Source organism: Carettochelys insculpta, chromosome 23 (genome assembly GCF_033958435.1).
Source record: "Carettochelys insculpta isolate YL-2023 chromosome 23, ASM3395843v1, whole genome shotgun sequence".
Lineage (NCBI taxonomy): Eukaryota > Metazoa > Chordata > Testudines > Carettochelyidae > Carettochelys > Carettochelys insculpta.
In genome coordinates this window covers 3264729-3327827 of record NC_134159.1, presented here as the reverse complement: position 1 = coordinate 3327827, position 63099 = coordinate 3264729, and the positions used below count along the sequence as shown (strand labels likewise).

General features: G+C 57.5%; 3 protein-coding genes across 4 annotated transcripts; all 3 read right to left on the bottom strand.

Moving 5' to 3' along the window:
* Positions 1–35304: 35304 nt before the first annotated feature.
* C1QB (complement C1q B chain) lies at positions 35305–38913 on the bottom strand. The gene is made up of 3 exons (XM_074975604.1): positions 38773–38913; positions 37560–37729; positions 35305–36458 (listed from the first exon to the last, which is right to left on the bottom strand). Exons 2-3 carry the CDS (start codon positions 37714–37716, stop codon positions 35887–35889), a joined length of 729 nt encoding a protein of 242 aa, XP_074831705.1. The 5' UTR covers positions 37717–37729; positions 38773–38913; the 3' UTR covers positions 35305–35886.
* Positions 38914–42409: 3496 nt separating this feature from the next.
* Positions 42410–44850, bottom strand: C1QC (complement C1q C chain). The gene is made up of 3 exons (XM_074975666.1): positions 44774–44850; positions 43725–43912; positions 42410–43449 (listed from the first exon to the last, which is right to left on the bottom strand). Exons 2-3 carry the CDS (start codon positions 43903–43905, stop codon positions 42893–42895), a joined length of 738 nt encoding a protein of 245 aa, XP_074831767.1. The 5' UTR covers positions 43906–43912; positions 44774–44850; the 3' UTR covers positions 42410–42892.
* Positions 44851–48694: 3844 nt separating this feature from the next.
* C1QA (complement C1q A chain) lies at positions 48695–52600 on the bottom strand. 2 transcript variants are annotated; one of them, XM_074975662.1, is made up of 4 exons: positions 52514–52546; positions 51561–51612; positions 50870–51039; positions 48695–50369 (listed from the first exon to the last, which is right to left on the bottom strand). In XM_074975662.1, the coding sequence occupies exons 3-4, from the start codon at positions 51030–51032 to the stop codon at positions 49801–49803; spliced, it is 732 nt and encodes a 243-aa protein (XP_074831763.1). In that variant the 5' UTR covers positions 51033–51039; positions 51561–51612; positions 52514–52546; the 3' UTR covers positions 48695–49800. The 2 variants fall into 2 exon arrangements, with proteins under 2 accessions (XP_074831763.1, XP_074831761.1); XM_074975660.1 differs by lacking the exon at positions 51561–51612 and having other exon boundaries at positions 52514–52600.
* Between the last annotated feature and the right edge of the window lie 10499 nt (positions 52601–63099).

Sequence of the window (63099 nt, the reverse complement as noted above, 5' to 3'; positions counted from 1 at the left end):
AACTGAAATCATGCCGGATTATGGATGTTGCCAGATGAGAGACTCCCGGATTAGAGAGGTTCATGCTGTACGCTGCAGCTTGCATTCTGTACATTCTCTGTCCACAGGCACCTCTGAGCTCGTCTATGTGTGTGAGGAGCATCTAGTTTGGAGCACGGCAGTCTGAAGACTGCACTAGGGGAACCAGCTGCAGGGAGCATGCAGAGTTTTGCTCCTGGAGCCTTGGGCATCACATTGATGCTTGGCCAGGAATCACTTTTCCTGCCTTGTATGTGAGTTGGATGCACTCAGGCATGGCTCTGCCTAAAGCCCTGCAGCCTAAGTCTCAGAACGGCTCAGCTTGTGGAATGTACTGCCAGCCTGCCCTATCACCAAGGGCCATGGTGGAGTCACCTCACTGGCACTTCTAAAATCCAGGTGGCATGTTTCTCTCACCAGTTATGCTCCAGGGGTGATGTTGGCTGGTGTCCTGCAGGACAGACGAGATGATTCCTTCTGGCCTTGGACACCCTGAACCCCTAAGAAACAATCATCAGTGATGGGATCGTTTGTCCCATGGCAGGGACAGCTCGCATGACCTTGAAGTTCTCCAAGGGATCCTGTGCTGATGGCTGGGGTTCCATTCCAGCGGCATGGCAGCCTCTCGCCCACCGGCACAGGAAGGATGTGAGGGAACTGGTACGAGGGGGAGCGGGAGCACCACTCCGCAGGGGAGGCCAGACAGACATTGTAGATGGCTGGAGACCTTCCCAGAGGACAGCAGAGGCAAAAGCCTTAGTGGGGTGTGACGGAAATGGGTGCAGAAGTGCCGCGTGGTGGTTAGGACAGAGGCCTGGGCGTACGTACTCCAGCGCTAGAGTTAGTGTCAACCCTTTTACAGCCATGTCTGTATTACATTGTGACATCAGCCCACACACAGTGACGTTCTGGGGAGGTGGTGACACGTCCCCGGAGTCTGGACAATCCCACAAACAGGGCAGCTCCCAGGGATTTGTTCTGCTTGTGCCAGCTTCATTCCTGCCATGGAAGCCGTACCCACAGCACTGCGGAGAAAAGCACAGGCTGAGCAAGGGACGGGGAGAATTTGCAGCACCGAAGACCAGGCTTGGCACGTGAGGGTCCTAGTGGCTCGAATGTGAGTCATTGAGGATGTCAGCCTATCTAAAGTCAGGAACGGCCAGAACGATCTGCAGCCAGGGCCTCTCTGGGGGTGACCTTTGTTAGTCACAAACACAAAAGGCAGTGAGATCATCTGTGGGCTTGTACAGCAGCGGGCTTCACAGGGCTGCAGTCACGACGGGGTGTCTGGGCATCGCCACAGCTGAAATAATAAGAAACTATGCCACCATTCACCCAAGCAGGGAGAGCTGGACACTGTGGCTGCGGCATCAGAATTTGGAACAGGCTTACAAGTCAGGAGGTACAAATACAGCAGACGTGTAATTACAGGGTCCCGTCAAATCATGTGACAGCCATGGAGGCTGGGAGGTGTAGTCTGACTAGAGAGCTTGGTCAGTGTAGGAAACGGGGACTTAAGGTGCCTGGACTACAGCTCCCAGAAGCGCACCGGAGATTAATGACAAAGGGACCCAACATGAAACAATTCAGGTCAGTCTGACAAACTGGAATCTTTCAACCCAAAATATTTCCTCTAGACTTTTACCCGGGGAAAATAAATCAATGAAAAGGGCAAAAGCAAAACTTGCCCAGGGAAACTTTCTATTTTGCAGCAAGCTCATTTCCTGTCCCAAACCCCCAAACCCTAACATCCCCGTCCCCCAAATTAAAAAACAACAACCTCGTTTTGATGGAGAATTCTCAAGCCTTTGGACTGGCAAGCTAAGCGAGGGCTTTGTGGCTGTGCCAGTAGCATGGAGGCATTTACTAATAAGGGCATTTTGTTATCTGACAAAGCAGATTGTCCTGTGGAAATCCCGAGCTGTCAGTTGTGTGTGAACAGGATACACTTAAGTGGTTCACACGACGCAATAAAGTAATTTGGAGGAGTGTGCAGGAGAGCATGCACAGCCCCAATCTGTGTTAAATCACAGCATTAGCTAAGCAAACACAGCAGCGTTCAAGCCTAGCAGGGTGAGTAACAGTGCCAAGTGCGAATTCACCAGCACAGGGGCTCGAGCCAAGTCTGCAATTTGGAGAGCAGAGAGTTCAGCTTTGCAAAAGCCCCCTGGGGCCAGCAGTGCCGACCTTCTCCAGCATTGCAACTGGCCGGCAGGTCAGATTTGTGCGGTTGGAGGAGCAGGGAGGAAAGGGCTGAGGCCGGGGGCTGCTGCTTGGAGCGATAAGACCAGGGGACGGTGTGATGGGAAAAGCTCAACTTCAGACCTCAGGATTAGTTTAATATTGTGCATTTGCAGAGCCTGTGGGCACCAGCTAAACTCCAGAGCCTTGTGGGGGTTACAGGCAGCATTCTCACACGGGCCACAAAGACTCAGCACCTTTCTACCCTCTACATATTGGATGTTTGGCTCCTGAGCTGGCATATACCAGCAGAGCACCACCAAAATCACTGGTTTCACACATCATGCTGGAAGACCCGTGTTCATGACTGATGTGTATCCAGATAGGCCTCTCCTGTCTTCCCTGAGTCTAGCTCCCTTAGCAGTCTGAAACTCTAGTGACCTTGTCATGTTGGAGTGCCCTGGTGAATGCACATCCACGTCAGTGGGCCCCACTTTGGAACAGAATAGCACTGAGCACGTGCAGTAGCCGGAGAGTGTAGCTAGCCAAGCTAGTCTGATAGAAAGAGGGTTTAAAGGTCAGAAGTTTTGAAGACCCCCGAGAGTTGGCAAGTAAGTCGAGGAGGATAAAAGGGAATCTGTGCAGAACGAAACATGGGCCAAGGTCAGCTATGCTGAATTGTGGCAGGAAGGTGCGTGCACATTTCAGCTCCCAGACTTCTCCACGAGCCTCCTGCTGAGAGCAGTACAGGGCATGGGATGCACAGGTTTTGATGGCTTATTCCTTCTGAACATTACAGACATGCTGTTTTGGACAACTGTGCCAAATCAAAGAATTTCACCTCTGAGATGTGCAATGAAGGTCCTGTAGACAGTGTAAGGAAATCTATTCCCATGTGGAGTGGGGCAAAGCCCCACTCCTGCAAGGAAGGGGTCCATGCACTCTGGATCCTATCTCTGCCCTCCAACTTATCTATCTCTCCCACTAGCTTGGTGTCATCTGCAAACTTGCTGAGGGTGCAATCCAGTCCCTGATCTAGGTCATTAATAAAGATGTTGAACAACACCATTCCCAGCACTGAGCCTTGGGGTACTCCACTTGAAACTGACCTCCATCCAGATATTGAGCGATTGATCACTACCCATTGGGCCGGTCTGTCAAGCCAGCTTTCTGTCCATCTTATAGTCCATGTATTCAATCCATACTTCCTTAACTTATGGGCAAGAATGTTGTCAAAAGCTTTGCTAAAGTCAAGGTGTATCACATCCACTGACTTTCCCATGTCCACAGAGCCTGTTACCTCATCATAGAAGCTAATCAGATTGGTCAGGCACAACTTGTCCTTGGTGAATCCATGTTGACTGCTATTGATCACATTCCCCTCTTCCAAGTGCTCCAAAATGGATTCCTTGATGATCCCTCCATGATTTTCCCGGGGACTGAGGTATGGCTGACCGGTCTATAGTTCCCTGGATTGTCCTTCCTTCCTTTTTTAAACATGGGCACTACATTTGCTTTTTTCCAATCATCTGGAATCTCTCCAGATCTCCAAGACTCTTCCGAGATAATGGCCAAAGGCTTGGCAATGACGTCTGCTAATTCCCTCAGTACCCTTGGGTGCATTAAATCTAGACCCATGGATTTGTATACATCTAGTTTTTCTAAGTAGCTCAGAACTTCTTCCTTCCCCACTGAAGGCTGCCCTCCACCTCCCATATTGTATTTCTAGGACTGTAGTGTGGGAGCTGTCCTTGTCTGTGAAGACTGAGGCAAAAAAAGCATTGAGTACTTCAGCTTTTCTTACATCATCTGTCACTAGGTTACCTCCCTCATCCAGTAATGGCCCCACACCTTCCCTGGTAACCCTCTTAATTTTTTCCATGCTTGTAGAAATCCTCCTTGTTACTCGCCACATCCCTTGCCAGCTGCAGTTCCAATTGCACCTTTGCTGTCCTGATTACTGCCTGGCATTTTCCAGCCGTATATTTATACTCCTCCTTAGTCCTCTGTCCAAGTTTCCACTTCTGATATGCATCCTTTTTGAGTTTAAGCTGACCAAGGATTTCCCTGCTAAGTCAAGCTGGTTGCCTACCATATTTACGTTTCTTACTATGAAGCGGGACTATTTGTTCCTGTGACTTCAGTAAGATTCCTTTAAAATACTGCCAGTTCTCCTGAACTCTTTTCCCCTTCATCTTCGTTTCCCAGGGGATCTTGCCCATTATGAGTTCCTCAAGGCTCACACCGGTCCCCCAGTGGAGAGCGAGAGGTGCTGCTTTGCCAGCTGCACACCTGTGCAGAGAAGTCCTGGAGCTGAGAAAGGAACACACCTTCCTACCAAAGTTCAATGTAGCTTGATTTTGGCCCACGTTCTTTCTTCCTTTTGGTCCTTGACCTACCTCCTGACCCTGAGAGGGGTCACACAGCTGGCACGTGCAGGGCTAATGCGAACTGTGCTACCTCCCAGCTGTCCCATGGAAGTCCTAGGAGGCAGGAGAAAGCTGCTGACTGAACCTGGTCATGGTGGAAGAAACGTTAGTGGACCAAGTTAGCCTAATCCACTTCCTCATTCCCAATGAAGGGATCTTCTTCCTTTGCAGCCTTCAAGGACTGGCCTTATGTGAGTAGATTCCCAGATAGAACCATCTGCCAGAAGTTTTCTTCTCTCCAGGACTGGCTCTAACTTGATGTGGCTGCGGGTGGCTGTAGTCAGAGTGTCCAGACTTAACCAGGGTAACTCATTCTACATGGGAAGAATGGAGAAAGCCACAAGGAGTAACTGCAGCAGAGTGCTGCCCTAGCAAGGCAGATACTGCAATGACTTCCTGAACACTTGGTCACGTCCGAAGCTCTGCTCCTCGTTTCTAGAAATTTCAGTGAGCTGGACCCTGAGGCCAGGTTTCCCTCCAGATGAGCACAGCAAGAGAACACCTCCAGCCGCTCTGCGGGAACCAGGGAATTGTGGGAACACCTCCAGCTGCTCTGCGGGAACCAGGGAATTGTGGGAACACCTCCTCCTGCTCTGTGGGAACCAGGGCCTAGATCTGGCTGGCTGAGCAGCCTTACAGAGGAGACTGGTGTGGGCCCAGAGCTCCTCACGCACAGGAAGAAATGTAGCGCTCAACTCTGTATATGAAGAGCAGCTAACAGCACCTCTCAGCTGGCATTTCTGCATTTGCCCCCTCACCTTCAGCTGAGCCCTGCCTGGGAGCCCCATCGCCCTCCGGAATCTGCCCCATCATGTGCCTATGTCAGCCACGCCCGGGGGAGCTCTGTGGGAGAGAAGCTTCCCATTCAGTTCCAAGATGATGCAAGGCATTACCAGATCAGCCCACTTCTTTATGCTACAAAAACAACCGTACCCTCTAACAGTGAAGGCACTAAACAGCCCCCCACCGTCATGATCTACCCAAGAACGCCAGGTTCTGAGGGTGTCAGCAGCAGCAGCTTCATCTCCCCTTCAGGTGGGGAGGACGGCTCCTGGCTGCAGCCCCATCATGCCCATGGGCCACTGACCCCCACCCCTCAGCAGCATGCTCCGAAATCATCAGCTAAGTGGCACAGGAGGCCACCAGCCAGGCTTGCACAGGACACCACAACCCTGACCTCCCCAGTGCAGCTGGCCTGGGGGCCTGCTGCTGTCTCTTGTGGCTGCTGATCCCATTCATGCTCATGTCTATCTCCCCGATAGCATCTTGTGGGGGCCGATGCCCTCTGGGCCACTTTTATCTTCTCCTATTCTACCCAGGTGCTGTCTGTCCACCAGTGTCTTCTGTCCCTTTCTTGGTGTTCTCTCTCCCCTGTCCCCATCCCTCCAGTCCTCCCAGAGCGACTGTTCAAACAGTCCAGCCCAGGTTCATATTAGAAATTCCTCCATGCAGACCCAGCTCCAAACTGCCCGGGCAGGTGGTGGTCAGGGCCCCTCAGCCCACTGGCCAGGAAAGCCCAGGCCCAGAGTGGCCTGGTGGCTCAGCTGGAAAGAGACACAAGCTGCTTTAGCTGCAGGAAATAACAAATTCCATGGTGCGCAGCACAGCAAGACCATAATACCTCCCATCCCCAATGACAGACAGCGTTCAGGCTCCACCCCAGTAGGGGACCACTGCTACCCAGTTACTTGCAGCGTTACCACCAGCCCTGCAGAACACCAGCCCAAATCCAGAGCTGGAGGCCTTGGATTAAAGTCCCAGCAATCCCAGAGCAGACACGCGAGCCAGCTCACTGAGGCTACGTCTACACGTGAAGCCTACATCGAAATAGGCTATTTCGATGAGTAACGTCTACACGTCCTCCAGGGCTCGCAATGTCGATGTTCAACTTCAACGTTGCACAGCACCACATCGAAATAGGCGCTGCGAGGGAACGTCTACACGCCAAAGTAGCACACATCGAAATAAGGGTGCTAGGCACAGCTGCAGACAGGGTCACAGGGCGGACTCAACAGCAAGCCGCTCCCTTAAAGGGCCCCTCCCAGACACAGTTGCACTAAACAACACAAGATACACAGAGCCGACAACTGGTTGCAGACCCTGTGCCTGCGGCATGGATCCCCAGCTGCCACAGCAGCAGCCAGAAGCCCTGGGCTAAGGGCTGCTGCCCACGGTGACCATAGAGCCCCGCAGGGGCTGGAGAGAGAGCGTCTCTCAACCCCTCAGCTGATGGCCGCCATGGCGGACCCCGCTATTTCGAAGTTGTGGGACGCGCAACGACTACACGGTCCCTAGTTCGACGCTGAACGTCGAAGTAGGGCACTATTCCTATCCCCTCATGGGGTTAGCGACTTCGACATCTCGCCGCCTAACGTCGAAGTTAACTTCGAAATAGCGCCCGACGCGTGTAGCCGTGACGGGTGCTATTTTGAAGTTAGTGCCGCTACTTCGAAGTAGCGTGCACGTGTAGACACGGCTTGAGTGGGGGTTTTCCCGCAGTGCTCAGCATTGGAATGGCTGTGCTCCCAGAGGAGGCTCTGGGTCAGCACTGCGTGCTCTGGGAATTCCACTCAGCCCCAAGCTGTAGAGTAAGGGTGAGCCAGTCCTCCCTCACAGGGCTTCAGGGAGAGATCTACCCACTAACGCCCATTACCTGCTGAGCTATTGCAGTCAGCCTTCTGCTGTCCGTCAGTAAAGAACTATAGTTCATAATGAGCCCTGCTGAGGTAACCACTCAAAGGCCGACTGGAACCTGGGGAGTTTGGTGTAGGGGCTGCTAGAGTTTGAGCCAAGAGCCAGCTGGCTCCCAGCTAAGGCAGTAGGGGAGACTCATTCTTCCTCTGTGTAAGTAGACTCAGTGCCACTACTTGGGACTGTTACCCAGACCCTTAGGTGTCTGACTTACACTTACTGCTACTACTACTTAACCATTGTACTCCACACGGAGCACAGGTCACCTACAAGTTTCCTTCACTTCACTTCGTCTTGGGACAAAACTTCTAGCTGGCTCCAGCAGTATCCCAGTTGTTGTGCTTCAATCTCAGTAGATCTTCTCCACATTGTCGGAGGTCTTCCTCTATCGCGTTTTCCTTGCGGGTTTCATGTGAGAGCTTGACGGAGTGTGCTGGATGATGTTTTTCTGAGAGTGTGGCCCAGTCATCCCTGCTTTCTTCTCTTGATTTCAATGTCAATTGATTCTTGTCCTGCTCGGTTCCAAACCTCCTCATTTGTGACAAACCCTTGCCATTTGATGCGAGGGAGGTACCTCAGGCATCTGTTTATGAATGTCTGTAGCTTGTGATTTGAAGACTTTTTAGTACATCAGGTCTCGCATCCATACAAGAGCACACCCTTCACATTTGTGTTGAAGATCTGCAGTTTTGCCTTCACAGATATTATTTGTGAACTCCATATGGGATGGAGAGTCTTGAATGCGGCTGTTGCTTTCCCTATCCTGGCACAGATATCCTCGTCTGTTCCTTCATCTGTGCCCATAATACTCCCCAAGTAGGTGAACACCTCCACATCTTCCAGGTCATTCCCTCCCAGCGTGATGGTGTTGTTGTCGAACTGGTTGATCCTCATTGTCTTGGTCTTTCCTTTGTTAATGCTCACTCCAGTCATTGGCAGTTTTGTCTAGTGTTGTGACCTTTTCTTTCATGCTTTCATGTTGGTGTGAAAGGAAGGCAACATCATCAGCAAAATCAATGTCCTCTAGCTGTTTGAAAAGTATCCATTGAATGCCTCGTTAATGGCTATCTGTTGCCCTGTTCATAAGCCAGTCCATTATGATCAAGAACAGGAAAGGTGACAACAGGCACTCTTGTCGCACTCCCGACAGTATGCTGAAGGATTCTGTGAAGACACCTTTGTGAACAACTTGGCATGTTGAGGGTTCATATGTTGAACAAACCAAGTTAATAATTTTGGACGGGATGCCATGGTGTTGCAGCTGTTTCCATAGTATCTCTATCGATGCTGTCAAAGGCTTTTTCGAAGTCTATGAAGGTTATGTACGGCGGGGGGAGTTCCACTCGAATGACTGTTCTATGATCACTCTGAGAGTTGCTGTTTGGTCAGCAGTGGTCTCTCACTTCAGAAGCCAGCCTGTTCTCTGAGCTGTCTATCAATTTCTGTCTTCATTCTCTCCAAGAGAATCCTATTGACTGCTTTTCCTGGAATAGACAGTAATGTGATGCCCCTCCAGTTCTTGCATTCCCTCAGGTTGCCTTTCTTTGGAAGCTTGATAAGGTAGCTTTGTTTCCAGTCTTGTGGGATCTCCTCAGTGTTCCAAATTTTCCCAAATATATTATACATCATGTTGACTGATGTCTCACTACCCGCCTTGATTGCTTCTGCAGGGATGTTGTCTGGACCAGGTGTTTTTCCACTTTTCAGGTGGGCTATGGCTTTTCTGATTTCTTCTTTTGTAGGTCTGCTGCTGTTAATTTGCAGCCGTATATTTGCAGGCGGTAACTTGGGAGGTTCCATGTGGGCAGAGCAGTTCAGTAGCTCTTCAAAGTGTTCCTTCCATCTACTGAGCCGCTCACTTGGGTTTGTTAGCACGCACCCCTTCTTATCTGGCACTGGCTGATTCGCTGTATGCCGTGACCCAGCTAGTTTCCGTGTGATTGTTATAGAGCTCTTTCAAGTTTCTCTCTTGTGGCTTAGACTTAGCTTAGGCCAAAGGTCACCTGATACCTGTATGAGCTTCAAGCTGCTTTACTAAGCGATGGTAGAAGGCCTAATTTCTTGTTCTGAAGGCTAATGAGATGCACAGTTATCATGCACAGACTTGTGAATAGCTCCTAAGTGGGCAGTGGATCCATTTCAAAATACCACTACTAATTAAGTGGGTTAATTTTTGTGGCATTAAAGTTTATAGCTGTTGGGAAAAGCCGTTGCCGGCTTCTCTGTTGGATGTGGATGTAATGGAGGGACATTAGTCTAGATCCTCTCAGGGAATGAGAGGCGCAAATATGGTTTTGGAACACATGGCATTTGGAGCCCAATCAAAGGGGGGAATCACTAACCCATTAGCACACAATCGAAAGCGTGTGGAAACGGAGAGGCTGCAAGAAGAACCAGCAGCTCTCTGCTGGGCCCCCTCCCTGCTGCTGCGATGAGGGCAGAAGCTGAGCCTAGAAGCTGAGAGTACAGGTTGCGCTTTGCTGGTCTGGCACCCTTAGGACCTCAGTGGTCCCAAATAAGGGATTTTGCTGCATCGGGGAGGCAATGCCATCCCCCACCCCTTCTGCTTCCTGGTTCTTCAGAAGTGGCTCACCATTGCAATTTACCCCTGGCCCCAGCCACGATGCTCCAGCTCAGCACAGGGCTGCTGGGGGATGGTGGCACTCCAGCTCTGGCCCCACACAGGGCTGTCAGGGATGTCCCCTCCAGCCTCAGCTCTACTGCTCCCCCCATGGGGCAGCCAGCTGGTTGCCCTCCTCCCCTGGGTCTCTGGTCTAGGAACATTCCTGGTCCTGCCAGATGAGGGATGTTGCCAGACCGGAGCGTGCCTGTTTTAGGAGGTGCAGCCTGTACTGTGAACAATATCCAAGTGGCTATTGAACAGCTCCAAGCTGGGAGGTTTGCAGACCCTGATGGATGCTCCAACAATTGCTACAGAGAATGTTTCCATGCCCGCCTGGCCTTATGAGGCAAAATGGACAATTATTCCAGGCTAACCCCCACCCTTCTCCCTGGCACCAGAGGGAGCTGGATCAGAACCTCCCCTTTGCTCCAGTAACTGTCTTTCCCCCAGAGATAAAAATCCTCTCACAGATGCAAGGAAGGGCCCAACCCCTCCCCCGGGGTACCTCCAGGTTTGGCTTGACAGTTATTCCATTTTCCATGTCCCAAATGACCTGAAGTGACAGCCCCCGGGTGCACACTGGGTTACACCATGGAAAGGTCCTAATCCAATCCCAAGCTGAGATGTGGGATAAAACCCATTTTTTCCAGTAGAGCTACATCCTCCCCTAGAGCTTATACCAGGATAAATGAAAGAAGTCACCTCCAACCCAGATGAAATCTTGAGTAAAACTAGACACAGCCTCCTGGTCAGAGGTCCTGCTAACTTTTTGCCATTCATGGGCAGAATAAATGTTGTTATGTGCAGATGCGCACCACCCATGCCAACACACGCTGCCAGCTGTGGGCGCTCAGCTAAAGAGCTGGGCGGCACCTGAATCTCCCCTGGGCCGTTGGCCAAGTGCTCAGCTTGCAGGGAACACCGCTCATGGCCTGAATCCCAGGTTCCAAAGTAACAGAGGCACTAAGGAGCCTAAATCCCATGGTTTTGTCAATGGAAATTGGGCACCTCACTTCCCTCATTGCTTGTGAAAATTTCACCCTCAAGCTCCTAAGTCACTGAGGTGCTTTTGCAAACGTTATTCTCTCTTGGTCCGGTGATACGCTGCCCAGTCAAGCACAGAGCAGAGGGAGACTGTTCAGCAATGGGGGTTTTGGTCAGAGCCTGGACTCCAAAGGGGCATTTCACTGGTTTCTTGGGAGCTTGTGTAACCACCCACAGGTAGACTCAAACCCGGGGCCTCTGGAGCTTAGTGCAGGAGCCTGGATAGTTTGAACTAAAAGCCAGCTGGCTCCTAGCTAAGGCTGCAGAGGAGATTCAGTCTTGCTCTCTCTGTGTAAACAGGCTGGGAGACCATTATATGGGACCCAGCTGTGTGTTTTACACTCGGTCCACCACCCTTATGTTCTGCAGCTCTATCTGTGCCTGGGGAGTGGGAGTGGGGGGGATTTGCACGTTTTTTGTGGTCCTTCCGTTCTATCCCTCCATTGCATACTCGTTCCAAAGAATGCGCAGAAACAACCCAAGAATCTCTCCCTCTGCTTCCTCTGCCTCTTGGGCTCCTTTGGCTAGCTGGGACCTGCGCTAACAGGGCTGTGCAGCTTGCTTCCCCACCCCCCCTTGACTATAGGATTCCCTCCCAGTAACCAGGCTTTCATGCCCCCCCCATCCCTTCTCCTGCCACAGCCATCAGCAGAGCTATATTTACCACCAGCATCTCCAGGCCAGTGTGTCGCAGCCTTTCTTCCTTTTCATCCCATTTTAATTCCTTGAATGCTTTTTTTCTTGTTTTAGCAACGTGGGAGGGGTGAGAGCCCCCAGCCCCTGGGGCCTGGGGAGCGTCTCCCAGCAGATGGGGCCCGGATAAGAACACACATGGAGGCCAGGCCTCTAAGAGGATTTACTGGATGCCCTTTCATTTCAGTCCTTTGTATCCGTCTCCGCTGCTGTAGGACACCCCCGAATTCTCTCCCCGTCGCTCCCCTTCCACTGCAAAAGAAAAGAATGTGCCTATCAAGGCCCTGTTTGTTCAACTTGTTCAAGGGAACCATATTGCAGTAGGTGCCGAGGGCCCCGGCAGGCCAGAACTGCCCCTTTGAGACAGGGTGACGTGGGGCTCCCTCCTGGGAGAGAGGCTGAGCAAGGCAGCTTAGCCTACCTCTGGAAAAAAAAAGGTTTCAGTTGCATTTTAATGTTCATTGAACCCTGAATCCCAGGCACTGTTTTACCCAGGCCTCCCCAGCCAGACAAAGCATTGGGGGCCACCAAGGCAGAGGGCGGGCAGCGGCAGAATGAGGAACAGCGAATCTGCACCGCCGCCCGGGTGCGAGCCCCTGGGAAGAGAGGCGAGCGGCTGTGGGGGTTACTTGAGCCACGAAGTGGGCTCTTTGTCGCTGATGTGCACACACCATTGGTGTCAGGGACTGGCAGGCCCGAACGCTGGGCAGGACACAGAGCGTTGCTTTCCCTGTGACATCTAGTGGCAAAGCTTGGGAAAAAGTGTCTGCTCTGTTTTTCCTGCCTGAGAACAGCCGTCCCCTGCTGCGACATTTTGTTCTTTGTATTCCAGCTTCTAAAGAGCAGACAGTCCCCTGATTAACGGGGAAGCCAAAACAAATGGCACAATAGCCGGAGCAGCCGAGAGACGTCAAACAGTCCTCCCCGAAACGTGTGCTGCTCCTGTGCGTCGGGCCAGGCCACAAGCAGGGCAAGGCCTCCCTCCCTCGAGGCACGGGCAGAGCAGAACCAAAGCAGCCAAGTGCCAGGTGGCCAAGTGCCCCCGGATGGCCGAGTCCAGGAAAGCCCTGGGCTCAGGGGACCCCAATGACCCACGGACAAAACGATGAACTACTGCAGCTGGTGTGCAGTGGGAATGTCCATCAGGAGTGTTCCCATCCACTAGCCCAGCAGCGGGGAGGGGGTCTCGCACAGCCACTGTTTGTGTTTTTCTAAGGCCACATCTACACGAGGCTGAGAAGTCGATTTAAGCTACGCAACTCCAGCGACAACCATGGGGTAACTGGAGTCAATAGATTGCAGATCCACCTTTTTTCTGGCCGTCCCCACAGCAGAAGGTCAATGGGAGAAACTCCAATCAACCTCCCTTGCTCGTCACAACAGGGAGGCCTACCAGCAACGATGGTAGAGCCCTGATGGTTCGATTTGGCACATCCCCACTAGGCATGCTGAATGGAACCCTGGGACATCAACCCTGAATGAGGTGATCTTCTGGTAAGTAGAGCTGTACCAGTGTATGCACTTGGGAGAGTGAGGGCTGTATGACTGCAGACACCAACTTTGAAAACTGTGGGCTTCGGTGATAGTTCCCTAAGTTGTTTATGTGACAGTCACATGAGATGGTAGCCAAGAAAAAAAAACAAAACAAAACCAAAAAGAAGTCCTGTGGTACCTTACAGACTAACAGATATTTTGGAGCATAAGCTTTTGTGGGCAAGGACCTGCTTCGTCAGATGCGTGACTCTTTTTCAAAAGACCCCTTCTTCCTGAAAAAATGAGGCAGAAGGGTTCTTTCAAAAATATGTTTTTCTTCGAAAGAACCCCGTCTACACTGCTTTTTTTTAATCTCTTCCAAAAAAGGTGTAAATCAGCACTTATTTGTATTTTCGCTTTCCCTTATTTGCATTCCTCTTTTGAGGGAAGAGTGTAGTGGAGACGTAGCCAATGACTCCAAGATCTCTTTCCAGTGGTAACAGCTAATTTAGACCCCCATCATTTTATATATGTATAGTTCAAATTATGTTTTCCAATATGCATTACTTTGCATTTGCATTACTTTGCTTTTATCAACATTAAAATTCATCTGCCATTTTGTTGCCCAGTCACCTAGTTTTGTGAGATCCTTTTAAAATGCTTCAGAGTCTGCTTTGTTCTGAACTATCTTGAGCAGTTTAGTATCATCTGCAGATTTTGCCACCTCATTGTTTACCCCCTTGTCCAGATCATTTATGAATACGTTGAATAGGATTGGTCCCAGTACGCACCCTTAGGGGACATCAGTAGTTACCTCTCTACATTCTGAAAACTGACCATCCATTCCTACCCTTTATTTCCTATTTTTAAACAGTTATCAGTCCATGAGAGGACCTTCCTCTTATCCCATGACAGCTTACTTTGCTTAAAAGCCTTTAGAGAGGGACTTTGTCAAAGGCTTTCTGGAAATCTAAATACACTGGATCCACTGTAAGAATTCAAAGAATTCTAGAAGATTGGTGAGGCACGATTTCCCTTTACAGAAAACATGTGGACTTTTCCCCAACAAACTATGTGCATCCATGTGTCAGATAATTCTATTCTTTACTATAATTTCAACCAATTTGCCTGGTACTGATGTTAGACTTCTGGTTGAGGCCCTTCCCCTTCCTTCCCTTGCCCACCAGAGCCCTGAAGCCTCCTCTCAGTGCTGCAGCCAGAGAAGCCCCAGCCAAACAGCCATCCCACCCACACAGCTGTCCGGTTACGGTGGCTGCCTCAACAGCAGACCATTGGCCACTGGCCAGCCCAAACATCAGCCTGATTTCTGAGCTTATGGCCAACCTGATCATTGGCCTGACCTAACCCTGACTGCTGGCTGGGCATAGCTCTGAACTCCAGGCTGTTGGGCTGAGCTGAGTCCCACCGCTATCAGCTTCAGGGAAGAAAGGGAGGCAGGATAGGGCCTCAGGGCAGAGTGTTGGCAGGGCCACAGTCTGGGTCAGGGGAAGCTTAGCTTAGCTTCCCCTGATCTATTTGCCTACTGCCCATGCTATAGGGGTGGTCTCCTCAGTCAAGGCTGACCTGTGTTTTGCACCTTACAGCAGGTATTTGATCCCTTTTCAGTGTATGAAAAACACTACATACCCTCCCTAGAAGTCTGGCCCTTGTGGCCATCTCTTAGGATCTGATCACATGCTTCATCTGTGTTGCTTTTTTTTCATGGACACACCTCCTGGAGTTCTGTGATGTGACAATAATCTCAGTTTGCATTTGTTTAACCAGGGGAAGTCTCTAGGCTTCCAAGTTACAGAAAAAAGCCTCAGACAGGTGTGAGCCCCTCTCCACTCCAGACTCAGCAACTGAAAAACAAATAAAGAGAACACCAAGATTATTATTTAAAAAAAAAAAAACTCATGATTTTCAGGAAACTTTATGCTTGGGGACCTGACTTATTGTTTCTGAATACGTGGGTTGGCCACACTGCTCTCTCTTTCAGCACAGGTGACTGCTGAGAATTTACCAGAAGTAATCAGTGAATTCATTTACGACTTAAAATTAATTGTAACTGGGATCCTTTAAGAGATTTGGCATTCCAGGTCAGATCCCCTTCTCCACCCCTACAAAATGATTTCAGCAATGAAATAACACTCATTGGCTTCTCAGGCAGTGAAAAGTCCCTGCTATATTATGCTAAAGCTGCGTTGGAGGAAGTGTTTTACTGGGCATATTTGCTGTTATTCTTCGGAATGGAAAATCTCTTCAGAGAATGTCAGGAGCCGCTCTTTCAAAACAGCTGCTCACGTTGTTCTCAACAGGACAGAGGGCTCAGTCTAACATGGCCTTCTCAACATGGCTACCAGCTCTCATTGTTCGATAGGAGACTGCAGCTGCAGGACACGTGTAGCGAAGCTGGCCTGTGCCACGTTCCTGGGGTCTTCATGGTGCTGTTCTTTACCTCCGGCCAGCACGGAGGGGGAGGCCATCTGCTTGACGTCGCTCCCGTGTGTGGGGCGGAGGGAGGCTGGCCATTTTGCAGAGAAATTCTTTGAGTTTCTCCGATGAGGATTGTGTGAAGCAGCGTCTGCTGACAAAGACGCTGCTCGGTAGGAAAAATAACAGCAAACAGCAGTAGCAGCGGCCGGGCTCTTTTCAGCTGCTGGGCCCTGGGCAGGTCTGCCAATGGAAGGGGGTTGCCTTGGGGCCTGGCATTTCAAAGGGGCCCGGAGCTCTGGCCATCGCCTCTGCTCCTTTGACAGCAGCGGCAGACAGAGCTCTGGGCCCCGTTGAAGTGCCACAGCCACGCTGCGCTGCCGCTCTGCACAACTGCGTGTACAGGGTTTGGTGCTGTCTTGTGGTAGCGCTAAGGGCCGGCTGCCATAGAATTATAGAATACCAGGACTGGAAGGGACCTCGAGAGGCCATTGAGTCCAGCCCCCTGCCCCAATGGCAGGACCAAGTACTGTCTAAACCATCCCTGATAGACATTTATTTAACCTGTTCTTAAATATCTCCAGCGATGGATATTCCACAACCTCCCTTGGCAATTTATTCCACTGTTTGACCATCCTGACAGTTAGGAACTTTTTCCCAATGTCCAACCTAAACCTCCCTTGCTGCAGTTTAAGCCCGTTGCCTCTTGTTCTATCCTCAGAGGCCAAGAAGAACAAGTTTTCTCCCTCCTCCCTATGACACCCTTTTAGATACCTGAAAACCGCCACCATGTCGCCCCTCAATCTTCTCTTTTCCAAACTAAACAAGCCCAATTCTTTCAGCCTTTCTTCATAGGTCACATTCTCTAGACCTTTCATCATTCTTGTCTCTCTTTTCTGGACCCTCTCTAATTTCTCCACATCTTTCTTGAACTGTGGTGCCCAGAACTGGACACAATACTCCAGCTGAGGCCTAACCAGCGCAGAGGAGAGCGGAAGAATGACTTCTCATGTCTTGTTCACAACACACCTGTTAATGCAGGCCCTGCCCCTTCTGCCGTTAGGCCGCCCTTACTGGCACATGCAGCCCGGCCCCCCTCCCACTTAGCTCTGGACCCCACGGTGGCTGTTGCCCCCTGCCCTTTGGCAGACCTGCTGAGGAAGGAGGGGAATTCGGGGTGCTTGCTGGGGAGGCAGGGGTTGCCAAAGATGGAACTTGGGGATGCAGGAAGAGGGGGAAATGAGGATGTTCAAATGGCAGCTTTGCTGTGATCAAGCAAAGCAGCAATCAACCCAGCTCTAACCCCTGGGAGCGTAAGCCTCTCCTCGTGCAGCCCTGGGGCCTCTGGAGCTGGGGGCAAGAGCCCTTACAGTTTGAGCTCAAAGCCAAAGCTAAGGCTGTAAAGGAGACTCCTTCTTCCTCTGTATAAGTGGCCTAGGTACCACTCCCTGGGCCAATAACGCATGCCCAGGTGTGTGGGTTATACATGCTCCCCTGGGCATGCTGCACTGGGGGCGGCCAGCGGTAGGCCAATGCTGGGGCAGTTTGCGTTATGCAAGGGAGAGGTGACCCTTGACGCTGTCCAGGAACAGCTCTTCCTTGGGGCGTTCAGAGCAGATGACCATCCTGCTTCTCAGAGCCCGGGCTGGCCATGTGAAAAGCGGGATCTGTGCGGTTCGGAGCTGTAGCTCTTCTCTCTTCATATAATTACACATAGCACAAGGGAACAGTTGCTTGCAGGGCTGGGAACCAGCACAGGGCAGGGCGCAGCCCCAGAGGAAGCAGAGGGGCGGACAGTTCAGCAGATTCCCTAACAACCCCAGTGGCCCAGAGCAGAGTTCCCTCTAATTTTTTTCCATCCAGGTGCAGAATAAATTTTGTTATATGCACCAAAGTATGTGTGATGTGCACCACCAGTAGACAGTCACGCTGCCGGCTGTGGGCGCTGTGGGTGCTAACCAGCTGGGCGGCACCTGAATCTCTCCTGGGTGGCTGCCCAAGTGCTCAGCTTAGAGGGAACACTGGCCTGGAGGCACTGTTGTCAGGGGAGCTAGGCTTGCCCAAGTGTCAGGCACCTGTACTCAGGCTCTGCTCACAGCCCCGTGTGAATGGCGGGCGCCAGCTGGATCTCAGGAGAGAGACAGGTTTGGGTCTCGTTCTCCGGGGCCCCAGCCCACTGCATCCCCCACCATTCTCCGCTGGACTGAGCTGGAGATTCGTCTGTTGGCCTGGCTGTGCACATGGACAGCCCTTCGTCAGGTAACTTCTCTCCCTTCAGGGAGGATGCTATCAATCACTGGGTGGGTCCGTCTGTTACTATAGACAGACGGACAGACTGCCAGATGGAGAGCTATGTCTGGGAACACAGAGAACGTCACCTTCAGGGTACGACTGGTGTGAGGACACTGCATGTGGAGGATGGCGTAAGGCCCGGATGCTGCGCTGCCTCAGTTCTGTCTGGATTGGAACACCATCCAGGCTCCAACACCAGCTCAATGCCACGCCCGTTCTGGAGCACCCTGGCCTGCCTCCAGGGAAGGACTGGATTTCCTTTGTCCAGGAAAGCACAGGGTCCCTGCAAGTGCCTGGGGCCTCCCACTGGGGGAGGGCTCAGAGAACCTGGGGTGTGTCTGCACACAGACCTGCTCCTTTCAGCTCCAGACAAGTGCCCCAGTCCAGGCTGGCCCACATGCTCCTCCGCTGTCCCTATGAGCTCCAGCATGACTGGTAGGTCCTTCACACTGAACACAGCAGTCGCCCCCACTACCTCTTGGAGTGGCTGTTCTTCTACCAGCACCTCCTCCGGGCCAGGACGCTGCTCTCGGCCAGGCTAAAGATGACGACTTTCTTCCCCAGCTGTCTTTGCCTGGAGTCCATCTTGTGTCCTTGTCTTGACTAACAGCACCCGCCCTTCCCTGAGCCTTTGGAGCACCTGAGGGGTCATCCCTTTCTGTCTCTGTCATGGAAGACCTTTCCCTCCACTTCCTGGAGAGCAAACAGAGCAGTTTTTCAGCAGCTTGCAGTCAATACGGATGCGCACAGGCATTGCGAGTATGCAAATTCACTGAACGTATTCGATCGTTTGTACAAAATGTCACGCCTGGAGCTGCACACTTGGCAACTCTGAACTACATCAAACTGTAAAGCCCTCTCTTTCTCCAGCCCCGAGCAGATGGTTTCCCTTAAATCTTAACTCCAATTTACAAAATTAAATTTGAAATCGTTAGCATATGATTGAAAATTAAACCACGAGCTCTGCCCTCTCCTGTGGCACTAGGAGGCTGTGCGGTTAGGCGCAGCTGAGAGGGATGGATAAAAAGAGGAAAGTAAAAGAATTAGAAACTAAGAATCATGTCGAATCTGAAGTCCGGCTCCTGTTTTCAGGGACAGTGGGATAAATCTGGAGGAATGCCAAGAACTCAGTAGAGTCACACTGCACTTAGAGGGGTGTAACTGGAACAGGATGGGCCCAGAGGGGTTAGAGGTGGATGGGATTAGTCTGTCTACTGCCATATCCTCTGGCCTTGGAAAGGCAGGGAGTGAGGGGGGACACCCCTGCATCCTGCCACTTGCCCTGTGTGGGGAGCTCCAGGATGCAGTGAGAGGAGGGCCTGGCCCTGCAGGTGGGAAAAAGGCAGCAGGCACCTAACATCTGGTGCTCTTCCCCACACAGGGGCTCAGTTTCTCCTCGTACGTAAAGAACACCTTGGGCCAAGACAAAATCAGGCGCAACTGCTCTGGTCTGTCTGGGTTTTATGCCCACTTTACTCTGGCTAGACAAGAACACACGGCGCAGGCAACCCAGAATCAGGCCCTCTGTCTTCAGATAGGCTGTGCTCTACCTTGGACACAAGACTGAGCAGGGTGTTGGGTTCCCCCCATACAATCCCAGAAGAGCCCTGATGGGAAGACAGAAGTTAGGTTCCTCCTACACCCAGAGAGGTCTGCTGGGGTTGGGGAGCTGAGGGTCCCAGAACAGCAGGGGTCGACGTTAACCCAGTGTGTTGAATGGGGATGTACCCAGCTCCGAGCTGCTGTTTCCTGCCTTGTGCAGACTCAGGCAGCTGCTCCTGCATTGATTTCTCTCAGATCACATGTGCAAACTGTCTTCACACCTGCAACAGCTGGAAACAAATTGTTTCTAATGACAATTGAGCTTCAGCATCACCACAGGAGCTGGGAACTGGAGCTCTAAGTATGCATCCTTGTGCCCTCATCCAGCCCTGCCTCTGCTTTCCCTCACACTGGTCTTCAAGGGTGTTCTTCCCCTTCCCACATGTGTCCGAGGGCAGGACTGAGCCAGGAGCCCTTGGCACCTGACTGCAGCGATCAGGCTTTTTCCAGTACCTGGGGGAGAGCCGGACGCCATTCAGGAATGGGGAGGGGATGGTCTGAACACTGCAAATGTATGAAGAGCAAAGCACCGACCAGACTAACGTTTATGGCCCAGAAGGGTTTAACAGTGGAACAATCTAAAACCTCTCCTGGGGCAGTGCTGGGCACAGGCGAGCAAGGACCATGGGCCACAATCTAGACTCTAAGGCCCAGTGTCCATTGCAAAACCCCTCCCCCAGCAGTGCCGCTGTCCCTCTCCATTAGTCCAAGTGACCCACCGCTGCCCTCTCCCACGTACTTGGTGGCCGCCAAAGCCTGCGTCTAAAAACGATTGCAAACGGAAGCCTTCCTGTGGGCTGCTGGTAAACGGTTTGGAGGCCTGGAGCACCACCCTGTGCTCTTCCTTAAATCAGCCCAGACTCTGAGACACTGCCGGGGAACCGCAGGCACACGTCTGCATGCTCCGCGCACTTTCCCAGAAGACCCCTCTGGGGCTCAGCAGCCCGGCATGGCACCGTGTGGCTGCCCCCTACTCGCGGAGTGGGCTGAACTCTCCTTCCCATATTTCCCTGCGTACGTCAGTTTAGTGCTTATGGAAGGGCACGGCTGCCGAGCTCTTTGAGGGGCTTGTGCGCCTTCCTTACACCTCTGCCAGCACAGCACAGGGCACCTCGATCCTGACCCACAGCGCCCATGGCAAACCTATCCTTCCAGGTACAGTGCACACCACGGAACTTCCTGGACCATTTTCTCTCAAATTGTCTCCATCCATGCGCAGAATATCTCTGGTTATGTGCACAAGGCGGGCGTAGGTGTGTGCTAACACAGGCTGCCAGCCGGGGGTGCTCTTTTAATCACAAGGTGGCACCTGCGTCTCTCCCGGGGGGGCTGCCAAGGGCTCAGCTTACAGGGAACACAGGCTGGAGCCCTGAGTTTCAGGAGCCTGGAGGAGGATGCTCAGGGGCTCTCTGAAATGAGGCTACAGGGGATTCCAGTGAGGATTCAGCTGCATGCTGTGACCGTTCCATATGTGGGCGCCTCTAGGGGTTCAGCATGGAGTATCTCCGCACAGCACCATGGGGTCTCTGTGGTACCTAACCCTCTCCCTGCAGTACCCACCCAGAGGAGCGGTGCAGGAGAGCTGTGGGACTCTGCCCTGGGACGGTGGGTCTGCCATCAGCTACCATTGCTTGGGCCCCAGGAATCCTCGCTGGGTCCAACAGCCTCTGAGGAGCAGCAGGCCGGGGCAGGAGGAGCAAGGAGCCCCTCCTTGGGGCGGAGGGGCACCCCGGCTCCTGGAAAACGCTGCCTGCTCAAGGACTGGAGGCTCAGCACCAAACGGAGCAGAAGGAGCTGGGACTGACAGCAAGGAATGCTGCTTAGCGTTGCCTGCAGCTGAACGCAGGCCAGGCTCACCAGTCTCCGGTCGTCCCCATGGTAACCTGGGCCGGGGAGAACAGCCCCCCCGACCCCCCCGCCAGTCCTGGTGGATTCTAGGTCACAGATGGCTCTGCCAGTCCAGCTGGCCTGGCAGTGGGGGAACAAAACTCCCCAAAGGCTGGTTCCCTGGGCAGGCTGCACGGGAAGGGGCTGGAGGGGCCACAGTGGGGCAGCAGGACAAACTCACCTCCCGAGGTGCCCTGCATGCGCCAGGCACAACACGCTCCGAGGGGACAGACTCCTTTCCCAGCCCTGGTCCTCGGCATCACCCCAGTGCGCCAAGGCAGGGGCTGGGGGTTCCCTCCCCCATTCAGCTCGGGCACCCCGCTAGGGCACTTGGCCGTCTGGGGGCGCTGCGGCATGGAGGCAGGCGCATCCCTCCCCAGCCGGCTCCCCTGAATGCTCCATTTGAAGCTAATTCCGGCTGAAATCTGGTTTGCTTTCTAATGCTGCTGCCTTTAATGGGAGAGATTGACCTTGTAGCAGGAGGTGACATGCAGCCGCACATCCGCAGCCTGTCGGAGGGGCTGGCGGGGGCTGGGAGGGCCGCCGAGCCGCCTCAGGGACAGGCCAAATATTTTATGAGTAATTTAATATCTGGAACACAGACTCTTCGGTCCCAGAGATCTGCGCAGGGAGGAAGGAAGCTTTCTGCAGCTTTGCAAAGTCTGTTCCTCATAAGAAGGCAGAGCAGCGGAAAGGCCTGGGAGTTAACCCCTTCCTGGCTAGCTCAGGGTGAGCCATCATGACAGAGTCAGCGGGGGACTTTCCTGGCTTCTGCACTGCCCGATGAAACGGGCCCGCGAAGGGTCTGAGGCTGCGCCCCCACATCCTTGATCCTTAGGGCTCCCCGTCCACTCAGCTGTGTGCCAGAGCCCTCCTAACCCCAACAAGGTCGGGCCCAGGATTGCTGGGGCGCTTGCTGTGGTCAGCTCTGGCAGGGGCGAGGGCGTCCCCTCTCCGGGATGCTCAATCCGCGCTGAACACTTCCCTGTCCCCCGATCATTGCTTACAGTCAGGCCTGCCAGCCAGCGGAGGGCAGGGAAAGGGCGCAGGGGCCCCATGCTCTGGTTACCGCTGCTATTACTTTGGCAGCAGCAGCAAATGGATCTCTGGGCCCCTTAAAGCGCTGCAGCCGTGCTGCTCTGCAGAGCTATGAGGGGGGCCCGGCTGACCGCCCTTAGCCCCAGCCCTTCCCGAGCACAGAGCCGGGGCCTTCTCCCACCTTGCCCCCAGGCCTGCAGCAGCTGCCTGTAGCTCAAAGCAAACGCAATGTGTTAAACAGCGATCCATTAGAAATGAGGAAAAATGGGGAAGGCGAAAGGAACCCAGGTCACCCTGCCCTGTGGCATGGGGACATCGCAAACGGTCTCTGAAACGTACGGACAGGTACAGCCTGTATCTGGCAGGCCCCCAGCCTCCTCCTCAGCCCTGGCTGTGCCACAAGGATGCTGCTGGCCAGACCTTTGCTCTGGGAGGAGGGACACTTCTCCCCAGTGGCAGTCCCACAGTGGGGGTTACAATCCCCCTCCAAGTCTGGCCTGCAAGGCCTCTGGGCTGGAGGCATCTCCCTGCCACAGTCCTCTGCCCATAGCCCCCGCTCCCTCTCCCCAGCTGCTCACCACACCCCGGCGGCTTCAGCTCCCCGCCCCGGCTCTGTGGCAGCACCGGGTCTGTTCTTTGGGCTGTGTCTCTGGTTCTCTCTTGCTGGCAAAGCTTTGCTCCTCAGCTCAGCTCGGGCCCCTGCTCTTTTCTTAGCTCGGCCTTGCTCTGTCTGACCCAGGCAGGAGCGCAACTAGTTGTTATGGCGGCGGGGATGGTCGGGGGTCATGCGTGAGCTGACTCTGGGCCCCCTTCTCCTCTCAGTGCTCAGCCCTTGAGTATTACTGCTTAGCAAATGTTAATGATCTTACCCCACCTTCGCAGTGTACAGTGAACGCTTTCATAGCCGGCCTTCTAACACCCAGAGCTCTCAAATAACCATTTTCACCATAAGGCAATTTTAGTTACATTTTCCATAAATGCAGTATAGTGAAAGTAAATACAAATAAATACAGCACATACCCTGTACACTTACAGTGTACAATGCTTCTGCGGTTGGTAAATAAAGTATTCTGCATACATTTTTATTTGTTTCTTACTATCTAATCTTGTTTTTCTTCAGCATTATGCTTTACTAGGTATACTGCTCTATTATCCAGAACATTTGAACGTCCAGCAACCTCCTGGTCCTGGGGCTGTCGGGTATGAAAGAATTTACTGTATTAAAGAGCAATTCAGTAAGTTTGCACTTAGTATTTCAACCGCCCAAATGACAATCCAGGGTACTTGGCTCCCGGCGTACTTGAGTGTTATCCCAGCTAGAGTAGTAGGACTTGGTCTGAAGAGGCAGCCATGTTAGTCTGTATCTTCACAAAACAAAGAAAGCAGCCTTGCAGCAAAAGACTGAGGCTGTGTCTATACTAGCAAGTTCTTTCAAAAGGTTTTTCGAAAGAAGGGGGCTCTTTCAAACGTTCCCGCGGCGCGTCTGCACAAGAAAGCAAATCGAAAGAACGTGTGTTCCTTTCGAAACTGCTCTGCCACTCCCGTCTCAGGAAGACGCCCCCTTTCGAATGCTCCTTTCAAAAGAAAACGTGTATAGATGCACCACAGGCCCTTTCTTTCAAAAGAGCAGTCCTCATGGGGCCTGAGTTTTTGATCCCGGGCCCATTCATTCAGAAGAGCGGGGGCTGCGGGGATGTTCTCTTTCGAAAGAGCAGATCACTCTTTTGATCCGCTTTTTTGTGTGTGGACACACTCTTTTGAAAGAAGGTGTTTCAGAAGAGGTCTTCCAGAACAGCTTCTTTTGTAAGATCTCCGTAGTGTAGATGTAGCCTTTAAACAGTATTATTGATTAGGTGATGGTCTTTCCAATGAAAGCTGATCACCTAATTAAAAAAGTTGCTAGTCTCTAAGGTGCCTCAGGCCTGCTTGCTTTGTTTTGGTCTGAAGTACAATTCAGTAAGTATAAATAGGATTAAAACAAGCCTGTTGCCAAAGGTATTGTTCATCTTCACAGATTCTCTCTGGTCCCTCGCATCTCACTTTAGACCAGGGAGACCTTTGTTTCTTACCCCCTAGCTGTGATTCTATTGTCTAATCTCTCTCTCTCTCTCTCTCTCACACACACACAGAGCTAATTCTAGAAATGAAACCTGTAAGTGAAGTCAGGTATTTCTAATGCCAGCAGAGTTCCCCAGACTTAGGGCTCACTTTACAGGGGAGACGATATTCACCCCACACTGTTCATTCCACACTGCTAAGTGTGTGCTTGAGATGCACCCAACTTTAGCAATGTCATTTATTTTGTTCTCCAAGGTGGTTTTACATCTGGATTTGTAATTTCAGTGGAGACCCATTGTGATAAGATATATTGAACTTCTGTAATGCCAGACATACAACTCAGCTGAAACTTAGCTAGCATGTTTGTTTTCGCATTCTGGCCAATAATGCTGAAGAGAGGGCCTGATCCTGTGCAATTAACCCTCAAGGTCCCAGTAACTCTAGGGGTCAGGAGCCCCTTTTGAATCAACAGCCCCACTATATTCCTATTAAATATGTGTGTGTGTTTTATGGCTTCAGTATACTGACCCAGGTGCAATGGATACATGGCTAAGACCAGGTGCAGTATCTATTCTGAAATAAGTAGACTGTGCGTCTCTAGCATGGGACTGAGAGTCAAGATGCTGCTCCCTTGTCTCACCAGTGCCACTGATGTGCACTGGAACCTTGGGCATGTCCCTTTCCCTCTCTGCTCCACAGTGATAGGTATTCTCCCCTGCTAGTGTTAGCTGTTATAGCAAGTCATCGTTTTTTGAATCCAGCATCTGCATCATTAGTGATACTGCAGGGCCCAGGGACCCCAGCTGAGAGCAGAGTCCCCCTGTATGGACGCAGCGTGGGGGACAGACCTTGCTCCAAAGAACCAGCACTGTAAACAGGGTAAGCGGGGAGGGGTGGGAATGAGGCTGAAGAAAGGGAGCCAAACCAGCCTGTGGAAGTCAGGGAGTATTAGTAATTTAATGGATTAGGAATAAAGGTACAGAGGGATTAAATGATTTTCCCATAGCCAGGCAGGAAGTCTGTGGCAGAGCCAGGAATCAAACCAGATCTTCTGATGCCTAGTCCGGTGCCTTACCCACAAGACCATCTCTCTCCTTTCCATAAGGATTAAACACAGGTGGGATTTTCTAATGCGCCTCTGTGATTTAGGACCACAAATCCTCCTAGGGACAGTCAGACTTGAACTCCTGAGTCATTGAGGTGCTTTTGAAAATCCCACTCGGCAACATTCCAGTATTCTTGTAGTTCGCACGTCACCTGACATTTAGTGATAAAAGTAATTAAAGTTTCTTACAGATATCACACCCTTTTGGGGGGGTGGGGGTGGTGTTTAGGGCAGGAGGTGGGTTGTTCTACAACAGCACCTGTAAGAAATAGGAGTGTGGGGTGGAGTGTGGGGGTGCTCAGGACAGGGGAGTTTGGGAGGGGGTCTGGAATAAGGCTGGTGGCTCTGGGCAGGGCAGGTGTGTGTGGGAGGGGGTCTGGCCTAATGGCAGAGGGTGGGGTTGGGGCTGTAGGGGGGCAAGTGCCCCACTACTGAAAGGAAAGGGTTAAGGCAGGCTGGTGGGAGCCTGTGCAGCTCCACCAGCCAATGGAAGAAGGGCTTCTGCGGGGAGCCAATCAGAGCTCAGCTGGGGGGGGGGGTGGTGGTGGTGCTTGTCACCCCCTAAGAACAAGCAGCTCTGGAGAGCTGAACTGGGTGGGCTAAGGGGAGCTAGGGCAGAGCTCCAGCATCATGCCTGCCAGCCTAGCTAGTGCAAGGGGGCTGCAGGGAAGTGGCTGGGGAGTGAGGGGCAGGAAAGGGAGCAAGGAGAGGGCAAGGCTAGGCAGCCACCAGAAGGTCCCTGGGCTAATTTTCTTCCCTCCTTGTGCTGCACATGGCCACACCAGCTGTGGCCAGTTCAGCTGGGTCTTGCCCGAGAGGCAGGGGGCTGGGCAGAGGCTCCTGCTGCCCACATTTATGTGTGCTTTGGGCCAGGACTGCTGAGGCCTGGGAAGAGGGGTAGGGACCTTTATGGTGCTGCCAGAGAGCAGTGCTCTGAAGAGAGCCTGGGAGTGAGGTGAGCCCTGAGCATGAGGTCGAGTGGGGAGCCGTGGTGGATGACACACCAGCCAGAGAGAGGTGCTGTGCTAGAGGATGAGCTGAGGGATATGGGGCAAATAGATCAAAAAAGGAATAGTGCTTGGTCCTGCCAAGGGGGCAGGGGACTGGACTTGATCCCCTCCTGAGGTCCCTTCCAGCTCTGAGGTGTGTGTCTCCAAAAGTTGAACTCCCTCCAGGGAGCGAGGTGGAGTCTGGCCTGATGTGATGTGAAGATGGACCGACAGGGGAGTTTTGCTAGGGAGCTGAGAGAGAGTCTGAGGTGGACTAGAGACACTTATTCTTTAAACTCCATTGAACTAAACCCAAAACTGCCTGTTTTAGAGAAATAAACCTCCAGACCAGGGGTGAGCTTGAGGAGTGAAAAGAGAAAGCTGGCAGAAGCCCTGCAGCAGGGTGAGGGCTGTCCTGTTTATTGCACCCAACACAGCATGTGTGATACTTACTTTGGGCCCAGGAGGTGTATGTGCACCTTCAGTGCTAGGAGATGACTGGGGGTGATGGTGGTATGTTAGAGGTCTATGAAGTGGTGACTGATGTGGGGAAAGTGAAAGTTATTTAATCCTTCCCAGAATACAGGAATTAGGAGTGGTTCAATGACATGAATAAGCAGCAGATACAAAATAACTGAAACACAAGAGTATTTCTTCAGTCCACCTGTGGAACTCCTCGCCAGAGGATGTTGCAAAGGCCAAGGCTGTACCGGGGTTCAAAAGAACTAGATAAGGTCATGGTGAATAGGTCACTCAATGGCTATTGGCCAATGTGGGCAGAGATCCAGCTCCATGTTCTGTATGTCCCTCTCCTCTGCTTGACAGAAGTTGAGAATGGGGGACAGGATGAATCCCTCAATGATTGTCTGTGCTTCATTCCCTCTGAAGCACCTGGCACTAGGCTAGATGGACCTTTGGTCTGACTGAGGATGGCCAGTCTAATGTTCTTACTCACAACACAGCTGTATCTGCCCCAGCTGTAACCCACCCCACGCCCCTCCCAGGGCTGAGCCAGAACTCAGGGCTTCTGAGATGTGCATTCTCCCCAGGGTTAGTAGCAAAGTAATAGATAAAAATTCTAATCCTAGCTGTGACCCTTGAGTGCATTGCCACAGGATGTCAAATGCACCATTTTAGAACTGAGTGGCTCTGCTGTTGTCTCTTTTACGTGGGAATTAAATACCTGGGCCCTGACAGCTAATTGCTAAATTATCTGACAGAAAACTGGAGTTTTCAAGTACCTCAAATCACGGTTAAAGTTGTGTCCCCCTCCCTCCTCAAAATCCAAAATGGTTCCCCTGCAAGGGGCAGCCCCATCCCCTGCCCCTAGTGAGAGGCAGCTTGTTACCGCCCCATCATGCCGCCTTCACTCCTGCCCTATGCTGAGCAAGGGTTAGCCCCAGTGGCAGCCCCCAGTGGAAGGCTGTGGTGAGGGCCAGCAGCAGAGAAGGCGTACACCTGATGGCAACACCCACACCCCTCTGGGAAGCAACTTCATGGGCCTGAGAGGGGCCCTAGCAGCAAGAGGAGGGCACCTGCCCTAGAGCTTGCTGCGGCCAGTGGGAGGGGGTTGTGAGGTGCCCTCGGAAACCTGTCTACACCACAGGCGCCTCGTCCCTGTCACTGCCCCACCCCAGAGCCTGTGCTCAGACTCCTTCCCACAGCCTGCATCCATCCCGACCCAGACTCCCTGGCAGAGCCGTCGGGGGAGGCGGATGCGGGGGGTTGGGGGGTTGGAACAGCATTTACAGTGGAGGGGGGGGCTGAGAGCAGCTGAACCAATCTGGAAGCCCTGTCCAGAACAGAACGGGCTTCAAGCCAGGAGGGAACGTTCGCACCATGCCAGCAGCACCCTCCGCCCTGCATCCCCAGTGCCTGCACCGGTGGGCATCTGGGGCACCACCACCATTTCTGCACATCTGCAGAGGGGATCCCTCACCATGAATAATCTCTTTGGCCTATGAGCAGCCAGGGCCTGCCAGCCTGACTCGCCAGCCTCATCTGCTGGTCGCCTGGGCCCAGTACGGCAGACGGGTCACTGGGGACAGGGGCACAGCACAGAACAAGGCTGATCAGCACAGAAGCCGTCAGTAGAATCCGTTGGGGACAGGGGGCCCAGAGGGTTTCCCAAGCCAGGCCGGGCCCTCTTCCTCCCTCTCCAGCCAGACGAGAGAGTGCCCCACGAGGTAGGGATCGGGTCCGGAGTGACCCCGATAAACTGGAGGGCTGGGCCAATAGAACAGCGCTGTAACTGGCTAATGTGGTGCCTGAGGTGAGACTGACATCGTGCGCCTCACGCTTATAGATTCGTAGTAGTTATTGCATAGGCAAGGGGAAAATGCATTACTAATAAACCAGCATTTATTTACTGTAGTTTATTATTATTATAATTAATCCGAGCTGTGGTGCGGAAAGACACTGATCCCCAAGCTGCCCCCCCAACTTACACCCCACACTCTCAGAGGCTGGAGGGGGGTTACACGAGGGCTCCGAGGTGGGGTAACAGAGGGGTGGGGGTCACACCCAGAGGATGGGGTGCTGCGGGGCCCACACAAGCAGGCTGGGGAGTCACACATGGAGGATGGGATGGAGTAACACAGGTGAGGGGGTCACACATGAAGGATGGGGTGGAATAATATGGGTGAGGGGGTCACACAGAGGCTGGGGGGGTCACACCCAGAGGATGGAGTGGAGTAACACAGGTGAGGGGGTCACACATGAAGGATGGGATGGACTGACATAAGGGTGGGGAGGTCACACGGAAGCTGGGGCTGGGTAACAAAGGGGTGGGGGTGCCACACGTGGAGGTGGGGGTTGCTGCAGGCGCCAGGGTAGGCCACGTTGCAGAAAGCGCAAGAAGGGGGTGCCCTGAGCTCGGCCAGGGGCCGCTCATCTCCTAGCGGTGCCTCTGCTCCAGCCGCTGTCCTGGTATTAACCCACTCCCAGGGCAATGGAGACATGCGGCCGGCCAGCATGGCGGCCAAGGCAAAAGGGACAGAGATCAGGAACAGACTCTGCCCCCTGCCAACACCTGCGGACCCTGCGCTTCAGTGCTGCATCCCCAGGACCACCTCCCCAGCTTAAACCCCACACTCCCCCACGCCATCCCCCCACACCCCACCTCCTGTGTTGTCACAGCCGCTGCCTCCTCTGCGTGGCTCCCCCCTGCCCCTGCCTTGCCGCACTGCCTGACATGGAGCTCTACTTAACTGGTTTAAGGGCCGGCCTAGGGAAGGCAGGGCAGGAAGGGAGTGGACGTGGTGAGAGCCAGAGGCAGCAGTGTAACGAGCGGCAAATAGCTCTTAAAGAGCCAGATGCAGCTCAGAAGGAGCTGCACCGCCAGCTCACTGTCCCCCTGAGCTGTGGCCCCTGAGTGAGTGCCGCCTCCGCCTCATCCTTGTTACGGCCTGGCAAAAGGAATCTGCTGCTGTTCAGCAAGGAGAAGTGGAGAGTCCTGCACTTGGGATGGAAGAATTCCAGGCACTGTTACAGGCTGGGGACTGACTGGCTAAGTAGCAGTGCAGCAGAAAAGGACCTGGGGGTTACAGTGAATGAGAGGCTGGATATGGGTCAGCAGTGTGCCCTTGTAGCTGAGAAGGCTAATGGCATATTGGGGTGCATTAGGAGAAGCATTTCCAGCAGATCTAGAGATGCTATTAGTTCCCTATATTCAGCACTGATGAGGCCACATCTGGAGTATTGCATCCAGTTCTGGGCTCCCTAGTATAGAAAGAGTGTGGACGCATTGTAGCAGGTCCACTGGAGGGCAACGAACATGATGAGTAGCAGCAACGAAGGGTCCTGTGGCACCTTATAGACTAACAGAAAAGTTTAGAGCATGAGCTTTCGTGAGTTTATTCACTTCTTCAGATGCATGATGAGGTGTCTGGAGCACATGACCCATGAAGACAGGCTGAGGGATTTAGGCTTATTTAGTTTACAGAAAAGAAGAGTGAGGGGCAATTTGATAGCAGCTTTCAACTTCCTGAAGGGGGCTCTAAAGAGGATGGAGAGCGGCTGCTCTCAGCGGAGGCAGATGGCAGAACAAGGAGCAATGGTCTGAAGTTACAGTGGGGAGGAGTAGGTTGGATCTTAGGAAAAACTATTTCCCCAGGAGGGTGGTGACACACTGGAATGCGTTGCCTACAGAGGTGGTGGACTCTCCATCCCTAGAGGTTTTTAAGTCCCGGCTTGACAAAGTCCTGGCTGGGATGATTTAGTTGGGGTTGATCCTGCTTTGGGCAGGGGTTGGACTCAATGACCTTCTGAGGTCCCTTCCAGCCCCAGGATTCTATGAAAGCAACAGCTGGGCCCCTGCTTCCCCCTCTGTGCTGCTACTCCCATGGCAAAACACTGTAACACACTGTCCCTGGGTGGTCTCAACCCACCACGCTTTCAGTTAACAGCTGAGCAGGCTAACCCGCTGCCCACAGAGACAGGGGCTCTGATGGCTTTGCCATTAACTGCACTGGAGGCCAAGCAGCTCCAGCCACGCCACCCTCTGTGTGAGACCAGACCCAGGCTGCTTCTCTCCAGAGCCATGTGGGATGTTTCTAGTGAAACCTGGAGCCATGTGCAACTTTCAGATTTCCTCCCAGCCTGGCTAACCAGGCAGGGCTAGCGGGAGGTTCAGCGCGCAGGGGAGGCGCTAGCAGTGCGTGGTGAATGCTGTGAGTCACCGCTACATGTGGGCAGAGCGGGGAGCTACCAAGGTAGACCACTTCATTCAGGGCAGGTTGTGAGTGTCTCCATGGTGCCCTTCCACCAGGATCCAACGGCAGCACCGGCTGCTGCTTCCAGCTGTGCAAAGAGCCTTCTCACAGCTCTGGCCCCACGCTGCCGCGGTGAGAAATTCTGGAGCGTCCTGCTCTCTCCCCAGAGCAGCTGCACTCTGAACTCCACCCTGCCTGAGACCTGCCCCAGAGCAACTAGTTAAATAAACAACAAGAAGTCCTTTGGCACCTTAGAGACTAACAGATATTTTGGAGCATAAGCTTTCATGGGCAAAGACCCGTTTCGTCGGATGAAGTCTATTAGGTGTTCATCTATAAGGTGCCGCAGGACTTGTTGTTTTTGAAGATACAGACTAGCTCGGCCACCTCTGTGATACTTCTCACTATGTGAGTTAAATAAAGACAAGCAAAAATTAATTAAGGACATGAGTAATCATCCAGTGATGATAAGATTCAGGTAACTGAAGTGCGCCAGAGACTCTTTTCCCCTTCTTCCAACCAGAGTGAGCAGAAAACGCCACCCCTCTAGCTTTTCGGGTCTTTGCAATTCTGCAGTTAGGGGTAGGTCAACACAGCAAAGTGACTTTGAAAAAACTCTCCTAGCGTGTATACGATGCAGCCGCTATTTCAAAATTTTGAAAAGTGGCTTATTTTGAATTTGGTAAAGCTCATTGCACAAGGAATTTCAAAATGGGCACTGTTAAAACAGCGAATAGCGCCTCTTTTGAAATTTCATAATGCATCCAATGGCTCTAATTCGAAATAGGATCTGTGTGTATAGACGCTGCGTTTCGAAACGGCAGAGCACTACTTCAAAAGGCATCTTTGTGTGAAGCTGCACTATTTTGAAATAAGCTAGTCTGGAAAAGCTTATTTAGAAACAAGGCTGCTTTGTAGACACACCCTGGGAGGCCAGGGGCTGTTGGCAGCAAGTGGGGCCAGCTCAATATCTAGAGGTTCCTTCTCAAATGATAATCGCTAGCCTAAACCTTCACCCAGAAGCCTGGGACACCGAACACCCCCGACTGGCCCACATGGCAACATGGAATCCGTTGCATAAAACAAAGAAAACTCCCTGGTAAGTGGGTGTGAGGGTGGGTGCTGAATACATATAGAACAGCCAGTACAGCCAGTAATCAGCAGGGACATTCCTAGCCGTGTTGGTAGCTCTGACACTGCCAGGGTGTCTGAAACAGGCCAGCTGTCACAGTGCAAGTGTCCATCACCGTAACGTGGTCCCACTTCCCTCTTCTTCCTCTGCTGCTGTCCCCTGCGGCTGTTTTTTGGCAGAGTCCAGCGCGCAGGCGGATCTCTCGGCAATGCCTAGGGAAGCCCGGTGGTGCAGGCGGGGCTCTGCCAGACCCAGCTGTGGTGAGTACAGCTGCTCCTGACTGCTGCACAGGGTGCCAGCCCCAAGCTGGAGTTCTCAGATGGGCTGCTGAGTTGCCTGCATTCAATATCTTCAGCGGAGAAGGAGGCACTGGCCCAGGATTTGGATCAACTCCTTGCCACCAGCAACACAGCCCGGCTGACAAGAACCCCTCTTTCTAGCCTGGTTTTGTACGGTCTCTCCAAGCCAGCGTGCCAGGCTGCAGGGTGGTAAGGGGTCCCCTCACCCCAGCCCTTCTGAAGCATCTCTTTTGTCATCTGACTGGGATAACACCACCATTTTACCTGTCATGAATGAATGCCTGCACAGGGTTAAACCCTGCGAGAGTAGGTTTGCAGTTGGCACCAGCCAGGTGAGCTGAGGAGGGGGATTTTTGGCCAGTACCTTTTGTGTGGCCGGAGGAGAGAGAGAGGCAGAGGTGGGTTTAAGTCTGAACCAGGCTTGGAGGATTTGGTAAAGATCCAGGCCTCTAGGAAATCTGGGCACAGGGAGATGTGAGTAGAAAGGAAATGTTTAGACGTGATCAGTCTCTTTTTATTTTGGGTTTGGTGTGGGACGTCTCAGGCTGGCTAATATGCACGGTAGCTTCTAAACTGCTGGGTGCTTCAGTGGCTCTGTAACTAGCAGGCAAGCATGCCTGGTCCTGTGTGTCTTTTTGTTTTGTCAATAAACCATCTTTTTTAAGGCAAGGGTTTGATTGCTGTGTCGTAGAGAAGGGTCTGTGCACGCGTGCCTACGCCCGACAGGTCAGCTATTGGAGAATGCAGTTCCTCTCTTTTCAAGCTCTCTCCTCGGTGAGGTTAAGATCTCAGGGTTACCTACAGGGAGCCATCCCACGTGTGTCTTCCTGGGCTCTGAAGAGGGGTGCTGGCTGGTGGCAGCTGCCTCCGAGGGTCAGGGAATCTGTGACCTCGGAAAGCTGGAAGCAGGAGCCTAGGGAGGCAAGTTATTTTAAGGTCTCTTGGTGTGGGGGTTGGGTGGCACCTTCTGCACTGAGTGTCAGATTGGGGAGCAGCCTGGACACCCCCAAACTCAGACTTACCTGAGTTTTGAGCCAACTGTCTGATGAGAGCCGTACAGCTCAGGCGTGGCGGTTCAGCTGCCCCTGCGAGCCCGTCTGGCTGGAGGCGTCCGGCAGCCCCAGGCTGCACTTCTCCCTCTTCCCCCGCAGCTGTCAACGGTGAGCTCCAGGGCTTCAGGCCACCACTCACATCACTGCGCAGGCCCCGATCCTGCAGCATGCCCCCCCCCCCCCGCCATCCCTCAGAGGCCCCCTGACTTCGGGAGGCCTGTGCATGAGCAGAGCTGGCCATGCTGCAGGCACAAGGCGCTAGAGCAGCAGCCGGTGGGGGGAAGGAGGTGCCTGGTATAGGGTGCCGGGGGAGCCACCGACTAGTAGAGCCCCGGAATGCCAAGTCCCAAGGCTGCGTCAGAGCCTGTTGGCTGTGTGTGCTGGAAGGACTCAGGCCCAATGGCAAACCGCACTCTTTGGAAGCTAAAGGTGCCTCCACCACTTCTTATAACCATCGTAGTGTCAAGCAGCCTCGCTGTGGGCCCGGCCCCCACTGTGCCAGGTGCTGTACAGACACAAAAGAGACAGCCCCTGGCCCGAAGAGCTGGTAACCTGCACAAAAGCCAAGAGCCATGAGGTGACACAGACTAGGCGAGAGATGAGCACAAGGCAACAAGGAGACCAGGATAGTCTCTCAGGTCTCAGAGCTCTGCCCCCTTAGCTCTGGCTCTCTGGCTGGGAGCAGCCCCTGCTCTGTATGCTGAGCCCCGAGAGGGTGGCTGGCCAGACCTTCCCCTCCCTCGCTGGACCGCCCCAGAGGCACTGGCGGGCTATTTACTAATTAAAACAGAACAAAGAAATCAATAGCAGACATCAGAGTTATTGACTGTCTGCTCCGTCGGTCCCAGCCGACGGTCTGATTGCACGAGCACGCTCAGGCCTGGCGAGCAGCAGCCCCTGGGGACAGCGAACAGCCGCTGGAGCAGATGGACAAGTATCTGGAGTGGGGCTGGCTAGGACGTAGGTGTCCTCGCTGGAGGTCTCCTCCCTGCCACAGGCTGCAGCAGGGCAGCCTCAGGGGTCAGGCTCTGGCTAGTCCAGCAGCTCTGAGTGGGCTGGAAAGCGTAGCACAGATCTCAGACTGCTTCAGATGGATCATCTCCCTGGGGCGGGGCAGGGTGGGGCCTTTGTCCTCAGCCCCTCAGCCCACAGCACTGAGCAGTGAGCAGGTTGGAGTGGGTCAGCGCTGGGCACCGGGGTGCAGGGCCCTCCCACCGACCCCAGATGTTTGTCTGTCAGGCTGGGCTGGGCTGGGTTCCTGCGAGTCCCTGGCATAGAATCCCTGTGGGAGAAACCCCATTTGGCTGGGATTTCCCAGGCCCATCATTGCTCATAGCCAAGCTGCAGGCCTGGTGCTTGGGGCCCGTTTTAAAGGGCTCACGTCTCACCTCCTGCAGCCAGGCGAAAACTACCAGCTGGGAGGGAGGGGCTGGTCTAGGGAGAGCTTGGTCCACCCTGAGCGGGGGCAGCTGCCCTCTTGCCTACGGGAGAGGAGCTACATCCTGGCCCAGCGTCACCCAGACCCAGAGAACATGGAGCCCCCAGCCCCTGTCCACTGTGGAGACATTTATTCATTTGATAGCCAGTGATGAGCAAAGCCTGGTCTGCTCTGGCACAGGGGGTGCTGCGGTTCCAGGGGTCACCACTCAGCACAGCTCCTTGGCCTAGACACACAGGAGACACTCTGCCCACTTCTGCCCCCCCCAGCCTGTGGCGCAGGCGCTCCAGGGCCGTCCTGTGGCAGTGAACTGAGACATGGGGCGTATGGGTGGGAGGGCACCTGTGTGCCAGGCTCAGAGGAAGTGCAGATTCTGCAGCCGCGATCCCCAGCCAGGGCCTCCGCAGCATGGACCGGCTCTCCGGGGCGGGGTCCCTCTTGCTCCAGGCTCTGCGGCCGGCCTGAAGCTGGTGCTGCACTGAGGAGCAGCACGGGCAGTTGGCAGCGTTGAGAGAAAGCCGCGCTGGGCAGGGAAGGGCCAAGGGCCCATGCCCTGCGTGCCAGGCAGCCCTGCTTGTGGGACAAGCGCTATGCGTAGCAATAGGCGGCAGTGCGTATCTTGTGCCAGCGCGCCGCGGTCGGGAGCCGGGGCTGGGGAATCCGCGGGGAGGAGGGGGGAGTGAACGAAGCTGGTGTGCTAGACATTGGGAAAGACCAGGAACCCCGAGAAGATGCTGTCAGCCCCTTCTATGCCCACCACGTAGTTCTTCTCTGTGGGCTCCAGCCACACGTTCTCGCCTGCCTGTAACTGCAGCACCACCCCGCCCGTGGTGACCTGGTAGACGTTGCTCACGTAGTCGCAGAAGGTCACCACCTTCTCCCCCTTGGCTCCCGAGCCCTTCATGATGTTGATGCACAGGTTGCCCCTGGAGGTGACGTGGTAGGTGAAGTAGTAGATCCCTGGGATCTGGCATCTGAAGCGGCCGTACCGGTTCTCGTAGTGCCCGTTCTCGTTGGTGAGGATCCGCTCGAAGCGGATGGGCTGGTCGCGCCGCGGCAGCATGCTGATGGTCCTGGCGGCGGAGAATGCAGATTTGGCGGTGGCCTTGAGGTCTTCGGAGTCACCCTTTGGCCCAGGAGGGCCCCTGGGACCTGGAGAGCCCTTGGAGCCGACAGGGCCTTTGGGGCCAACTTTCCCGGGGTATCCGGGGCTCCCTGGCTCCCCCTTTTGCCCCACCTCCATCTCATCCTCCAACCGCCCGGGGGGACCTAGTGAACGAGAGAAGATGACTCAGGGCTCTGGTGTCAATTGCCTTCTTGCCACTGGAAGGCTCAGGGCTCCCTCACCAAGCGGGGCATATAGGACATTCCATCCAGGCCATGTGGCCAGCTCCAGCCGATGCTCTGGGAACTGTTTCTCTGGTCCTGCTGGGCAGGAAACTCCTTCACCCACCCGAGAGGGAGAAAGCAGCTGTCCATGAGGCAGGGACACTGTTGCCAGCCGAGACCCCTGCCCCCACCCAGGGACACCGGTGCCAGCTGAGACCCCCCACCCAGGGGCAGCGGTGCCAGATGAGACCCCCGTCCCTCCCACGGTGGACTGCCCAGCGTGTCCCGTGGTGAGGATTTGGGGCTGCACTCTCCCCTCCCCCCAGCAGTTTGCTTCCCTAGGAAGGGCCTCTGTGTTGGGTTCCTGGGGGCTGTGAGGTCGCCCCCCAACATGGGCTGGGGGGCAGGAGCCTTTGGGGGCACATGTGAGCTGGGAGCTGGTGGGAGGGGTGGTGAGGGTTGCTGGTGGGTGGGTGTCTGGGCTGTCCAGTGCAGGCAGAGCCCAGGGACGTGCCGGGGGGAGCTGGGCAAAGCCCCTTGTTTGAGCGGATAGGCGGCTGGGGGCACAGTGCTGGTGCTGGGCAGGGCACAGGTTGTGCACAAGGCTGGGGCTGCACCACATATTTCTACCATGAATTTGGCAGCAAGTAGCACTGCTAGGAAAACCCCTCCCCAACTGCCCTCCCCCGGCTCTCCCTTGCCACCTGTGTCGCAGGGCTCAGGCCTGCTCCCCTGAACCGGGTCCCTCCCCTCTCACCTGTGTCTCCAGCAGGGCCAGAGCCCACCCTTCCCCACTGGTCTCCTCTCTTTTGGGGGGCGTATTCCTCTGCCTGGCTGGTTTCCGCCCTGCAAAGGTGCAACCCCCTTTGCTTCTTGCTGTGCTTCCTCCTGGCTGCTGGTCGGGCGCTAACAGCTCCTCCCCGGGGTGTCGTGGGGGCTGAGCCCCAAGAATTGCCTTTCACACAGCCTGCTCGGGGGCTGCAGTCACCCCGACAGCACCACGCTCAGCCAGAGACCTGCCCACTGTCAGCACCCCCTTACCTTTCTCTCCCTTCGGGCCGTCCGCTCCATCTCTGCCGTTGGTGCCCGGCTGTCCTGGCACACCTGGAATGCCGGGGATGGCGGCGAAGCCCTTGCAGCTCTCGGCGCTGGCCAGGGGGGCCAGAGCCAGGCAGAGCAGCACTGCCCCCAGCATCATGGTGGCTCCGTCGCTGGAGGGAGCAGAAACAGCCCAGCTGATGGGGCAGCACTGGGGGGTGTCGCCCAGCTCGTGCCATGGGCCCAGGGCTGGAGAGCAGGCTACCAGCAGCAGTGCTGCCCTGGGGAGAGCCCGCCAGGAAGGGCACAGAGGCAGGGCAGAGTCCAGGAGAGGACCTACCCCCAGGAAAAGCTACCGGCCCGAGGACCCCCGCCTCTGCCTGTCCCATCGCCTTTGGTGGAGTTGCAGCTGGATGAGTGGAGCTAACCAGGCCCCCCCCAGCACAACCCCACACGAGAACAGCCTCCAGGCTCAGGCCCCGAACTGCAGCCCAGCAGCAGGGGCTGCGCTGCCGCCTGGGGAGCAGAGGAGCAGCCAAGCCCAAGCCCTGACAGGAAGAGGGAGATGGCTTCACTCCCGCCTGTGCTTCCCCACGCTCGGCTCAGATCCTGCCCTGGCTCCCCTGCCTGCGAGGCCGAGCTGGATTCCTCGCCCAGCCCCAGAAGGCCAAGCCCTGCTCCGACCCTGGAGCATTATTCTGGGCTTAGTTCAGGAGCCCCTGGGAGCAGGTTCACCTCCACGAGCATCTCCCAAACCTTTGGGGCTCTGCCCTGCCGCGCGGAGTCTCCCCGAACCTGCTCCGCCGGCTAATGGGCCTCGGTTTGCCAATCTCTCCACTTCTCCCTCCCCGGCCACGACGTACCCACCGGGCGGGAACTGCTGCATGGCCGGTCTTGGGGCAGGAGGTCAGACCAGCAGATAGCAGGTGCCAGCTGGCCTTGAAGTCTGGCTCTCTCCCGGTCCTGCAGCCCAGCACCACGCCAGCCAGCCACAGAGCACTGCAGCCTCAGGAGCTGCTGCTTGGCTGGGAGCAGGGCTGGAGCGGGGGCAGCTCAGTGCAGGGCACGCCCCAGGGCTTAGAGGGGAGGCTGCCCTAGGCCCCAGAGGGAGCTGGCTGCAGAGAGGGTCCTGAGCTGGGACACGGCTCTGCCTGGTGCTGCTCCGTCCCAGCCCTGCCCTGTTGTGGCCTCTTCGGACACGGGGCCTTGCTCTTACCTTGCAGCGTCCTGCGGCAGTGAGCGGGGACGAGGGTCTAGTGCCGCTTGGCAGTGACCCTGGGGGGAAAGCAGAAGTGTGTGTGAGCAGAGAAGGGCTGGGTGAGGAACAGAACTGGCCACATCCCTTCTTCACTCTGGCACTTTCACATCCCCTACCATCCCGCTTCCAGCTGACCACAGGCGCTTTCTGCAGGCTCAGCAGGATCCCCGGGGCTGGCGCCCTGCCAAGAACCCGGGCATGGCCAAGCCGGAGCCTCCGGCCAGCAGCTGCTCTCGGCTGGAGCCCCCAAGTGTGCTGCTTCAGTGGGTCTGTTCTTTCAGGGCTACGTGTCCTCAGCTGCCCTTACAGGGAGCCCATCCACAAGGGTCACTGGCTGTTAAAATCCAGACCCCAGACCCTGCTCGAAGTCCCCCTGGTTGACCCCAGATCCGCCACTGCCTCCAGGGCAGTCTCTGCAATTCCGCCTGGGGACAGTGAGCTGCTTTTGGGGCATTGTGGGAAGGGGTCACTCGTGGGCTCCCCGCCCATGCCCTGCAGCCGCACATGAAAGCATTGCTAGCTCCGTGGTGGCACTGTGCCCACCCCCTCCAGTTGGTCCCCACTGGGAAGGGACCCGGACCCGCTTGTTGGTGCCACTGGGGCCTGCTGGCCAGGGCTGGGAGACAGGACAGTGCAGAGGTTCTGGGGTGGCACACTGAGCAGGGGCTGTATCCTCCTGCTCCCCAGGGCCCATGAGCCCCTGATCCTGGAGCTTCCCGGCCAGCCTAGACTCCGTCCTCCCCACCACCCCTCTCTGAGCCAGCCAGGGGCCCAGGCAGTGCCGTGGCTCCCTGGGCTGTGGGTTACCTCGCCTCCACCTGGCTCCCCAGTGCTGGAGTGCTGCAGGGTGGGCTCTGCTGGGGAGCGTGTCCCAATGGCGTATGGGGCAGTGGGCGGCTGGGATTATACGCAGCACTGGAGCCCCGTGTTGTAACCTGGGGGAGCCGAGACGTGCTGGGCCAGACCTGGTGCCAGCGAGGCTGCTGCGAGGCTAGTGTCGGCCTCCACGCCAGGGCTGGCCTGCGGCAGCTGCCTCAGTCTCAGGTGGTTCATTCTGTGCCAGATGTTGGGGCTGCAGGAGCCCGGAAGAGGGTGGGAGGGCCCCAAGCTACTGGCCCGTGCTCAGGGCCCAGCTGCCTGGTCGAAGAGGCTGCTAGCTCTGTGGTATGTGCACAGCACAGCCAGGACCCTGGTGCCCAGCAATGTGCAGTGACCAGCACCAGCTGTCAATGAGGAGCCAAGGCTACAGCCCAGCTTGCCAGACTGCTGGGCACCTGCGCCAACATGATCCAGAATGTGGCAAGAACTGATGGGGCGTGGGGCTGTGCCGGGCCCTGCTGTGCCCGCTGGCAGAGGGGCCAGTCACCAGGGGCGGGCTGTGCCGGGTAGTGCAGCTTTACACTGGGGTTAATGGAGCAACAGGACAAACTTCCCCCATCCGCCTGGTTCTGCTGGTGGGCCCCACTTCCCTGGTGCGGGAGCCTGGTGTCTCTGAAGCAGCCAGGCTGTCGGGGGTTAGCCATGTGGGGCTGTGACGAAGAAGATGTGAAGATTTTACTCCCTTGGTTAAGTTACAAGTGTGTCCCCCTGTCCTGCGGTAACTCAAGGGGGTGCCTCAGTTTCCCTGGGCACAGCATCAGTGCAGAGTGGTGAGGGGATTCTCCGTGTGATGACTTCTCACATGTAGGCAATGGTGTTCCCTGGCCTCTGTAACACAGGCAACCAGGTGATACCTTCCTTCCCCCGGAAACAGGACAAAGGCGGGAGGAGGGGCCTGGCTGGTTTGAATTGGAGCTGGGCTGTGCAGTGGGGCAGTCTGGTCTGGCTGGGGAGGGGGAAGGGGGCCAGGGCTCGGCTTGGAGACCCCCTCTGGGCCCCTCCCCAAGACGGATGGTGCTGAGGGCTTCTGGTGTCTGTGCTGACAAGTCTGTTCTACGCTGTGTCCCTGTCCCCAGTACCCCTCCTCTTCCCCTGCTGAGGGGTGTCACGTTGGTCTGCGGATGGGGGCAGGGCCTGGGGACCCCACACGCCGTGACTTCCGGGTTCCTCTCTTCCTGCAGCCTGGCCGCCGCGCCTGGAGAACCTGGCTTGGCCAGAGCTGTTCCCGGGCTGGCACTGTGGGGTCCTTGTCAGGACCGACAGGCCTTCAGCCCCCACGGACACAGGGCCCTGCCCAGCCCTGCCTGCCGAGGGCACGTTCCCTGCTCTGCCCCCGGCGCTGTCCACCGGAGAGCTGTGGCCTGCGGAGCCGTGGGGCTCTCCTGGCTGGTGGCAGTGCTCAGCTGGCTTGCCACAGCCCGCAGTCTGGCCCTGTCTCGGGTCTGACTCCATGGCCCTCCCCCAGCAGCTGGGCGCAGTGTGGGCCACTCTTCCCTGAGCTCCAGGAGCCTGAGGGAGGGACCCCACTCCAGAAAGCGGGTTCAGCTTTGGCCCACGCATGGCACCATCCGGCCCGGCGCTGGGCACCAGTAATGGGGCTCAGGGGGCGGTTGCCAGAGCGGCGCAGGGATCGGCCCTTGGTGCCTGTGCTTTACAAACCCGCCCCCAGGCTCTCCAGGTGGCCCCCAGGCTCTGTGACAGCCCCCAGCTCCCTAGGGCCTTCAAGCACTTGAAGCTGCTGCTGCTGAGGGGGCCCCAGCGAGGCCTGTCCGACGACCGGGGTGTCCGTGGCCAGCCTGGCCAGCTGCACGCTCTGTCAATGGCTGGGCACAGGGCTGGGGCCGCTGGCTCAGAGAGGCCTGGAGGGGCCCCCCAAGACCTGGGATGTCAGCGTGGGGCCAAGGCACAGGGCCGCTGGGAGGAATGGCACCCAGGAGTTTTCGGAGCCCCTCCCGCGGGTGCGGCCCGCCTGGGTGCTTTGCCCCGGAACGTCAGGGCCCAGCCTGTGCCGGGCACCGGGGTCGGGGCACACTGGTGTGTGTTGGCCAGGGGCGCGGAGAGGCCTGGCCCTGGGGCACGGCCAGTTCTGGGTGCACTTGGCTTCTGGGCTGTGACTTGCCTGCACCCTGTGTGAGTCCGGGGGGCAGGGCCTGCACCCCCCAAGGCCACGGGGGGAGGGCGGCTCAACTTGCAGTCAGAGCCAGACTGGTCCAGAAGCCACCTAGGGAAGGGCTGGACCAGCTCATCGCCTGGGCACAGCCTGTGCCTGAGACGGCTGAGTCCAGGCCGGGAGTCAGAGCCTGGATCTGCCTATAGAGACAGGAAACAGCCCCCCCCCGACCTCTGGACAGGCTGATCTGGGGCAGGGCCTGCTTCCCTGAGCCCAACCCGCCGCCCCGGCTGCACCCAGCTGCCCACCAAGGGGCCCGCGCCCCTCGCGCGGCAGTGGACGCCCTGCTGGGCCCTGACGCTATGTGTTGCCAAGCTCCTGTCCCTGGAGCTGTAGAAATACCTCACGTGCACACACACAGACGTGCCATGTGCACACACACAAAGGCCCATGAGCTCACACACAGATGTGCCATGTGCACACACACAAAGGCCCACGCGCTCACACACAAACAGCCCAGGTGCACACACACACACAGGCACACCCCAGAGGTTGCAGCTCCTCACAGCGCTGCGTGGCACAGGGGAGAAGACGAGACCTCAGGTCCCTGCCACAGAACTGGGATTTATTGACCTCTGACAGGAGCTCACAGCCACGTTCCCTTTGCAGAGGCCCTGGGCTGAGCCTGTCCAGGGGGCAGTGGGCAAAGCCCAGGCCTGGCCCTGGCTCTCTGGGTGGCCACAGCGGGAAGCAGGGCGGGTAGGCAATGCAGAGAGGGCAGCAGCTACAGGAGAGCTCCGAGTGGCTGGGACAAGCTGGATCAGGGACCGCCGTGGCCCTTGCACAGTGGGGTGCAGCCAGACAGCCTCCTTCCCTCGCCCGGGGAGGCCTGGGGAGTCTGGAGCACACGCAGAGGAAAAGCGGCTCAGCTCTGGTTACTTTCCGGTTGTGGTCTGGCTGGCCTGGACGGCTGCAGGGGCCAGCAGGATGCCCTAGCCAGGCTGCCACAGCAGAGGCCGGTTGCCGGGCGCCCCTGCGAGGCGCTGCAGGGCAGGGCGAGCGCCAGACGCTGGGACCGCCGGGTTGGGCCTAGTCTGGGAAGAGCAGGAAGCCGGAGAAGACGCTGTCGGCGTCGGCGACGCCCACCATGCCGTTGTAATCGTTCACGGCCAGCCAGAGCTGCTGCCCGGCCTCCATGCGCAGCAGGATGCCGCCCGAGCTGACCTGCCGCCTGTTGGACATGTGGTCGCAGAAGCTGGCCATCCGCTGGCCGTCCTTGTGCATGTTGACGCAGAGGTTGGCATCCTGCGAGGTGTGGAAGACAAAGTAGTAGAGGCCGGGCCGGTGGCAGGTGAACTTGCCTGAGGTGGTGTTGTAGCCCTGGCCCAGGTTGACGAGGACGTGGTTGAACACCACCGGGGTGTTCTTCTCTGGGAACGTATTTGTCTTCCGCAGCACCGAGAAGGCTGCCTGGTGCTTCTGCTTGTAGCTGCCTGTTGTGCCAGGCTCTCCGGGTAGGCCTTGGGTGCCCCTCTCTCCCTGGGGCCCCAGCGAGCCCATGGGGCCAGTCTTTCCTGACAGGCCGGGGAAGCCGGGTTCTCCTTTCTGCCCCTTGGGCCCGCGGGTGCCAGGCATGGCCGGGATGCCTGTGGGATGCCAGAGAGCATCGGTCAGTGGCTGCAGCAGCTCGGTCCCTGCCTGCCCCCCTGCCCTGGAGGGTTGGTGGTGTGCGCCCAGCTGCCTCTCTGCTTTGGGGTCCGGCCATGGGGCCGTGTCCTGTCCTCTCCCACCTGTGTGCCCCAGGACAGTGGCACTAACCCCTGTCTGCCAGGCAGCGTGGGCCTGAGGGACCCTGCTGGGGAGAAGGTGGCATGTCTCCAAGGCCCTCTCCCTTGACAGGCGTCCATGGGCAGGCGCTTACCTGGTTCACCTTTGGCTCCTTTCTGCCCATCCCGGCCGTCCTTGCCTGGCATGCCAGGGGTCCCAGGCAGCCCAGGAATCCCATAGCAGTGATGGGAAGTGCTGCCAGTCACAGGGGTCTCCAGCACCAGGAAGAGAAGAAGGAGGCCCAGGCCCGCACGTGCCCAGAAGTTCTTGGCCATTGTTGTCCTGCCAGGAGTGGAAATGCAGAGTGTTGAGGGCCCCTGCCCCGTGCTGTGGGTCCAAGGGAGGCACCTGGCCCTCAGGCCAAAGGGCAGCGTCTCTGCCCAGAGACAGACATGGTTCCTCTGCCCCTCGATCTTACCAGGAGCCACCTTTCCGGCTCGCCAGCCCCACTGCTGCCACCCTGGCACACTGCCTGACTGGTTCACCTGCCTGCCTGAGCCCAGTGCCCACCCGGACAGCCAGGGCAGTGTCATCTCCCCACCCTCAGGGGCAGCCGCTCTCCTCTGAGGCTCTCCATCCCATCTGCTGCTCTGCACCAATGGCCAGAATAGGGACCCTGGGGGAGACACCTGAGCTGCCTGGCCCTGGTTTGCCTGTCACTGGTGCTGGGGTGGCCCTGAGGACAGTTGTGTTGCCGGGGGAGGGTATATCCTGGGGTTCCCCAGAGCGGCACAGGGACTGCCTGGCTCCCTGGGTGGTGGCTCACTTCCAGGATCCCTGGTGTTGCCCTGCCTGGGGGCAGTTCTGCCTTTCCGCTCTCCAGTCCCGGCCCGTGCAGTCTGTCCCTGTGCTGGACAGCCCGTTGCTCACCCTGGCTGCCCCATGCCATCGTACCAGCCAGCCCAGGCCTCCGCCCTCCAGTCTAGCAGGGGCTCTTAGCCTCCACGGTCCAGCGGGGGGTCAGAGAAGACCCTCATGCAGCGTGACCAACCAGTGGCCATAACAACACCACTCCCAGAGCAGGCTACTGGGGTGCCTGCTGTTTGCCCATTGCCGGCCCATCCACACAGATCAGCTCCCTCGGGGCTGGCAGTGCCCGCCACAGCCCACTGCAGCCTCATGGGCCTGGGCGCCCCCCCTTACCTCTCTGGGGCACAGCACTGGCTCCTGCACTGTCCGGAGGGCTCTGCTGGCGTGGGGCTGCCGTTGCTCACCGCGGTCTCTCTGGGGCACCCGTCAGGAGGAAGTCGGTGGCTGAGGGAGGCCGGGATAGGCCTGGTGGGGAGAGCAGCCCTCTCGCCAGGACCCCAGCCAAGTTTCACATCCCTGTGCTGGGCATTACTGCTGAGCAAGGGTTTTCCGCAGGGCCAGGCCGTGCTCAGCACTCCGCATCCCACCACGGGCCTGGCCGCCAAGGGCAGGGCGGGAGGAGCAGGCCCAGGGGTACCAGGGTCTGCAGGAGGATGGGGCCCATGCACAGTGCTCACGGCTGATCCAGGTCGGATACACACCTCCCTCCGGGCATGTCCCCACTGCGCCCCTTCCCACTTCCTTCCCCGCCCTCGGCTCTGAAGTGCAGCCAGCCAGGGGGCCGGGTGGGAGACCTCCCCCGAGTGACACCCTCCCAGGACGCGGGGCACCTGTCAGAACACCAGGACCTCAGGCTCTTGCTCACCCATGGAAAGCTGAGTGTGTGTCATCCCCATCTCCTTGTGCACATCACAGCCCCCTCCTGGCCTTACACGGGGCACCCTGGTGCACGTCACAGCCCCCTCCTGGCCTTACACGGGGCACCCTGGTGCACATCACAGCCCCCTCCTGGCCTTACACGGGGCACCCTGGTGCACGTCACAGCCCCCTCCTGGCCTTACACGGGGCACCCTGGTGCACATCACAGCCCCCTCCTGGCCTTACACGGGGCACCCTGGTGCACGTCACAGCCCCCTCCTGGCCTTACACGGGGCACCCTGGTGCACATCACAGCCCCCTCCTGGCCTTACACGGGGCACCCTGGTGCACATCACAGCCCCCTCACCTTACACGGGGCACCCTGGTGCACATCACAGCCCCCTCCTGGCCTTACACGGGGCACCCTGGTGCACGTCACAGCCCCCTCCTGGCCTTACACGGGGCACCCTGGTGCACATCACAGCCCCCTCCTGGCCTTACACGGGGCACCCTGGTGCACGTCACAGCCCCCTCCTGGCCTTACACGGGGCACCCTGGTGCACATCACAGCCCCCTCACCTTACACGAAGCACCCTGGTGCACATCACAGCCCCCTCACCTTACACGGGGCACCCTGGTGCACATCACAGCCCCCTCACCTTACACGGGGCACCCTGGTGCACGTCACAGCCCCCTCCTGGCCTTACACGGGGCACCCTGGTGCACATCACAGCCCCCTCACCTTACACGGGGCACCCTGGTGCACATCACAGCCCCCTCCTGGCCTTACACGGGGCACCCTGGTGCACGTCACAGCCCCCTCCTGGCCTTACACGGGGCACCCTGGTGCACATCACAGCCCCCTCCTGGCCTTACACGGGGCACCCTGGTGCACATCACAGCCCCCTCACCTTACACGGGGCACCCTGGTGCACATCACAGCCCCCTCCTGGCCTTACACGGGGCACCCTGGTGCACGTCACAGCCCCCTCCTGGCCTTACACGGGGCACCCTGGTGCACATCACAGCCCCCTCCTGGCCTTACACGGGGCACCCTGGTGCACGTCACAGCCCCCTCCTGGCCTTACACGGGGCACCCTGGTGCACATCACAGCCCCCTCACCTTACACGAAGCACCCTGGTGCACATCACAGCCCCCTCACCTTACACGGGGCACCCTGGTGCACGTCACAGCCCCCTCCTGGCCTTACACGGGGCACCCTGGTGCACATCACAGCCCCCTCACCTTACACGGGGCCCCATGGTGCACATCACAGCCCCCTCCTGGCCTTACACGGGGCACTGTGGTGCACATCACAGCCCCCTCACCTTACACGGGGCACCCTGGTGCACATCACAGCCCCCTCCTGGCCTTACACGGGGCACCCTGGTGCACGTCACAGCCCCCTCCTGGCCTTACACGGGGCACCCTGGTGCACATCACAGCCCCCTCACCTTACAGGGAGCACCCTGGTGCACGTCACAGCCCCCTCCTGGCCTTACACGGGGCACCCTGGTGCATGTCACAGCCCCCTCCTGGCCTTACACGGGGCACCCTGGTGCACGTCACAGCCCCCTCCTGGCCTTACACGGGGCACCCTGGTGCACGTCACAGCCTCCTCACCTTCCACGGGGCACCCTGGTGCACATCACAGCCCCCTCCTGGCCTTACACGGGGCACCCTGGTGCACGTCACAGCCCCCTCCTGGCCTTACACGGGGCACCCTCATGCACGTCACAGCCCCCTCCTGGCCTTACACAGGGCACCATGGTGCACGTCACAGCCCCCTTCTGGCCTTACACGGGGCACCCTGGTGCACATCACAGCCCCCTCCTGGCCTTACACGGGGCACCCTGGTGCACGTCACAGCCCCCTCCTGGCCTTACACGGGGCACCATGGTGCACGTCACAGCCCCCTTCTGGCCTTACACGGGGCACCCTGGTGCACATCACAGCCCCCTTCTGGCCTTACACGGGGCACCATGGTGCACGTCACAGCCCCTCACCCCTTACACGGGGCACCCTGGTGAACATCACAGTCCTCTCCTAACCTCACACTGGCCACCCTGGTGCACATCGTGACCTGCTTCAAGCCTTATACTTGCACCCTGGTGCACATCATGGCCATTTACTAGCCTTTCACCAGGGACTGGGGTGTACCTCATGGTCCTCTCCAAGCCTCCCACCGGCACCGTGGCCAGCTGAGACCTCTGCTCAGCCTCCTGGCTTGCTGGGAGAAGGGACTTCGCTGGTGGGAGGCTGACCTGGACAGCTAGGTGGTTCTCGCCCTTCTGCTGCAGGCTGGTGCAGGTGGGCGGCTCACAGCTGGACATCAGCCCCGGGGAGAAGAGGTGCTGGCTTGCACATAAGCAGCTCTCAGGCGGTGCCCCAGGCCCTGGCACGAGCTCACGAGCAGCGTCAGCAAAAGTCCTTCCCCCGGGGGCGGGGTGGAGTCGCCTGTGCAGTCGGCCAGGCAGCGCACTCCAGCACAGCCATGCAGTGTCTCGCAGGGTGGGGTGCCGAGAGGCTGGCGCAGCCTCACCCGGCACCCAAGGTGACCTCCCTCAGCATGGCCAGAGATTGCTCCCGGAGCACCAGCTCCACCCTGCTCTGCTCGCTGTGCGTGGGCCGGGGGCAGAGAGTCGAGGCACAGCCAGCTGGTGCCCTGAGCCCTGGCAGAGGGCAGTGCCCTGCTCCTGGTTCCCCTCCCCTGCTGCACCCCTAGTGGCAGTGCCCTCCTCCCCCCAGCAGCCCTCTGCTTGGGAGCACAGCTGGGGCCCCGAGCGCAGGAGCCTGGAGTCTGACCGCTCCGCAGGGGTCTCATGCTGGGTGCACCTCTTTGCCGCGGGTGCGTGGTCATGCCCAGGCAGGCTGGGCCCTGCTGCGCTGGGTGCTGTGCACCCCCATGGATTGCTTGCCCAGCAGCCCCATCATGCCCAGTGCCAAGGGCCAGCCAGGTCATGGAGCCAGCAGGCAACTGCCCCACGGGACAGACAAGGTGCCCACACTGCACCTGCAGCTGTTCCAGGCCAGCCAGGCTGGTGCTTTCCCTGGGGGCCGGGAGGAGGTGCCTGCCCAGGTGTTACTCAGCTCTGTCCCTGGGGCTGCACAATCAGTTACGCTCCAGCCTTGCTCCCTTAGTCTCGCTGGGCACATCACGGCCCTGACAGCACTGGGGTGGGGCCTCTGGAGCCAACTGCAGCCTCTGCCGAGGCCGGAGACTTCAGCCCCATGGGGGTCTCGCCTGGGAGATGCCAGCCCAGTGTGCTCTGGGCCTGGGTTACTGCTGCCTCTGAGGCGCTGGCCCTGGACCCATGTCCCGCGAAGGGGCCAGGACGCTGACGGCACCCAGGAAGCCATGTGTTGGGGAAGGAAAATCACGCCCTGGGGAGGGAACGAGCGCGAGAAAGAGCGTTTATTTGTGCAGCGAGGCAGGCCACGCGGGCAGCGGTGCTGACGGGAGAGCAGCCCGAGCCACAACCTCCCGCCGATTTCAATGGGGAAATAAAGGGCCCCTGCAGGGGAATGACGCTGGAGACAGTGAGCTCCTGGCGGGGGTGAGAACAGGGGCAGGAGGAGTTCAGCCAGTGAGAGGGACTTTGCTGCTTGGAAGTGGGGCAGTGTCCTGGGCCTGGGGGTGCAGCGCAGGCAGGCTGTGTTGAGGGGCAGCTCCGCCCAGGCCTGGCTGGGCTGGGACAGGGGAGTGGTGCAGGGAGAGGGGACCGTAGTTAGGCAGCCCTCCCCTGGCAGCGTGCCGGCTCGGCACTGCCCTTGCTGCTGCGATGGAATGGACCCGGCGGGATCAGCTGGGGTTCCAGGCCAGGCGCCCCTCAGCCGGCGGCTCGGTGAACACAGCGGTGTGCCGCCCCCCTGACACTCTCCCTGCGGCTCTCCAGCACATGCTAAGAGATGCAGCTCAGGCCGGAGGTGGGCGGCAGGACCAGTCACTGTGGCCAGCTCTGGGCTGAGGGAAGGGAGGATGCCCTGCGTGCTGGGGAGCCCTGAGTGCTGGGGAGCCCTGAGTGGCGAGAGGGACCATGGCCCTGCAGCCCGGGGCGATGGTGGGCAGTCCCAGCCCGTTCAGTGTGAGGGGTGTGTGTTTGTCCCAGTGCCCAGGGCAGGGCTCAGAGCTCAACCCTGGTCCCATCAAAGCCCCAGGAGCCGGCTGGGGCGGATCAGAGCCGTCAAGCTGGACATGTTAGTTTTGTACAGGCCTTGGAGAGCTCGGCAGATGGCTGCTGAGGGGCTGGGTGAGGAAAGGCTGGGGCTGCACACACCAGCGGGCCCACCCCCTTTACCCCACTTAGCCTGCTCCCTCCAACCAGCCTGCCCCCAGCTGGTCACAGCCCCTCAGTTACCCTGCCCCCCAGCTGACCCGCTCCCCGCCCCTAGTGCCAGGCCATCAGGGGTCTCAGGCCAGCGTGCAAAGCGGTGGGGCTGGCAGAGGCCAAGGCCTCCTTGCTGCAGAGCTCATGCCCAGGGTCGCGGCCGGCCGAGGGCCTCACAGGGTGTCAGGGACGAGCAGGAAGCCACTGAAGACGCTGTCGGCCTCGTTGCCGTTGTACAGGCCGCTGCTGGTGCTGGGCTTGGTCTCCACGCTGACGACGTCGTTCTTGGCCAGCTGCAGCACGGCGCTCCCCGAGTTCACCTGCATGTTGCCGCGGCTGTTGTTGTCACAGAAACCCAACTTCTGCTTCCCCCGGTGCACCAGGTACAGGCACAGGTCCCTTTGGGAGACCACCTGGAAGGCGAAGTAGTAGAACCCGGGCACAGTGCACGTGAAGAGGCCTTGCTGTGGGTCGTACTGGCTGCTCTGGGAGGTGATGAGCTTGTTAAACACCACCACGTTCCCATTGGAGATGGGATTCCCCCTCGAGGCCGAGAAGGCCGGCCAGACCTGCGCCTTCATACGGCCACCCTGGCCTTTTGCTCCCTTCTGGCCTGGCGGCCCTGGGAGCCCGGGAGGGCCGTCCGGCCCGCGGAAGCCCTGATTCCCTGGTATGCCAGGAGAGCCAGGTTCTCCTTCATCGCCTTTGGGGCCCTGGATCCCTGTCCTTCTTCCGGGCAGCCCTGGAAGAGAAAAACCAGCCACAGCTGATGGGATCTGGCTCAACCGCTGTGGGGGGGACATCTGAGCTCCCACCCTCCCGTCAGTGTCGGCTCCCTCCTCTACACTGAGCTGACACCTCTACATCCCTCCATCTCTCCCTCCAAGCCACCCTGGGCCAACCCCCAGATCCCTCTCCAAGCCAAAGCCTCCAGATCCCTCCATCTCTCCCTCCGCTGAGCCAGCCTGGGCCAACCCCCCGATCCCCCGAGCCGACCTGCATCATGGGTCTCCCTACAAGGATGGCCCTGCCCTGGAGCTAATTTTGGCCTTGGCCAGACTGTTATGTGATGTGGTCTCCTGCCAGATGGGAATGGGATTGAGCCTGCACCCCAGACGTGCTTAGCTTTGGGCCCCTGGCAGCCCCTGCCGGGCTGGAACCAATGCTGTAGAGATGATACCCAGCATCATGCAGCACCCCCCGCCCCCCCCCGGTGGCTCCAGCTCCCCACTCCCACTGTACCTGGCTCGCCTCTGTCGCCTTTCTGCCCTGGCCTCCCGTTGAGACCTGGCACTCCGGGGTAGCCGGCGACGCCATTTGGGGCCTGGCACACGTTCTCCTGAGGGACCACCAGGCCCAGGATCACGGCCAGGGTGCTGGCTGCCAGCCAGAATCTGCCAGCCATTCTGCTTCTGCAAGCACACAGGCCCCACAGCTGAGCCACAGCCAGGACACTCCCACGCATGCGGCCCATTGTGGGAGTCAGCCCGCTGCAAGGGCGAGGCCATGGATAGCTTCCCTCCAGACCCTCGCATGGCTGGGGAGAGTCCCTGCCCCGACTACACGTAGGGGATGGTGTCCCATAGGCTCGCACACGCAGGCCGGGTAAGCGTGCCCTCTCGGTGGCACACACACACACGTGTGCCCTCCCAGATTCACCCCTCCCCAGGAATCACTGTACTCCACCGCAGGGTGAAACGCCACCTGCAGCGCCCTCCCCCCAGCCTGGCGTCATTGCCTGGGGTTTGCAACGGGCCCATTTTTCAAGGGGTTTGCAGCTCTCCCTCATCTTTCTGTTTGACTTGATCTCCGAGCCCCTGCCGGAGGTGGCCCCTCTCCTTCACCAGCCGCTCCGTCGGGTTTCACCGGGTGTTTGCTGGGGGAAGCAATGGGAGCAAAAGGCAGAAGCAGCAAAGCAGCAGGCTGGCCGTACCTCCGGGGGCTGCTGTGCACCGGGCAGGGGCTGGCTGTCAGCGGAGAGAGACCTGGGAAGAGGCCATTGCAATGATGAACGAGTGCCACTCTGTGAGTGCCAAAGCCTTGTCTCCCTCCAACGAGCCCGCGGCGGAAGGGCAGCCGGAGGGCGTCAGGAGATGACAGATTCCGAGGGGGGGCACTGTTCATTCCTACCACAGAAACTCTGGAGTTTGCTGTCCCTGGGGGGCTCCAAGTGCATGCTGGGAGGACACACACCCTAAAGGAGAGGGCCTGGGAGGGACCTTCAGCCGAGCTGTTGGGGTGGTACCCCCACCTCCTGGGTGCGGGTCATTGTCCCAAGCAGGGGCACCTAGACCACTTACGCAGAGAAAAACGAGTCTCCCCTGCAGCCTTAGCTGAGAGCCCGCTGGCTTGTAGCTCCTCTGTAGCTCCCGCCCCGAGGTCCTAGGTTTGGTTCTGCCTATCGGCATTCCGCATGCATTAGTCACTGGGGTTTCGGAGGCATTAACAGCAAACAAGAGGGGCGATTCTAGCCTGACTGAACCCCACCGACTGCCATGAGGCCAGGATTGCAGCCGGCTTTTCAAACAGCCAGACTCCGATTCCTCTGGCCTCTCCTCTGTTCAGATGTCACCATTCACCAGTCAGCACAGAGCAATACCTGCCTCTCCAGCGCAAACCTTTGTGGGAACCCCCTGCCCAGACTTTCGGACACAGCTCAGGAGCAGAGAGCCCCACAGCCCGGCCACTCCATGGGCTGAGGAGGGAAAGCAGGACCCCAGGGGATCCCCTTCCCAGTTCCCCACAGCCATGCTGGTGGCAGAGGGGCAGGGAGTGCCTCGGCCCAGGACAGGCGAAGGGGGCCAGAGAGCTGGTCCGAATGCAGCGAGGAGCTGAGCAGAAAGGCTGTGGGATCCCGAGTACAGGAGCCGGCCCCTGGGAACTTACCTCTCCTGAGGCTGGCTGAGGAGCTGGTCTCCGACCTTCCCCGGGAGGACGACTGAGGCACAGAGCGTGGCTGGGAGGGAGCAGGGGTTGCTGGTGATTCTGTCTAACGGAGGGTGGGAAAAGCTGCCCAGTTTCACTTCCCCACCTATTTCCTCTTTTGGTGTTTACCCCTCACCCCTGCTGGGTCTTCTGGAACAGCTGGATTGCCCTCGTCAGCAAAAGGGCCACCGCTTTGGGACTCCAAACCACAGCAGAGCTGGCCAGGCCTGGTCCTGCTTCCTGCCCGGAGCTGCCACGGCCCCAGCGCACCCACAGCAGGGCATCGCACTGCTCTCCGCACACACTGGCCCTCAGAGGCTAGGGTTTACAGTAGCTGTTGGTGGAGGTGTGGCACAGCACATGGCAGGTGGGAGGAGATGGAGAAAGGAGGCTGGGCGTGGTGTGCATCTCAGGAGAACGGAGACGGGTTCTCTGCGACGCCTGCACTTGGAGTGAGTGGGGCAGGATCTTCTCAAGGGACAAATCCAGTAAACTGTGATTTTAAACCAAGAAAATCCTAAACCAAACCCCAAGGTGGCATTACGGGTGGGGTGAAACCTCCCTGGGTGCTGTAAAACCTCCCAGAGACTGAGAGGTGTGAACTCACCCTTCAGTTAACACAGGTTCAGGAGGAGTTCACCAGACACCCTGCAACTCAGACCAGACTGGGTTGTCAACCCCACCATGGAGTTTGCACTGAGCCTCTGGAGAGCTGTTGGTGAGCACTGGTTGTGGGGTAGGGATGCGGGAGACAAGAAACTGAGAGCAGATGGACCGGAGAGAGGACCAGGAAGCCAAGTCAGAGTTGACTGGCAGAGAGTAACCCAGGGAAAAGTAAGGGATGGGCTTTGGGCTCTGGGAAACTAATGTGAAGGGGAAAGGAGTTCAGAAAACTGGTAGTACTTTAAAGAGGTCTTATTGAGGGCATGGGAACAAACCACCCTGATGCGCAGTAAGAAAAGCAAATACGGGAGGCAACCAGCTTGGCTTACCAGGGAAACCCTTGGCAAGTTTAAACTCAGAAAGGATGCGTATAAGAAGTGGAAACTTAAACAGATGACTCAGGAGGAGGATAAATATGTGGCTGGAGAAAGATGGGGAGTAATCAGGAAAGTGAAAGCACAACTGGAACTGCAGCTGGTAAGGAATGTGAAAGGGAACATGAAGGGTTTCTACAGGCATGTTAACAATAAGAGGCCTATCAGGGAAGGTGTGGGGCCGTTACTAGAGGAGGGAGGTAACCTGGTGACAGATGAAGTGGGAAAGGCTAAAGTACTCAATGCTTTTTTTGCCTCAGGCTTCACAGACGAAGTCAGCTCCCCGACCACAGCACTACGCAAAGCAGTATGGGAAGGAGGTGAGCAGCCCTCGGTGGGGAAAGAACAGGTCAAGAATTATTTAGAGAAGATAAACACGCACAACTCCACGGGTCCGGATTTAATGCGTCCAAGGGTGCTGAGGGAACTGGCAGATGTCATTGCAGAGACTTTGCCTGTTATTTCTGAAAACTCATGGAGATCAGGAGAGGTGCCACATGGTTGGAAAAAGGCAAATGTAGTGCCCATGTTTAAAAAAGGAAAGAAAGATAATCCAGGGATCTACAGACCGATCAGCCTTACCTCGGTCCTCAGAAAAATCATGGAGGGGATCCTCAAGGAATCCATTTTGAAGCACTTGGAAGAGGGGAAAGTGACCAAGACTAGCCAACATGGAGTCACCAAGGGCAAGTCCTGCCTGACCAATCTGATTAGCTTCTATGATGAGGTAACTGGCTCTGTGGACACAGGGAAGTCAATGGATGTGATACACCTTGACTTTAGCAAAGCTTTTGATACAGTCTCCCACAACATTCTTGCCCATAAATTAAGGAAGTATGGCTTGGATATATGGACTGTAAGATGGATAGAAAGCTGGCTAGACAGTCGGGCCCAACAGGTAGTGGTCAATGGCTGGATGTCTGGCTGGCGGTCGGTTTCAAGTGGTGTGCCCCAAGGATTGGTTCCAGGGCCAGTATTGTTCAACGTCTGTATTAATGACCTGGATAAGGGGATGGATTGTTCTCTCAGCAAATTTGTGGATGACACTAAGCTGGGGCAGAGGTAGATGCATTGGAGGGTAGGGATAGGGTCCAGAGTGACCTAGACAAATTGGAGGATAGGGCCAAAAGAAATCTGAGGAGGTTCAACAAGAAATGCAGAGTCCTGCACTTGGTATGGAAGTTACAGGTGGGGACTGACTGGCTAAGCAGCAGTGCAGCAGAAAAGGACCTGGGGATTACAGTAGATGAGAGGCTGGATATGAGTCAGCAGTGTGCCCTTGTAGCCAAGAAGGCTAACGGCATGTTGGGGTGCATTAGGAGAAGCATTTCCAGCAGATCTAGAGAAGTTATTGTTCCGCTTTATTCGGCACTGGTGAGGCCACATCTGGAGTATTGCATCCAGTTCTGGGCTCCCCAGTACAGAAAGGGTGTGGATGCATTGTAGCTGGTACAGCGGAGGGCAATGGAAATGATGAGGGGTCTGGAGCACATGAGCTATGAGGAGAAGCTGAGGGATTTGGGCTTGTTTAGTTTGCAGAAGAGGAGACTGAGGGGCAATTTGATAACAGCTTTCAACTTCCTGAAGGGGAGCTCTAAAGAGGATGGAGAGAGACTGTTCACAGTGGAGGCAGATGGCAGAACAAGGAGCAATGGTCTGAAGCTACAGAGGGAGAGGAGTAGGCTGGATATTAGGAAAAACTACTTCACCAGGAGAGAGGTGAAGCACTGGAATGCGTTGCCTAGAGAGGTGGTGGAATCTCCATCCCTGGAGGTTTTTGAGTCCCATCTTGACAAAGTCTTGGCTGGGACGATTTAGTTGGGGTTGATCCTGCTTTGGGTAGGGGGCTGGACTCGATGACCTCCTGAGGTCCCTTCTAGCCCTGGGATTCTGTGTCTGGTGCTGGCTAAGGAGGCTTGGGACACCCCCAGGAGTGCCTCATTTTGTACTAGACTGCACTGAACTCCCAAAGGGAGCAGCCCCAGGGCCCCAAACTGTGGCAGCTTCTCTAGCCGAAAAGTAGCAACTAGACACAACAGTTACCCACATGCCATATGGACCCCTCCCCCCCTCATGCCTACCCCACTCCCAATCCCATTCCCAGCTGGTCATGTTCTCACCCCTCCCGACTGTTCCCCACTGTACCCTCATCCGGCCCCCAACACAGAGTTTGGGGGTCCCCGGGTCCTGTACCCCATCCACAGTCAGATGTGACTCTCATTCCTCAAGGAGAGTAGGGGGGTTATTAGGTAACAGGGACACAGCACAGAACAGACTTGTCAGCACAGACGCCAGAAGCCGTCACTACATGGCCTCTTGGTGAGAGGGGGCCCGGAGTGGGTCGCCGAGCCAGGCCCTGGCCCCCTTCCTCCCTCTCCAGCCGGATGAGGCTGCCCCATTCAACGGCCCAGTTCCAGGCCCTTCCACCCGCCTTTGTCCTGTTTCCCAGGTGGTACCTGGTTGCCTAGGTTACAAAGGGCATGGAGGACCTGGCTACCTGTGAGACCCCATCACTTGATCTAATTGGGGACTGGTTCTCCTGTGGCTCTGAGGACCTAGAGGGGATGCAGCCCAGCCAGCTGCCTCCTCTGCCTGGAGGAGGAGATGGTAGAGTTGGCAGCCTGGGAAGCGGATCACAGAGCTGCCAGCTTACCCCATTGTCCCAGCTCCCCCTCAACCCCGCCTAGGCAGCAGCTCTGGCTCACAGTTACCGAGGGGAGAATAAAGGAAAGGAGCATGGTGGGTTGGCCCCTGAAGGGCCTCGGGGGGGCTCTGTGCTGGGGACAGAGGGGCACTAAGCTACCCGCTGGCGACATGCAGCTTACAAGTGTGGTTCCATCCGTGCCACGAGTGCAGGGGCCTCAGCAGGGGAGCCACAGAGAAAGGGTTAAAAATGTTCAGTGTCGCTCTTACCAATGCAGGTGACCCACAGCCCTTTTCTCCGGCCACCTGCAGCGGCCCTTTGTTTCCTGTGTCCCTCCATCGCCTTTGCAATTAGCGTGCAATAAACAAGATTCACACAAGTCCCTGGAGCTCATCCCAGCGCCCGCCTGGCTCCAGAGTGGTCTCTCCCCGGGTAGCGTTTGGGGTGCAGCGGTGTCAGAGGGATGCAGTGCAGAAGGCCGTTGCCTTGGTGGGCCCCCTGAGCCAGGGAGAGGAGGGGGAGCTGGCGGTCTGCAGGATGCCCACCAGGTGGCAGCATTGCCTCAGCCACAAGCCCGCATGGCCCAGTGGCGGAGAAGGGACCTGTCCCTGCCCCTTCACCAGGCCCCAGAGGGGAGCCCGACAATTCTGCAGTGAGCACCTTGAGGCGCTAGGCAGAGGCTTTGCTCGTCCCCCTGGGGCTGCAGGGAGCTGCTCACCTCAGCCCACCCCAGCGTCCCCTTCCCTACTGCCGAAGGGCTGGCTCCTGCTTCGGGCCTGGCTAACGCAGAGCCTGGCACTGAGGCGCAGGTTCAAACCCGGATGCTGACCGAGCTGAGCCTCCTCCCTGCAGATGCGCCCCCCGAGGAGAGTTCCCTGCCGGGGGAGCGGGTTCAAAGCCGAGCCCCTCCCGGCCTGTGACAAATGGGGCCGGCGCGGATGCCAGGGGCGCAGTGTGGGCTGGGGAGAGGGGCAGCTTGTGGGCAGGCAGGGAACCAGCGGCTGAAGAGTCCCAGGATGGACAGGCTCCCACGCCCTGCAGCAGCTCTGGCGCCCTGAGGAGGGACCAGGGCCCGGCTGATGGAGGAAGGTCCAGGCTGTGGCAGCTTCCTCACTGGGTCTGGCTGGGAGAAGCCCTCCACAAACGGCCCGGGCCCAGGGAAGGGAGGCTGTGTCCCCAGGTAACTTGCAAGAGCTGCTAGTTCAGGGACATGAGAGCACCCAGCTGCAGCAGGGCCGTGGCGGTCTGTGTCCGACTGAGCTGCAGCAGGCACTGGAGCTGGGCAACCCCAGGAGGCCCCCCCCCCGGGCTGGGAGAGGCTCAAACCACACCCCCCCCCCCGTGGTGGGAGGGAGCAGAGCCTGCAGAGCTTTTGATGCAGCGTGTTCTGGGTGGGAGGCTGCCTGGGCAAAGCCCAGCACCTGCCTGGCCCATCTGTGCCAGCCTCCAGAGAGTGCATGTGGGGTGAGCAGAGCGCCCAGGCTGGGACCCCTCACAGGCTCCGGGTGCCACCAGGAGGGGGCGGTGTAAGTCAGGGCTGGGGACTGTCATGTCTCCTCCCCAGGGACTGGGAGCTGAAGGGTCCTTCTCACCACAGAGCTACCAGGGCACTATGCCCCCAGCCCGTCTGCCTCAGGCTGACTTTGCTGAGCTAGCAGCAGCGCTGGCTCTCCGCAGTGCCACACAGGAGGGTGCAGCTGTGTCACGCTCCTGCCTGTGTTCGGGATCTGGCTCACCCTCCCCAGCACCTGTTAATTCACCTCACCCTCCTGCCAACGGCCGTGGGTGCAGGGCCGCCGATGTGGGGCGCCAAGGGGTAGGCTGCCCTGGGGCTGGCGAGTTAGAAGGAGCCGGGGCTCTGGGGCACGGCCTCTACCACAGCAGCTCGCGGGGCCCCTCCCATCACCACTGGAACCTCTCGCGGTTCGCTCGGGGGGGAGCTGAGGGACGGCTGCTGTGCCGGCTGCGCCTTCTGCCCAGAGCCTGCCCCTCTCGGGGTGCGGCGCTGAGACCCTCCCAACAAACACACATTGCCCAGCACCCGGCAAAGCTTGCCACTAGCCCTGCGAGGCTCTGGTGGGGACGAGGCACTCCAGCTACGCTGAGCCCAGCAGACAGGCCGGGGAGCAAGTGGGGACGAGTGATCCTGAGTGTCTAGGAGTACAGGCGGGAGAGTGACACGACCCCACAGACACTGGCAGGAGAGAGGGAAAGCCTCCCCCCACATCACTCCCTGGAACACCTGGGCAAGGGCTGGAGGCCTCCTGGCCCAGCTGTGACCCAGCCCAGCCTGGCAGGGTTCGTGGGATTTGATGGGACGGCAGCTCCCAGTGCTGTTCTCGACGGGGCGTCTCCACAGTCCCTGGCAGAGAGAGAGAGAGGAAAGAGAAGCCGCCCCCGAGCTCCTGCCCCAAGGCAGCGCCTGTGGGCGTGGGGCCCATCCTGGCAGGTCTGCTCACGTCTTTGGCTGCTTGCCCACGTCTGGGGGGCCGGTGGCCAGTAGATGGCAGTGTCCCCCCAGCAAAGGTGCAGGCCAGGGCCATCCCAGCTGGCCTGTGCTCCCGCCTTGGGGAGCCAGCACAGGGCCCCTGCCAGCCCAGACTGAGGTTATCCTTGGGGAGGGGCATTGTCCAGACAGTGCTGAGCGCTGGCTCGCTCGGAGGGGAGGGAGCAGAATGTGGAGCCCACGCCAGCACCAAGGGAGCAGAGCCACGCACCGGCATGACGGGAGGCTGCTTGGGAGGCTGGTGGTGCTGCACGAGGGGCAGGGCTCGGAGAAGGGGCGCGGAGCGGCTGGGGCGGGGAGTGGGGCAGGAGTGGGGCAGAGCGCTGTGGACAAACACCTGAGGGGGCAGCTGGGGTGTGATGCCAGGAGGGGCCATAAGGGCCTGGGAGCTGCAGCGTTCTGTGCAGGCCCAAGGTTCCTAAGGTTCTAGGCTGGCATGACAAGGCCTGGCTCCCATTAGGCCTGGGGAAGCTGCAGTAACGCAGGCAACCCCTCTCCCTTGGCCTGCGTGGGAGCCAGGCCGCTCCTTTCTACAGCCCCAGCACCCCAATGGGGCCAGAGCACAGCCCAGTGAAAGGGCCCTATCCTGGGCAGGGGGATAGTCCAGCCCCATCACTGGGCCAAGTCACACCAGCTCAGCTTGGGACGAGGCAGAAAGCGTCTGCAGCAGCCCAGGCCTCCATAGGAACCAGAGCAGGTACTGGTGGGTCCCAGGTGTGGCAGCCCCCGGCTCTAGGGTCTGTTGCAGCTGCTGGGATTGGGCTGGTCCTGCACACCTCTGGCTTTCCCCAGGCCCCACCCTGCCCTCAGGGCGCCACTCGAGCCAGCTTTGGGGCTGGACTGCGGCCGCTGCATCCGAGTCCCTTCTCCCACCACTGTCACTGTCCCCTGCTCCCTTGCTGCTTGGCGTGTGAATGCGCTGACTCTGGGGCCGGAGGTGCTGTGTGGAGGCTCCCAGGGCTGCTGGGAGAGGTTCAGAAACAAGCTTCAGCTCCTGTTTCGACTCTCTTGGGCTGGGGCTGGTCCTCTCCCAGGGCCTGAGACGTGCCAGAGAACAGCTGGCTCAGCTATCGGGTGACCTTGGAACACTCGCGCCATCCGCCTCCCCCTTCTTTTCCGGCAGGGATTATCAGGCCTGAAATTCTTTTGCATCTCTTGGTTAACGTGTTGGATTGTCACCCACTGCTTGATGCATGGGGTATTCCGTTGAATACAACAAGAAGTCCTGTGGCACCTTATAGGCTAACAGATATTTCGTGATGAAGCGGGTCTTTGCCCACAAAAACTTATGCTCCAAAACGTTTGTCTATAAGGTGCCACAGGACTTCCTCTTGCTCTTGAAGATGCGGACTCACACGGCCACCTCTCTGATACGTGTCACCATGCAGGGTATTTCCTTGTTGACTTTTGTAATGAGCTGTGTGGCTGAATCACTCGGTCCTGTGAATTGGCCTCTGCTCACGCTGGGCACTGAAATGTGAGATGGGGGCTTGAAATCACCCCCAGCAGAACAGAAACGACAGAATCTCAGGCAGCCAGGGCTGACAGATGCAGAGGGTGGGTCTGATAAATAAGACGGGGTGGCAGCCGGCATTCCCCAGCCCAGAGCGGCGCTGACGATGCGCCAGGAACCTGGGCGTGTGCGATGGAGTGTGTACCACCCGCCCGAAGGTGTGGCCCACAGAGATGGCCATGCCCAAGGTCGTCTCCGTCTGAGTGAGCCTTGCCTGCTGAGACACACGGCTGGCCACGAAGAGCTGCTGCAGGCCTGGGACCGGCCGTGGAGGTGCGGATTTGCCCCTTGGCCAACTGTGTTTTCGCTGTGCTGGAAGCCTGTGAACTGAGGCTGTTTTATGGCATACACAACGTAAGGGAAGAGCAGCACCTTGCAGGTGGGTGTTGGAGCAGCCGCTGAATTTTGCGAGACTCACAGTGAAATGGTGAGAGCCGGCAGAGAGCAATGACTCCCTGTGTCAGTGCACTGCCCACTACTCACTCTGTGCCCCCCGAGTGTGCGACAGTGCGCGTGCAAAGCAGTGGCAGGAGCGCTTGCACGGGCACGAACAGTGCAACAGGGTGTCGGCATAAAAGATGGAATTCACAGCCCTGCAGGTGGCTGAGATCTCCCAGGGAGCCGGGCTGAAGGACAGCAGGCAGGGGCAGGGGCAGGGGCCCTGGGAGATCCCCACTGAAGTGGGAGGGGGTGAAGCTGAACGACGGCTCTGAGGTGCAGCAGACCCAGGAGTGAACAGTCACAAAACTGCCGAAGGCAGCTGGAGCACAGGCCAGGCAGAGGTCACCAGAGAGCAGTCAGAGCCAGGCGGGTACGTGCAGGGCTGGAGAGAGGCCAGGCTGGACTGCAGGGGTGGCAGGCGAGCTCCTCGGGAGCCCCGAATTGGTCACGTTGTCACTAGTCCTAACGCAGACCCGGTCTGTGCTTGGGCTGGTTGTGAAGCACTTCTCAGCTCTGCCCCACACCGCCAGGGGCTGCTGGGCCTGGCAAAGGCAGCGTGTTACCAGCGCTGCTGGTGTGTAGTAGGAGGCTGCCTTGGCAGGGAGCACTGAGCAGCATCAACCAGCCCCCATGGTGAGTGTGCAGCCCCCCTAGACAAGTGTGCAGTCTCTGAGGTGAGCGTTCAGCCTCCCTTAGACAAGCGTGCAGCCCCCAAGGTGAGCATGCAGCCTTCCCTAGACAAGCGTGGAGCCCCTGAGGTGAGCGTGCAGCCCCTGAGGTGAGCATGCAGCCCCCGAGGTGAGCGTGCAGCCCCAGGGCTTCGCAGCCTTGTGCGGGATTCCTTGGTATTGCGCCAAGCAGTTACGTAGCAGTTTCCTGCGATGACATTGGCGGTAAGTGGGACAGCAGCGGCTGGAGCGCTGCTCTGCACTGCGCTGTGCTGGCTGGGGACTGCTGCGACCAACTGGCTGCTTCGCCCGGAGCTCAGCTTCCCGCTAACCAACCTTGGATCGATTTGAAGTGGAATCACTCCACGCGGCAGCTCAGTTCGGAAGGTGCCTTACGTCCCATGGGGGATCGGCTCAGGTTACCTGTTGCTGGCAGGCCAGCCCCAAGTCTTGCTTCAAAGAGAGCATCAGCAGCTCTCCCTAGGGCTACGCAGGCTGGACTTAGGTGTACCATCCACCATCCTCCAGCCCGAGGGCCTTTGCCCCAGTAACTTTGCAGTGAAGCCAGACCCTGGCTCCCAGGGAGTTTCCTGCATTTTGGTTGCTCCAGCAGGCCCATGGGGCAGGTGCCGTCGTCATGAACGAGGCCACCAACCCCAGCGTCAGCCAGTGCCTGGAGACGCTGTCACCGATTTCTTTCAGTGCTCATTGTTCATCACTGGGAGATGGAAAGTCGTTAGTGCAGGGGTGCAGAGTCCCTGGCATGTGGTCTGGATCTGGCCCCCAAGGCTCGGGGCTCCCTTCCCCAGCAGCCAGCCTGGGGTGGCGGGTTTGTAGGCCTGAGCCTCATGGGCTGGATCAGGCAAGCTGGGGCTGGATCCAGACCATAGGCTGTGCCAGGGCCGGGGGGACAGGAAGCGGCTCCGGGCTCTACTGCTGCTCACTGCTGTGCCAGCTGAGGGAAGCGGAGGGGGAGCAGCAGTGGCACTGCCCAGAGGCGTCATATCACTACTCTGATTGGCCGGTATTCTGGCCAATCAGAGCAGCAGTGGGTGGGAGAACAGAGCCATGTTCGTGTGGGGGTAAGCAGGTAAGTGCACCCAGGTCACCCAGACCCCATGCCCCTCGACCGCTCCGGTCCCCCATCCCATCCAGACCTCCACTCCTACTCCCTTCCTGCCCTCTCCACGCCAGACGAGGAATGCAGCACCCCTGTGCTCACACAACCGGCTGAGAAACAGATTGCCAGTGTGGGGAAAATTTTCATCCCAATTCATTCCCAAATCCAGTCTCTTGAGATTTTGCAGACCTGGAGATTTGCAACGTTTCCCTTCAGAAAGACCAAAATGTTCCCAAAGCTGGAACATTGTGGTGTTTCCAAAATTAAATACGCTCTCCAGATTCCCAGACTTCCAGGCTCCCGCACTTGCTGAACTCTGTGGCAGCCAGCTGGTGAGTTGCTGGAGAGCTTGAGAGCAGGCAGCCACTGAGAGGTGTCTGAAATTGACATAAATCTTGTCAGTTTTATAGTTGCCCACTGCTGAGCAGCAGCCATGAAACTGACCAGACTCTAGTTAGCTTCCCTCAGCTTTTCTTTTGTGAGCTACATCGGGGCAGATACAGGTGCTTCCTTTTCTGGGGGTGGGGCTGAGCCTCTCCTAGGAGTACCTCAGTACCACTCTCTGCGATCGCTCGCAGCTGGGTCAGACACCAGCAAATGGCAGAAGTTAAAGTGTAC

Bases quoted from the DNA above. Each gene is read 5' to 3' on its own strand.
- C1QC (XM_074975666.1), bottom strand. From the start codon at position 43,905: ATGGCCAAGAACTTCTGGGCACGTGCGGGCCTGGGCCTCCTTCTTCTC. The intron at 43,450-43,724 runs GTAAGCGCCTGC...GGCATCCCACAG, and splicing joins AGGAGCCAAAGGTGAACCAG to GCATCCCGGCCATGCCTGGC.
- C1QB (XM_074975604.1), bottom strand. From the start codon at position 37,716: ATGATGCTGGGGGCAGTGCTGCTCTGCCTGGCTCTGGCCCCCCTGGCC. The intron at 36,459-37,559 runs GTAAGGGGGTGC...CTCGTTCACTAG, and splicing joins CGGCCCGAAGGGAGAGAAAG to GTCCCCCCGGGCGGTTGGAG.
- C1QA (XM_074975660.1), bottom strand. From the start codon at position 51,032: ATGGCTGGCAGATTCTGGCTGGCAGCCAGCACCCTGGCCGTGATCCTG. The intron at 50,370-50,869 runs GTACAGTGGGAG...TTTCTCTTCCAG, and splicing joins AGGCGACAGAGGCGAGCCAG to GGCTGCCCGGAAGAAGGACA.